The following is a 71476-nucleotide window of genomic DNA, read 5'->3' as shown; positions in this document are numbered from 1 at the left end:
ATATATTCTTGATCAGCATCAATATGTCCGTCTGTCCGTCCGTCTCTCCGTCCGTCTGTCCGTCCGTCTGTCCGTCCGTCTGTCCGTCTGTCCGTCCGTCTGTCCGTCCGTCTGTCCGTCCGTCTGTCCGTCCGTCTGTCCGTCCGTCTGTCCGTCCGTTTCTACGCAAACTAGTCTCTCAGTTTTAAATCTATCTGCATGAAACTTTCCCAAAAGTTGTCTTTTTATTGCAGGTAGTATATAAGTCGGAACGAGCCGGATCGGACGACTGTAGAATATAGCTCCCATAGGAACAATCGGAGAAATATATAAGAAAAAATTATAACTTTGCTGTTTTTTATTTTTTTTTTTTTAGTTCTTCGGCATATAATAATGGTTTATTATTTCAGAATTACGGTTTAAATTTCATCAAAATCGGACGACTATATCATATAGCTCTAATAGGAACAATCGGAAAAAAATGAAAAAAATTATAACTTTGCTGTTTTTTAATTTTTTTCTTAGTTCTTCTACATGTAGTATTGGTTAATTATTTCAATATTACGGTTTAAATTTCATCAAAATCGGACGACTATATCATATAGCACCCATAGGAACAATCGGAAAAAAATGAACAAGAATTAAAACTTAGCTGTTTTTAAATTTTTTTCGTAGTTCTTCGACATATAGTATTGGGTAATTATTTCAGAATTACGGTTTAAATTTCATCAAAATCGGACGACTATATCACATAGAAATAATAAATATATATAAAATAACTATATAATGCAAATGAGCTGCAAATCATCATAGCTTCAATGTTTTTCAACATATACGCAATTAAATCATAATGTTAATATTTTCAAAAGTATTTAATTCTTGCAATAGCTGCAATATGAACTTCGGCTTGCCGAAGTTTGCTTTCTTTCTTGTTTTTTATTTTTATTTATAATTATTAGTGTTCTATAAAGGTGTTATATACAGTTAGCAGGTCGAACAAAGCACTTCAAAATTTATTTATCCTATATTTTGTACACATGATGTGTAATATTTTAACTGTATTTAAAGACTGAGTATTGGAAAAAATATTTATTTGGAAAGGAGCTACATCTACTCTCCGGGACCTCCTCTCAAAAAAGGGGTATTGAGGTGACCACTATATCTTTGGATTGTGACCTCAGACACTAAAATATCAAACTAATAATTAATCGAATGAGCAAGGAAAATAAAGTTTTTTGACAAAATGGTGGTTACCCAAGAAAAAATAAACTTTTGAGCAAAATTGCCGTCTTAAAAATAATTACTTATCGGAAAAAAAATCTTCGTTATATTACGACAAAATATATTTAAGAAGCTCAGCCGTTTTTAAGTTACGTTGGTCACCGACTTTGAAAACACAATTTTATGAAAGATGCGCTTAAGCCTTCTCTTAAGCACTATGAAGTCACTTTTAAAATTGGCGTGTACCTTCAAAAACATTCCCAGAACGTTAACCTCCCAAGCCCCCTTTCTCATTCAACTACGCCACTGGTTCACAGAAACAAAGATGGCCGCCATGTTAATTCAGATTCTTTCCCGCCAAGGCTTTAGAATTGCACCGAAAAAAAATTGGCTAAATATCGGCTAAAAACGTGCGGTTAGGAACGTTAATTCGAACGTTAATAACCGGGAATATTTTGGTGCGGCAAAACCTGACGGACCATCTTTGAAAGAGATGGTAAACGGTGGATGGCGCTCTGTGGGGCTAGGCCATTAACCTACAAAACCACTTACAGTTTTTTTTTTTTAAGCCCAGTACTCAGATCGACAAAAACCGTTTTCGCCTATGAGAGAGAGCGAGGCACAAATAACCGGCGGACACTTTTCGACAGTTCCTTTTTGCACGTCGCAACTCAGATCGACGGAAAAAATACTATAAATGTGCAGAGCGTTGCCAGACGTCTGGGGTGAACTCTCCGTAAACGTTTGTCAGGCCCTGGCGAAATGAATACAGAATTGTATCTTTGGTGTTCTTGGATTTGAACTCTCAAGCGAAATTGAGGAAAAAACGACAAAAACACGAAAAAGCCGCGTGTCTGCCACCATTCTAATACCAAATTTAACTCTGGCGTCGTTTATATTCAACATCTTCGATTTTGCTTTTTAAAATTAATTTCTTTGTCAACAAGCTCAACTGATTGACAGAATGACCGAAGCACACGAACTCGGTGAATCTAAAAACTTCGGTCTCACTAGAAATCATAAAGTTTTTCCGCTGGCAAAACTGTTCCTCGATCTGAGTACTATGCTTAAGTTTCGGTTTTTGTTTTTAGTGCGTTGTGCTTTTATATGTTTTTATTCTTATACGTATATTTTCAGGTACCAATATTTATACTATACAAAATATATCATATTAAAACTGTTTTCCTATTGTGATGTTAAATATTTTTATTGTCCCATTTTAATTACTTAAAAAAACCTTTAACCCGAGTGAAAGCTTTGCAGATACAGCTTCGATACAGCTTGCTTGCCTCTTTTATTGTCACTTGAAACTTTAAACGCCTTTTTCTCGAAACTGTGTTTTAATGTTGCTCTGATAAACCGATCTCATTATAATTTGCACAGGTCTTCGAGATATAATTTACAATGTTTTGAACAGGCGATTTTTTTTAATAAAAAAATTTTAAATAATAAAAACGTCGAGGAATTTTCACCACAACAAACATTTTTCGTAAAAATGTCTGTCAAAAATAATATTTTCACTTCTATTTTTCCTTAAGCCTAGTACTCAGATCGACAAACAGTTTCGCCCGCGAAAAAACTTTATTCTGTCTAGTGAGACCAAAGTTTTCAGATTCACCCGAGTTAGTGTGCTTCGGTCATTCTGTCAATCAGCTGAGCTTGTTGACAAACAAATTAATTTTAAAAAGCAAAATCAAAGATGTTGAATATAAACGACGCCAAAGTTAAATTTGGTATTAGAATGGTGGCAGACACGAGGCTTTTTCGTGTTTTTGTCGTTTTTTCTTATATTTCGCTTGCAAGTTCAAATCCAAGAACACCAAAGATACAATTTTGTCTTCATTTCGCCAGGGCCTGACAAACGTTCATCGAAAGTTCATCCTAGACATCTGGCAACGCTCTGCACATTTCTAGTATTTTTTCCGTCGATCTGAGTACCGGCGTGCAAAAAGGTACTGTCGAAAAGTGTTCGCCAGTTATTTGCCTCTCGCTCTCTCTCAAGGCGTGTAACGGTTTTCGTCGATTTGAGTACTAGTCTATAGTTCACTACTAATTTTGTTTTAACAAACTTCGTTTGGCAAGACATGAAAAGAAGCAAACTTCGGCAAGTCCAAGCTTATATAGCATTGCAACTATTCTAAAAATTTCTCTCCCCTCTATCTCTAAAAACTCTATCCAAAAACTGTATGATCTATTTGGGTTTTTTTTTTTTTTTTTGTGTTTATGGTATGTTTTTATTTTTATTTATAATCGAGCTGACTTTAAAGTTTATAATGTTAGCTAATAAAAGCCATTTGGGTGGACTTGGTCCGTAAGAAAAGTATAGTTGTTTTCCTTTCCTTTAAATTTATTTATAAGTACAGAGACTTTTAAGTGACTTTTCGGGGCCGTCACTGAGAAAGCAAAAACGAGTCTTAAAAACAAATATTACAAAAATATATCTCGCAAAAAATCCGTTTTTGAGCTATCAAAAATGAAACTTTCACTGCCACAAACTGAGCGACTAGATATTTGTTTTCTTGTCGTTTTCGGATCGGAAAACACTTTAAGTCACGTTTAAGTCTCGCTTAACTTTCGTATGTACGTAAACTATTTCTGTTTTGAGAGGCTGCTTATACTGAATAGTTTAATTGCTGTTCGAAATATGCTTTGAGAGGTGCAGCAGATCTGTTAAGTTACCAAAGCCAACTGTAATCCTTTCTTTAAAGAACTTTGTAGAAATTTAAGTGCCCTTCCCTTTGCTATTTATAAAGCTCCACGTAATATACATGTCCTTACCGCGCACAGAAATTGTAGATGCACGAAATGTTTTATTTAACCGATAAATAAAAAGGTTTACAATTTATCGTTTTCTATTTATATAATTCGCGATGCTTGTGGACATGCTTGCAAATCCAGTTGATTTTTGGATCACGGCGAATAGCACTATGATGAGGGTCAATTAAAATGACTTCAAAATACTTATAAGAAGCATCCTGCGCAATCCAATACGAGTTCAGAACTCATATCTGCTGCAGATGGCCTTGAGCGATAAGCGTAGGCGGTTCCGGTGCTGGCCATCGCACAGGTCATTTAAAGCACTTTTTGTTATAACATTATATTCATATCTCAAAGAAAGAAAATGACATTGCAAAGACGCAAATGAATTAAATTTTGTATGCTGTCGGTCTGTTACGCAGACAGTTTACACCTTCTGAATGCGTGTGCGGTAACGTTTGCGCTTGAAGAGTGTTTAACCTACAGTTTTGTCATTAACATTTTCGACACGAGTGCCTTGTGTACTCGACCCCCAAAGGGTTCCAGCGGAGGAACCTGAATTTTCCTTTGAACCCCCAATGCTGGATTCTAGTTAAGATTTAGCTTACCCTATGGCGCAGAGATTAGGTGTTCGCGCCTATAAACCAAAATTTGTTTGCTGATTTTAAAATTATTTAAAATTTTTTTTTTGAAAATGTCTCTGCTTTTTGAAATAAATAGAGTGTCTCCTTAATTTGTGTTTGGGTTTTATTTGTGGTTTCTTGCTCATTTTTTTGGTTTTTCAAAGTACATTTTTGCTTTTTATACCCGTTAGACGTAGAACAAATGGGTATTCGTTGAAAAGTATGTATGTATGTATGTCTGTATTCGTTGAAAAGTATGTATCAGGTAAAAGGATGTGGTCCGACCCTATGAAGTATATATATTCTTGATCAGGACCAATAGCCGAGTCGATCTAGCCTTGTCCGTCTGTCGGTTGTCCTCCTGTCCGTCCGTATGAAGGTCGAGATCTCGGAAATTATAAAAGCTAGAGATTTAGAATATTAATTCTTACGCAGCGCAAGTTTATTTCAAAGCTTGCCCACGCCCACAAATCGCAAACGTCTGTCATGTCACTCTGTGACATGTTAGACCTTAGTTTTTGAATCCTGTATGTGTATTTCGGTAGACAACAAGTTATTGATTTCTGGAAGTTGGTGATCCCTGATGTAAGGACAGAAAGAAAGAACTGTTAGCGGGAAGGGGTTGCTGCACGCACTTAGCTTCTAGTTTTGGCGATGCGACAGATGGCGCCACCCAAACCCCGATTGTTGTGTGGGGAATATTTAGTTTAAAAGGTTGTTAGCTAAAAGCCTGAATTCCATGCCTCATTAGTGGACTTTTAAAATGTGCCTGATTTCTTTGGCGCATTAACTTTTAACTAATGCTACTCCGACATGTGAGTGACACGACCAGCTGATCTGGATTTGTTTAATTTTGAACCGTCGCAAACTAAAACGAAATAAATTAAAAACCACGAATATAAGCGTGTTTAGGGATATCTTTTATGACCACCAGGAGATCCATAATGCTACCGAGGCATTTGCCAACTTGGACGACAAGGAAGGGGAGCTGAGGGTATTGCTTGACGGGCTTGCAATACGACCACCACAGTTTCTAAAAAACTGTAAGAATATCCGTATATGTGGGAGTTTTTCACGCCAGAGATGCAGCAGTAATGTATTTTGGACCTGCAAGCAGGATTTGCTGCCCTTGTTATAGTTTTCAGTCATTTTTATGCAAATAGATTTTATATTCAAAAGAAGTCAAAAATGGGGCCAGACATGCATAAAAATCCAGCTGTTATAGTGGTGGCACCAACAAAATATCGTTAAGAATCAGTATTTTCCGGTATTTTTTATAAAACTATTCGGGGAATGAGTTTTAATCGCATTTGGCCCTATGGGATTCCATGTGTAAAGAAATGCGCATTAGGCCAAATGCGTTTTAATGCGCCACTGGAATCTGGCTTTTAGTAACGGGTATCTAATAGTCGGGAAAACCAGCTATAGTGTTATTCTTTGCTTTGTTTTTGTGTTTTTTTATTTATAATTATTAGTGTTCTATTAAGGGGTTAAATACAGTTAGAAGGCCGAACAAATCAAATTTTTAAGAACTTTTTCTGATAAAAACTTCAAAATTTATTTATCCTATATTTTGTACACATGTTGTGTTAACTGTATTTCAAGACTGAGTATTGGAAAAAATATTTATTTGGAAGGGAAATACTACTCTCCGGGAATACTACTCTCCGGGAGCTCCTCTCAAAAAAGGGGTATTGAGGTGACCACTATATCTTTGGATTGAGCCCTCAGACATTAAAATATCAAACAAATAATTAATCGAAAGAACAAGCAAAATAAAGTTTTTTGACAAAATGGCGGTTACCCAAGAAAAAAATTAACTTTTGAGCAAAATTTCCGTCTTAAAAATAATTACTTAACGGAAAAATAATCTTCGATATATTACGACAAAATATATTTTAGAAGTTCATACTAAAATTTAAGACTAATCGGATAAGCCGTTTTTAAGTTACGTTGGTCACCGACTTTGAAAACACTATTTTGAGATAAATGTGCTTAAGCCTTCTTTTAAGCACTATGAAATCACTTTTAAAACTGGCGTGCACCTTCGAAAACATTCCCAGAACGTTAACCTCCCAAGCCACGTTTCTCATTCAACTACGCCAATGGTTCACAGAAACAAAGATGGCCGCCATGCCAATTCAAATTCTTTCCCGCCAAGGCTTTAGAGTTGCACCGAAAAAATATTGCCTAAATATCGCCTAAAAACGTCGGTTAGGAACGTTAATTCCACCGTTAAGGAATAACCGGGACCATCTTTGAAAGAGATGGTAAACGGTGGATGGGTCTTCTGTGGGGCTACGCCATTAACCAACAAAAACACTTATAGTTTTTTTCTTAAGCCCAGTACTCAGATCGACGAAAATCGTTTCGCCTATGAGAGAGAGCAAGGCGCAAATAACCGGCGGAAACTTTTCAACAGTTCCTTTTTGCACGTTGGAACTCAGATCGCCGGAAAAAATACTAGAATTGTGCAGAGCGTTGCCAGACGTCTGGGGTGAACTCTCGGTGAACGTTTGTCAGGCCCAAATGCGTTTTAATGCGCCACTGGAATCTGGCTTTTAGTAACGGGTATCTAATAGTCGGGAAAATAAACTATAGTGTTATTTTTTGCTTTGTTTATACCCTCGCAGAGGGTATTATAAGGAGACATTTCCGACCCTATAAAGTGTATATATTCTTGATCAGCATCACTATGTCCGTCTGTCCGTCCGTCTGTCCGTCCGTTTCTACGCAAACTAGTCTCTCAGTTTTAAATCTATCTGCATGAAACTTTCCCAAAAGTTGTCTTTTTATTGCAGGTAGTATATAAGTCGGAACGAGCCGGATCGGACGACTATAGCATAGAGCTACCATAGGAACAATCGGAGAAATATATAAAAAAAATTATAACTTTGCTGTTTTTTATTTTAGAATTTTCAGAATTACGGTTTAAATATCATCAAAATCGGACGACTATATCATATAGCTCTAATAGGAACAATCGGAAAAAAAATGAAAAAAAATTATAACTTAGCCGTTTTTTAATTTTTTTTTTAGTTATTCGACGTATAGTATTGGTTAATTATTTCAAAATTACGGTTTAAATTTCATCAAAATTGGACGACTATATCATATAGCACCCATAGTTACAATCGGAAAAAAATATATAAAATAACTATCTAATATTTGAGCTGCAAATCATTATAGCTTCAATGTTTTTCAACATATACGCAATTAAATCATAATGTTAATATTTTCAAAAGTATTTAATTCTTACAATAGCTGCAAGGGTATATGAACTTCGGCTTGCCGAAGTTTGCTTTCTTTCTTGTTTTTTTTTTATTTATAATTATTAGTGTTCTATAAAGGTGTTATATACAGTAAGCAGGCCGAACAAAGCAAATTTTTAAGAACTTTTTCTGAAAAAACTTCAAAATTTATTTATCCTATATTTTGTACACATGATGTGTAATATTTTAACTGTATTTAAAGACTGAGTATTGGAAAAAATATTTATTTGGAAAGGAGCTACATCTACTCTCCGGGACCTCCTCTCAAAAAAGGGGTATTGAGGTGACCACTATATCTTTGGATTGGGACCTCAGACATTAAAATATCAAACTAATAATTAATCGAATGAGCAAGGAAAATAAAGTTTTTTGACAAAATGGTGGTTACCCAAGAAAAAATTAACTTTTGAGCAAAATTGCCGTCTTAAAAATAATTACTTATCGGAAAAAAAATCTTCGTTATATTACGACAAAATATATTTAAGAAGCTCAGCCGTTTTTAAGTTACGTTGGTCACCGACTTTGAAAACACAATTTTAAGAAAGATGCGCTTAAGCCTTTTCTTAAACACTATGAAGTCACTTTTAAAATTGGCGTGTACCTTCAAAAACATTCCCAGAACGTTAACCTCCCAAGCCCCCTTTCTCATTCAACTACGCCACTGGTTTTCAGATTTCGACCAAAGTTTTCAGATTCACCCGAGTTAGTGTGCTTCGGTCATTCTGTCAATCAGCTGAGCTTGTTGACAAACAAATTAATTTTAAAAAGCAAAATCAAAGATGTTGAATATAAACGACGCCAGAGTTAAATTTGGTATTAGAATGGTGGCAGACACGCGGCTTTTTCGTGTTTTTGTCGTTTTTTCTTATATTTCGCTTGCAAGTTCAAATCCAAGAACACCAAAGATACAATTTTGTCTTCATTTCGCCAGGGCCTGACAAACGTTCATCGAAAGTTCATCCTAGACATCTGGCAACGCTCTGCACATTTCTAGTATTTTTTCCGTCGATCTGAGTACCGGCGTGCAAAAAGGTACTGTCGAAAAGTGTTCGCCAGTTATTTGCCTCTCGCTCTCTCTCAAGGCGTGTAACGGTTTTCGTCGATTTGAGTACTAGTCTATAGTTCACTACTAATTTTGTTTTAACAAACTACGTTTGACAAGACATGAAAAGAAGCAAACTTCGGCAAGTCCAAGCTTATATAGCATTGCAACTATTCTAAAAATTTCTCTCCCCTCTATCTCTAAAAACTCTATCCAAAAACTGTATGATCTATTTGGGTTTTTTTTTTTTTTTGTGTTTATGGTATGTTTTTATTTTTATTTATAATCGAGCTGACTTTAAAGTTTATAATGTTAGCTAATAAAAGCCATTTGGGTGGACTTGGTCCGTAAGAAAAGTACAGTTGTTTTCCTTTCCTTTAAATTTATGTATAATTACAGAGACTTTTAAGTGACTTTTCGGGGCCGTCACTGAAAAAGCAAAAACGAGTCTTAAAAACAAATATTACAAAAATATATCTCGCAAAAAATCCGTTTTTGAGCTATCAAAAATGAAACTTTCACTGCCACAAACTAAGCGACTAGATATTTGTTTTCTTGTCGTTTTCGGATCGGAAAACACTTTAAGTCACGTTTAAGTCTCGCTTAACTTTCGTATGTACGTAAACTATTTCTGTTTTGAGAGGCTGCTTATACTGAATAGTTTAATTGCTGTTCGAAATATGCTTTGAGAGATGCAGCAGATCTGTTAAGTTACCAAAGCCAACTGTAATCTATTGCATTTTCAGTTGAAGCCGTCTGGAAAATACTAAAACGAACCGATACGTTAGCAGTTCCCGCTATCGATAAGATTCGGTGTTGACACCGACTATTGATAGCGGGAGAGGATCTATCTATTTAAATTTAGCCCGGTTCATTAACTGGGTTAAATAGCCTTCAATACGTTCGCTGACCCATCTTGAGAGAGCGGGAGGGAAAATGGCGAACGACTTGCTGCAATAAGTCGTAGGAGAACAGTCGTGGAAAAATAAGTTCATAAGTGCATTATTAGTGTTTAGATAAATTAAAGTGAGTGGTTATTTATTTGCAATACACTTATAAATAACAGTGTTTTTTGTTAAATATTAAAGCCACCGGGGACCCTATCTAAAGGGCCCCGGAAATTTAAAAGATTCGGCAAGTGAACACTTACCAGGCGGACCTAACCTGGTCGTCGTCCACCAGCCGCAGCAGCATTAGCTGCCGCAGCATTAGCCGCATCAGCATTAGCCGCAGCAGCATTGGCCGCAGCAGCATCAGCCGCAGCAGCATCAGCCGCAGCAGCAGCAATCGCAATCGCAGCGATCAGCAGCAGCAGCCTCCAGCGTCAGAAGCTACAGCGGCTGCCTCCGAGACGACCAGATACGGAGATTCCCTCGGTGAGTCCGTTCCGGGAACGAACGCCCGCGCTGGCCACGGGGTCATCTCCAAGTCCACCGATGCACTGCCTCCGGCCCCTCTTACGCGGACGCTGCGCTATCCTCCGGACCAATTGGCTCCGCGCGGACTCGCGCTGGTTTTCGCTTCTAGCGATTTTTCCATTCTGGCTGCAGTTTCAACCACATCCGACGTTGAACTCTGCAATAAATAAGTTTTAGTTATTGTTTTTGTAATATCACATAGTCCAGATTGTCAAGTACTCACTGTGAAATCTAATCTAAAATTAGAGGCTTAATTCCGAACCCTGGGTCGCGAAATTTAATGACTTGTGGGATTTATTTAGCGTACTTACCTTTTACCTTACCTTGGAGCTCCTCAGGATTAGGCGACCCGGTGGCAAACGCCTCCAATTTAGTGCCGTGCGGCGATTTTGCCAAACACTTGTAATTTTAAGCGATTAAAAATTTCCCTTCTTTTGTTGCCGCTTTGACCGCTTCTCATCTGGGCGACGGTCTGAGATCGGCCTTCAGTGTTTCCGGTCTGCCGGAGATGGGGTGTGCCTCCAACATCACTCTTGGGGCACCCAAGGAAGGGTGGGTGCGTCGTGGCAAGGACATCGAAGCCACCAATTTCGTCCAATTGTCTTAGTTTTTTGATGTAATTATAACTTTGTTTTGTTTTGATTTGTGATAGAGATGGTAAATCGTCAAATTAGTGACGTGAGACGACCGATGAGTCGCATTCGATTGTTCGTAATGCAGGGCATAGAGGTACTCCGCCCTGGGACTCCGTGGCTAGCCGGCGCTGCCCTCCGGGAAAGATGCAGTTCCGTAACAATATGGCGCCCAATCTAACAATTAAAATATGTGATAGTCGAGTTGACGGCGTCTCACATATGTATTTATATCTCCAGCCAGCCCACGAACGGTGGCTTGCATGACACACATGCAATTGCGCCGTAGATGCGGACTGGGGGGGATAAAATTTAAATTTTGTAGGGATAAAGGGAGGCGTATCCGCTAGAGGTAGGACAATTGCTCCCGAGGCACAATTCACAGCTGTGATTTGGCGGTGACATCCTCTTCGAAGGAAATCGAAGGATTCGCATTCCAGCTCGTCCGTGCAATAAGCACGAAAGGTTAAACCAAAAACTGTGATAAAACTGTGAGATAGGTATTAGGGACATATTTTTTTTTTTTGTTAACGTAATTTTAATGAATGTTTTGTTTTGGGGTTACAGTGTAGTTGTTTGTTTGGTGCAGATCCTTGGGTTTTTTTGGTATTTGCGTTTTCATATCATATCGGTTTAAAACTTAAACGTGTGGTCGTGACCCGTGACGTCGTCACGCGCTGCTCGGCCACCGCGACTTGAATGAAAAACGCAAAGGCCAAAAGGAAATCCTATGCGATCCTGCAAACAGCCGAAGTCCTTAACTGGCGACTTTCAGCACAGCTGAAAGTTAGTCCAGTTGACGAGCGGCTTGTTTAGTGAGAATTCGGACGAAATTGTAGACGCAAAACGACTGGCGCGGAGTCTACCGGCTGGTGATCGGCTCCATCTCCCCTTATTGAGGCTGGAAAAAAAAATAGAGAAAGAAATTTAGTCTTGAGGGATTTGTTTTTGAGCTAATTATTGATGTGAATTTGTTAAGCCTTAGGTATTTGTTGGTCGTTAATATATTTTCTTATTAATTTCTTATTTATTCATGGTTTATTGTTTCTATTTATTTCTTATTATTATATATTGGCCTGGTAATATAAGTATTCGTATTATTTAGGTGCATATTATTTAGTGGTATTTATTTATTATTTATTATTATTTACTAGCATTCAGCATAATTTATTTATTTATACACAATTTGGGTTTTTGGTTGTCACATTGAATTCGGGGTTTCAGAAGTCGGGTTAGGGGTTACCAAAATTCAGGATGTCAAAGCGACAAGGCAGCAAGCATGATCACCTGCTTCGGTCGAAGGGTTTTCCAGGCGAGGACGACGAAAAGATGTGGTCCACGGATGTGGAGGGCGCTACCGAGGCTGGCTTGCCGCGCATATCGGAAGGGTTGCCTAGGACAACGCTTGCCCGTTTGCGCCAGGGACTGCAAGAATAGCAAAAAGGACCACAGGACACCGAGCTGCAGCAGGACCTAAGGCAGCAGCAGATCCTGGAGGGAATTGGTTCCGCGGCGGATGAGTTGGTGCAGCTGGACGATTAGGACGCAAAACTCCACGATCCTTTTGTGGATTCCGCGGCAAGGTCGGCCGTTAATGTGGCTTTGACACAGGCGGCGGAGACCCATCGGAAGGCCCAAGAAGGCTGGATCAATCAGTCACTGAGGGACGAGATCCGAAGTGGCTTCCTGGAAATGATGAAGCTGATGAACGAGGTGTTAAGGCCTGCTACTCAGCGGCCTCAGCTTCCCCTGGAGAGCGTGCCGGATGAGCGAAGGCGTCCGGATTCAAGGATCACCGCAGGAATCACTGGTCAAGCCCCGCAAGGTGCTATGCCGAAGAGCACATGGGTCGCCGGCATGGACGGTTCCAGGCTAACTCTGCCGAGGGTGCCACCCAAACCGCCGAGGAGGCCGCTAGATTTCCAGGAGTTGGAAAGTAGCAGTCCCGGGTATCCTCCGGATCATGGAAGGTCGCGCCGAGACGATGGCCCGGCCCGAAGTTGGTGCGTTGAGGACCGCAGGGCCTCAGAGTTCCGAGAGGAGCCGCGCCTGTATGCCAATGGGGGGCCGGCAGCCGCCAACCAGCAATGGCGAATTGAGCGGTGGGGCGTATCCTTCGACGGGGAGGATGAGCGAAACTCGGTGGAAGATTTTATCTTCAGGTTGGAGTTCCTGCAGCGGCAGTGCCAATGCCCGTGGCAAGAGGTGCTCCGAAACTTCCACCTGCTGCTTACTGGGCGGGCTTGGGAGTGGTACTGGGTGCACGTGCGTCACTGCAGGGTGGACAGGAGGTCCCAGCTTCGAGCCTCGCTGATGGATAGGTTCCGATGCCATCAAATGGAGCACGATCGGATGCACCAACTTCTGCAGATGCAGCGATGCAGCAGTTGGCGGCTCGACTGAAAAGGCCACTGTCAGAGCGACAGCTGGTTAAGATTATTAAAAAGGGCTTGAGGGAGACCATCGCAAGGTTTGTCTACGCGATGGATGTGCTCACGGTGGATGAACTGCGGGAAGAGTGCTGCGAGGTGGAACGCAGTTTTGGACGACGTGGATGGACCACGTACACGCAGCCGATGCGGTATCCTCCGGCGGAGAAGGTCAAGGTTAGCGAGGCTATTGGCCCAGATCCTGGTGAGGATTCTCCGTGGCACGAGGTGGACGAAGTGCGGGCGTAGAACGAAGACTGTTCTGCTACCGATGTGGGAAGCCCGACACCGTGTCTCACAAATGTCCGGATTATGCGGAAAACGGTCGGCTGGGCGATCCGAGGGCAGAGAGAGAGAGAAGAAGAACTGGTAGGGTTAGATAAATGTTTACCTTCTAAGAATAGTAATAAGTTTGCATTACGATACTTACCTTATGCGGAGAGGATGCGGCGGTACCTACAGACCAGGAACAGAATCTTCTCAGAGCACCAGTTAGGCGGGATGCGTATGGTGTCTCGCAAGGTGCAGAAGGCCAGGGACCGATTTCGCAAACGTCGGAACTGCTGACGCGAAGCAGTGGCCGCCGTGCAGCGGAGTTTATCGCGAGATCCCAGACCGTTCGCCGCAGTCCGAGTCCTGACCAAGCAACTGACGGGTTTGTTGGACACTGAAGCGAGTGTTAGTCTGCTTGGTAAAGGTGGCAGAGAGCTGGTCGAGGCCTTGGATGTGCCCGTCCAGAAGTACTTATCCGCGGTCCGTACGGCCTCTGGAGAGGATCGGTCAATTATAGGACGGGTCAAGTTACCGGTGGAATACCGAGGACGGACAGAGCACATTCTCTTCTACTAGTGTCCTTACCTGGAGCAGTCAGCTTATTTTGGAGTGGATTTTTGGCAAGCATTCGGACTGACTCCAACTCGATCGGGAAGGCGTGAAGAAGGGCGAAGAATTACACGCCAGGGAGATGGAGCACTACGCTGATGTCGAGGATGACGATGAGGAGAAAACCGATCCCGAGTCCTGGACGCTTTCCAAGGCCGAGAAACAAGAGCTGGAGGAGATCAAGCAGCAGTTCTTGACCTTCGAGAGGGATGGCTTGGGTACCACCAATCTGGAAAAGCACACTATTGAGCTGATGGACGGAGCCAAAGTGTTCAAGGATCGACCCTATCCGATGTCTCCCGCGAAACAGAAGGTGGTCAAGGACGAAGTCGACAAGATGCTAGCGCTCGGAGTCATCGAGGAGACAAAAGCCCCTGGAGCAACCGCACCACCGTAGTATCAAGATCTGGAAAACACCGGTTCTGCTTAGATGCACGTAAGCTTAATGTTGTGACCATCAAAGATGCTTACACGTTGCCCAGCATATACGGCATCCTGTCCAGAATCGACCAAACGTACTACATTTCCAGCGTGGATTTGAAGTTCGCTTTTTGGCAGATTGAGTTGGACACGAGCAGCAAGGAATACACAGCCTTTACGGTTCCTGGTCGGCCTCTTTACCAGTTCCGGGTGATGCCTTTCGGACTCTGTAACGCATCACAGAGGCTGGTGAGACTCATGGACCGAGTAATTCCAGCTGAAATCCGCTCGAATGTGTTCGTCTACTTGGATGACCTGCTAATACTAGCGCCTGACATGAGACCGCACTTGAAGTATCTTCGCCGAGTCGCTGAATGCCTGAAAGAAGCAGGGTTAACCATTGGGCTGAGCAAGTCGAAGTTTTGCTTCAAGTCTTTGACCTACCTCGGCTTCATAGTGGGTGGAGGACGTCTGCGGATGGATCCAGGGCGTGTAGCAGCTATTAGGCGGATGCCTGAGCCAAGGACGTGAAGGAAGTGAGAGCCCTTCTTGGGACCGCTGGTTGGTACCGTCGGTTCATAAAGAACTTCGCGACGTTGGCAGCCCCGCTCACGGAATCCTTGAAGAAGACGGGAAATAAGAAGTTTACTTTGGGTCCAGAAGCACAGCTACTGCCGAGTCCTTGAAAATGGCTCTAACTACTGCGTCAGTGCTGATCGGAGTCGGTGCAGTGTTGTTCCAGCGGGATGTAGACGGCCAGGAGCAACCCATAGCGTTCTTCTCGGCCAAGATGAATTGTCACCAAGTGCACTACACCTCGCAGCCCTGCTGGCCATTCGAAAGTTCCGGCCGTATGTGGAAGGAATGCCGTTCACGTGCATCACGGATCATGCCAGCTTGAAGTGGCTCATGTCCATGAAAGACCTTTCGGGTCGACTGGCTCGGTGGTCATTGCAACTCCAGGGGTGTGACTTCAACATCGAACACAGGAAAGGAAGCGAGAACGTCGTGGCAGATACCCTTTCGCGTTGTTTTGAAGAGCTAACGGTGGACCCGTCAGAGGTGATCGTCTTCGAGACCACTGAGTTTGCTGGAGAAGAGTACACGGAGTTGTTACAAGAAGTGGAAAAATACTTGGCCCTCCTACCTGACTTGAGGATAGTGGACGGTCTCATCTTCAAGAGAGTCTCTTTGCCAAATCAGAATGACGAGGTGGAAGGCTTCGAATGGAAGTTGTGGATTCCCCAGAGTCGGACCTACAGCATAATTGAGCGTGCACATTCGGATCCAATGGCAGCTCATGGCGGAATGGGAAAAACTCTGGAAAACCTACGGCGGCAGTTTTACTGGCCTGGCATGGCACTGCAAGTCCGGGAGTCCATACGCAGGTGTGAAGTGTGCAAGAAGACGAAATCCCCGAATTTCCGGATGCAAGTTGGTATCGGTGAGAGAGTCCAGACTGAGCAGCCATTTCAGAAGCTGTACATCGATTTCCTGGGGAAGTATCCGAGGTCGAAGAAGGGCCAGGCCTACATTTTCATTGTGGTGGATCACTTTTCCAAATACACATTTCTGAAAGCCATGCAAGAGGCATTTGCCTCCAATGTAGTGGAGTTCCTCATTCACGAGGTTTTCTACAAGTTTGGGGTTCCAGAAATTGTGCATTCGGACAACGGCCGCCAGTTTACGTCCAAAATCTTCGAGGAGGCGATGGAAAGCTTTGGCATCACACACATCAAAACGCCAGTCCACTCTCCGCAAAGCAACGCAGCGGAAAGGGTAAACCAAAGCGTGTTGGCGGCGATCCGAAGCTACTTAGAAGAAGACCATCGAGAATGGGACGCGTATTTTCTGGAGATTGAGGTGGCCCCCCGCAACGCGGTCCATTCAGCAACTGGAGAAGCTCCGTTCTTCACCGTATTCGGACGACACATGTTCCTGAACGGAGCCAGCTACAAGTTGGCAAGGAAGTTGAAATCGCTGTACGAATGTCTGGGATGAGAACATCTGATAAACTCCAAGTGATCCATGACAAGGTGCAGAAGAACCTCGAATACGATCGGAGTCGCCTGCGGTACGACAAAAGGGCTCGTACTTTCCTTGCGAAGCCAGGTCAGGAAGTGTATCGCCGCAACTTTGCCCCCAGCGATTTCAAAAAGGCCTTCAATGCAAAGTTTGCTCGGAAGTTCCTGAAAGCTCGGGTGGTCAAGACAGTCGGTAATAATGCGTACGAGCTTGAAGATCTTCAAGGACGACCGATCGGAGTGTACCATGCCAAGGACATTAGGTTGTGATCTGGAAAGAGGAATAACAAAGTACACGAGCTCAGATTCGGAATGTGTCTACTTCCCGTAAAGCGTGGGCCCCGCGTTGGACACCGTTGGAACTGCATCTTGGTATCGAGGCCGGTTGAATCCGAATAGTCCAAATCCAAATGCTCCCAAGTATTCCTGCGCTTGTCTAAAACTCTGTGTTAGCGTCTCTCGGTATCTAGGGTGGTGTTGCATTTTCAGTTGAAGCCGTCTGGAAAATACTAAAACGAACCGATACGTTAGCAGGTCCCGCTATCGATAAGATTCGGTGGTGACACCGACTATTGATAGCGGGAGAGGATCTAGCTATTTAAATTTAGCCCGGTTCGCTCGTTAACTGGGTTAAATAGCCTTGAATACGTTCGCTGACTTGAGAGAGCGGGAGGGAAAATGGCGAACGACTTTGGTGTAGGTCAGGGTTTTGCTTTAGTTGCTGCAATAAGTCGAAGGAGAACAGTCGTGGAAAAATAAGTTCATAAGTGCATTATTAGTTTTTAGATAAATTAAAGTGGGTGGTTATTTATTTGCAATAAACTTATAAATAACAGTGTTTATTAACGCCACCGAGGACCCTATCTAAAGAGCCCCGGAAATTTAAAAGTTTCGGGAAGTGAACACTTACCAGGCAGACCTAACATGGTCGTCGTCCACCAGCCGCAGCAGCATCAGCCACAGCAGCATCAGCCACAGCAGCATCAGCCGCAGCAGCATCAGCCGCAGCAGCATCAGCCGCAGCAGCATCAGCCGCAGCAGCATCAGCCGCAGCAGCGATCAGCAGCCGCAGCAGCAGCCTCCAGCAGCTACAGCGACTGCCTCCGAGACGGCCAGATACGGAGATCCCCTCGGTGAGTCCGTTCCGGGAACGAATGCCCGCGCTGGCCACGTGCTCATCTCCAAGTCCACCGACGCACTGCCTCCGGCCCCTCTCACGCGGACGCTGCGCTATCCTCGGGACCAATTGGCTCCGTGCGGACTCGCGCTGGTTTTCGCCGCTAGCGATCTATCCGTTCTGGCTGCAGTTTCAACCACATCCGACGTTGAACTCTGCAATAAATAAGTTTTAGTTATTATTTTGTGATATCATGCAGTCAAGTACTTATTGTGAAATCTAATCTAAAATTAGAGGCTCAAGCCCGAACCCTAGCCACGCGTCCAACTACATCTAAATTGGGTCGCGAAATTTAATAACTTGTGGGATTTGTTTAGCGTACTTACCTTTTCAGCACGTCCCTTCTTTTCCCTTGGAGCTCCTCAGGATTAGGCGACCCGGTTGGCAAACGCCTCCAATTTAGGTCCATGAGGCGACACTTGTAACTTTAAGCGTCTAAAAATTTCCCTTTAGGTTGTTGCCGCTTTGACCGCTTCTCATCTGGGCGATGGTCTGAGATCGGCCTTAAGTGTTTCTAACGAAAAGAATAGATTATTAGTAGGAATCAATAATGAATGTATTTATTTATTAATCTTGCCAAAAATTAAATGTGAACAAGCTACCGAGATGGTTGTGTGAATTACCTTGGGCGGGGAGATGAGCCGATCCTAATCCACCAGGAATAGACTCCAGTCTGCCGGAGATGGGGCGTGCCTCCTACGTCCTTTTTGGGGCACCCAAGGTTGGGTGGGTGCGTCGTGGCAAGGACATCGAAGCCACCAATTTCGTCGAATTGTCTTAGTTTTCTTTTTTTTTTTTTTTTTGTGGTTTAAGTTGCCGCAACACCCGTAAGTGCCGTGGAGTTATTTGGCCGCCCTCGCGAACGTGGAAATCGCCAAGCTCTTGATTTGGTTACTGGTTGGTTGTTCAGATGCTAATCTTAATTTTTTCCAGATATTCAATTATAATTTGGTATGAGTTTGTTGGTTCATGTTTAAAGAAATGGTAAATGTCGTGGTATTTTTTCAGTGTTGGGTAATTTTGTCTTGCAGAGTTGTATTTGGAACAGCTGAATATGATGTGCGATGCGTTATCGAAATCGTTGCAACTGTCACATCTGTTATTGTTTACTACGTGCATTTTGTTTAAAGTATAATTGTCAAAAGCGTTACCGCTCATTAATCTGTTTATGATTTTTATACCCGAAGGACTGAGGTTGCAGTTCAAGTTGTTAAACCAAGGTTTGTTTAGCGTTGTTGGAAAGAGTTCGCAGTAACCCCGCTGTTTACCACTAGCGAATTCGGCGTACTCCTTGTCCCAGTCCTCCTGTATTAATCTGTGTATTTCAGCTGTGGCATCTTTTATGCTCCATCCCACTACAGTGAAGATACCGTGTGAAGGAGCGTTTTTGGCAGCCAAGTCCACGAAATCGTTTTGGGGTATGCCAGAGTGGCTGGGTATGTAATGGATTTCAACCGCCACTAGTTGAGGATGATTGGCAATTTTCTTTCTTATATTGCAGCTTATGTAGTTGTCGTGACTGGACTTAAGAATTGCAATTGCGCTGTTTCTGCTATCCGTCAAGAAGGCTACGCGAGTTATGCCCACCGAAACGACATGGTCGAGGGCCTTATCAATCGCTAGCAGTTCGGCCGATAGCGACGACAAAATCTTGTTCGTATAGTAACTGGCTGTAAAATTCGAGCTATTTACTAGAAACGCTGCGCTTGAATACCTATCTGTTACTGACCCGTCTGTGAAAATGATGTCAAAGTTCCTATTCCTAAGAGATCCCATTTTTTCCTTAAATATTTGTAAAATACTAGTTTTATTCATATCACTTTTGTATTTGGCTGTTCCCTTAAAGAAATCTAGGTCTACCCTTATTTTACTATTATATACAGGTAATGGATCACATATTTTGACTTGATCTAGGATATGTTTAAAGTCTTTATATAGTTTGGCATAACTAGTATTAATTTCACTATTGGATACAAGTGTATCTTTGGCTGGCAACTCATGAGCAAAAACTTTTATCAATTCTTTTGCCGTTTGAAAACAAATTCTGTACTCGGGCGGAAGCTCCGCTGCCATGTGATATACTATCGGTACCGGTGTACACTTTATTAAGCCGAGTACGCGTCTAAGACTGAAATTAGTTTGTACTTTTATTTTATCCATCGCTGTTTTGGACATTTTGCTAAATGAGGAACATGCATATTCTAGCCTACTTCTGGCAAACGCTTTGTATAGCAGAAGACCTTTCCTGGGATTTACCCCGAAAGTGCATCCACTAAGCAATTTTAAAAATGCACATGTTTTGTTTGCAGATGATATTGCGTGTTCAATGTGTGCGCATGGAGAATTATTGGCGGCTACTATTCGTCCTAGATATTTGATTTGCACTACATCTTTAATTGGGATTCCCTTATAAAAAACTTGAAGCGACTGTTTGCGCAGATTAAAGTGAATAACACTGGACTTGGATGGATTAAAGGATAAATTTAGCTCACCACACTCAGTTTCAAACTCCGTTATTTTTTCTAAAAGTATATCCCTTGCTCCTGAAAAGGTAGCATCGAAGCAAACTAGAAAGAAGTCATCTGCGTATTGAAACAATTCGCAGTTTTCGTCATTCAAATTGTGAAGATTTGCAGTGTATAGATTAAACAAAGTGGGGCTAAGGGAACTACCTTGGCAGACTCCTCTATCAACTTCAAGGCGAATTTTCCCCTTGACAAGCACTCGTTTCCTAAGGAAGTCAGTTAACCAGGCAACGTGATGTTGATTGAAGTTGAGATTTTGGAGTTTGGTCTCTAAGATTCCTATATCGACACAGTCAAAGGCTTTTTGCAGATCTAAACAAGCTGCCACCACCTGAAGTCCTTCTGCTTTTAAAGCTTGCACTTTGTTTATTAGATCATTTATGCACATGGATGTGGATCTGTGTTTCCTAAATGCATAAGATCTATTTGGAAGCAGCCTATTTTGTGAGATGTGGTGATCTAACTTGAGTTTAATAAGGCCCTCTGTTATCTTAAAAAGTACGCTTAGCAAGCAAATTGGCCTATAGTTGTTTATAACTGATGAGTCTGCGTTTCTTTTTGGAATTGGTACTACGTTTATCTCTCTCCAGCTTACTGGTATCTGGCCTGACAGCCATACATTGTTAATAAGATGAAATAATTCGGATTTCTTTCCAGGAGAGAGCATTTGTATCATTCGATACGATAACTTATCTAGTCCCCTTGCTGAGTCAGGCTTTCTCGAAGCTATAAATTCCAAAAAGTCATCTAACTCAAACGGATTTCGGACATGGAATAGCTGATGCCTGTTAGGGTTGGGAGAGACTCCTATTGTAGATGGTGTATTTTTAATTGCATGTAAAAACTGTTCGTCTTCTTCTTCAGACCAAGTGTTGCCAGTTCGTTTTATCTGTTTATATTTTTTAAGATTTTTAATACTATTCCAGATGTTTGGGCTTTCCGAGATTTCATTAACAAATGATTGAAAATTGGATTTTCTTTTGTTACTTATATAGTTTTGAAGTGCCTTTTCTGCCTCTAGGGTTTTTCGGGCGTCTTCAAACTTTTTGGAGCGGTAGAATTTCTGCCTAGCAGCATTTCTTAGACGAAAAAGTTTTTCAGCTTCCTTACACCACCATTTTTTGGGTTCGTAGTTATTTCTTCCTGTTATTTTAACAGTGTTTGACTTGATTGACGCTTCTAATGACTTGGTTATAGCTTCTATGCTGGTAAAGTTGGTGTTTTCGAGATCAATTGCCACTTTGTCGTGGAGAATTTTAAAAGTATTTACTTCAGTACTGACATTGTTAATAACCATTTCGATCGGGAAATGATTGCTGTTGGTAATTTTAACTTTGGAGGAACTCCATGAAATATTTAAGTCCCTTCTATTGCAAAAGGTGAGATCTAGTACCGAGAACTGAACAGGACTGAGCGAAAAGGTTGGCGAACCATCATTTAGGCAAACAAAACCAGCATCAAGGGATACTCTTTCCAAAGTGTGACCCTTGGCATCACTGGTCAGGCTGCCCCATGTTGTTGACTTCGCATTGAAGTCACCACCAATAATGGTGGGGTTGGCCAATGTAGAAGCGTAGTTAAAAATGTTTTTAAGACCCTGTTTCAGATCGGATACTGTGGTGGTTGGGGGGATATATAGGCTAAAAACATTAACATTCCTCTTAAGGTTAAGAGTTTGAACGCCAATGTTTTCTATTAGATCAAAAGATTTTAGAATTCTAAACTTGATGTTGTTGCGGATATAAATCCCAACGCCGCCATAGCCGTCATCTCTTGGTTTGCAGTGAAATTTGAAATCTGGGATACTACAATCGGTATTATCCTTAACCCAGATTTCTGAGAGTAAAGCTATGTCAACGTTGTTATTTATTAGATACATATTAAGTAAGTGCTTGTTGTTAAGTTTGTTCAGGCTTTGAATATTGATTTGAAGAATTTTCATTATGGTATTACAGTTTGATGGTGAGATTCAAAGGAACTGGCAATCTGAAGTGCATCCAAATCCGCGTTGCTTTTGTTCACGAAGTCTCTGATCTCAGTTAGAAATTTTATAACTATTGTGTTTGTACCTACTTCATTTCCTGTGTTACCAATAAACTCCGTGATTTTCTTGCATAACGCATTTAGTTTGTCCTGAGCTACATTGGAACAAGTCTGAGAAATGGAACTCAGATTGTTCATCCCGTTCCCTTTGGTTGTACTGTCATATGAGTTTATAGAATGAATACCCTTGGCTGATTCAGCTGATGAATTAAGAGTACTGTTTGCCTGATTAGTTTGCCATGATGGCGTTGGGAAAGATAACTGATCTTCCATTGCAGGCGCTCCTCTGCGAAATAGGGATGGGTATTTCTTACGCGTCTCTTGTATAGTTAGGTTTTCTAAAGTCCTAGTTTTCTGAATGGCATACGCTTTCTTTCTGGCTGAACAAGATGGCGATGTAGCCACGTGGCTTTCCTTGCAATTAGCGCACTCAACTTTTGTGCATGCTTCTTCTTTGTGCACAGAACCGCACTTGAAACATTTCTTCTGTCCCTTGCAATGCTTTGCAGTATGTCCAAATCGGAAACACCTGAAACACTGCACGAAATACACATACGGCTGAACCTCCACCTTTGAGTACAAGAATTTAATCTCCTTTGGTAGTTGCTGCCCATCAAAAGTTATTTTGACCCTTCCTGTGGGAACAAGTTCATTCTTGTTGTTTTTATCCTTTTTCATAATTCTGCAAACATCTAAAATAGGAATCTGTGAGCTAAGGAGATCTAAGAGCTCTTCATTTTTTAGATTGGATGGAATATTAAATATTATGCCTGTCCTGCTTGTGAAATGCTTAAAAATCTTCGGAATATAACCCTCTCCTTCTAACTCGTTACAGCTTGCTAGATTGTTCGCTGAAACGGCCGAACCACACGTGATCTTGCACCTCCCATAACCGATTCTGGCGACTTCCTCAATCCCGCCAATTTTTAACTTTTCCAAAGAAGCCGACAATTGGAATTGATTAATGGCTTTCCTTTCTGCAGTAATGCTTAGCTTGTCTATACAGACCACGAACGGTCCTTTATGATTTTCGTCGTAGCAGTTCTGAGAAAAACTTTTTGTTGAACTTACAGTTTGCTTTGGGCTTACACCCGGTTTTTTTCCAATCTTCTGTTCCTTTATAGTTTCCATTTTTGGGGCGGTTTTCACGATTTTCTTTAAATCCTGAGGTCCTTTGCTCCTTGTAGCAATAGTTGATGCGACATAAGTTGGTTTGACTTTCGGGATGGTACCACATGGTGGTGGCTTTTCGTTTTTCTTTATCAATCCCATTTCAAAGGAATTTTAGGCGCGTTGGCTCTTCCAACGAAAGCGCGAGCTTCCTGGAAATCCAAGCGTTCTTGGAAAAAAAAACTGTCAAAAATTTGGCGGCCAAACAAATTCACACGGCTTTGAGTCAAGAGCGCACAACCTTCACCACTGACGGCTGAAACGCGAGTGTCTTAGTTTTCTTGATGTAAATATAACTTTGTTTTGCTTTGATTTGTGGTAGAGATGGTAAATCGTCAAGTTAGTGACGTGAGACGTCCGATGAGTCGGAATCGATTGTTCGAACTGCAGGGCATAGGGGGTACTCCGCCCTGGGACTCCGTGGCTAGCCGGCGCTGCCCTCCGGTAGAGATGCAGTTCCGTAACAATATGGCGCCCAAATTAACAAATCAAACATGTGATAGCCGAGTCGACGGCGTCTCGCATATTTATATCTCCAGCCAGCCCCCGAACGGTGGCTTGCATGACACACATGCAATTGCACCGGGACGCGGACTGGTGGAGAAAAGTTGTTTAAATTTTGTAGGAAGAAAGGGAGGCTGTCCACTAGAGGTAGGACAATTGCTCCCGAGGCACAGTTCACAGGGATTAGCTGTGATTTGGCGGTGACATCCTCTTCGAAGGAAATCGAAGGATTCGCATTCCAGGTCGTCCGTGCAATAAGCACGAAAGGTTAAACCAAAAACTGTGATAAAACTGTGATATAGGTATTAGGGACATATTTTTTTGTTAACGTAATTTTAATGAATGTTTTGTTTTGGGGTTACAGTGTAGTTGTTTGTTTTGTGCAGATCCTTGGGTTTTCTGGGTATTTGCGTTTTCATGTCATATCGGTTTAAAACTTAAATGTGTGGTCGTGACCCGTGACGTCGTCACGCGCTGCTCGGCCACCGCGACTTGAATGAAAAACGCAAAGGCCAAAAGGAAATCCTATGCGATCCTGCAAACAGCCGAAGTCCTTAACTGGCGACTTTCAGCACAGCTGAAAGTTAGTTCAGTTGACGAGCGGCTTGTTTAGTGAAAATTCGGACGAAATTGTAGACGCAAGACGACTGGCGCGGAGTCTACCGGCTGGTGATCGGCTCCATCTCCCCTTATTGAGGCTGGAAAAAAAAAAAAATAGGGAAAGAACTTTAGTCTTGAGGGACTTGTTTTTTGATAGGAGCTAATTATTGGTGTGTATTTGTTTAGCCTTAGGTATTTGTTGGTCGTTAATATATTTTCTTATTTATTTCTTATTTATTCATTGTTTATTAGTTCTATTTATTCATTATTATTATTTATTGGCCTGGTAATATAAGTATTCGTATTTATTTATTATTTATCACTTACTAGCATGCAGCACAATTTATTTATTTATACATAATTTGGGTTTTTGGTTGGTACATTGAATTCGGGGTTCAGAAGTCGTGTTAGGGGTTATCAAAATTCAGGATGTCAAAGCGACAAGGCAGCAAGCATGATCACCTGCTTCGATCGAAGGATTTTCCAGGCGAGGACGACGAAAAGATGTGGTCCACGGATGTGGAGGGCGCTACCGAGGCTGGCTTGCCGCGCATATCGGAAGGGTTGCCCAGGACTCCGCTTGCCCGTTTGCGCCAGGGACTGCAACAATAGCAAAAAGGACCACAGGACACAGAGCTGCAGCAGGACCTAAGGCAGCAGCAGATCCTGGTGGGAATTGGTTCCGCGGCGGATGAGTTATTGCAGCTGGACGATTAGGACGCAAGAATCCACGACCCTTTTGTGGATTCCGCGGCAAGGTCGGCCGTTAATGTGGCTTTGGCACAGGCGGCGGAGACCCATCGGAAGGCCCAAGAAGGCGGGATCAATCAGGCACTGAGGGACGAGATCCGAAGTGGCTTCCTGGAGATGATGAAGCTGATGAACGAGGTGTTAAGGCCTGCTGCTCAGCGGCCTCAGCTTCCCCTGGAGAGCATGCCGGATGAGCGAAGGCTTCCGGATTCAAGGATCAACGCGGGAATCCCTGGTCAAGCCCCGCAAGGTGCGGTGCCGAAGAGCACACAGGTCGCCGGCAGGGACGGTTCCAGGCTACCTCCGCCGAGGGTGCCACCGACCGACGAGGAGGCCGCTGGATTTCCAGGAGTTGGAAAGAAGCAGTCCCGGGTATCCTCTGGATCATGGCAGGTCGCGCCGAGACGATGGCCCGGCCCGCAGCTGGTGCGTTGAGGACCGCAGGGTCTCAGAGTTCCGGGAGGAGCCGCGACTGTATGCCAATGTGGGGTCGGCAGCCGCCAACCAGCAATGGCGAATTGAGCGGTGGGGCGTATCCTTCGACGGGGAGGATGAGCGAAACTCGGTGGAAGATTTTATCTTCCGGTTGGAGTTCCTGCAGCGGCAGTGCCAATGCCCGTGGCAAGAGGTGCTCCGAAACTTCCACCTGCTGCTCACTGGACGGGCTCGGGAGTGGTACTGCTGGTCACTGCAGGGTGGACAGGTGGTCCCAGCTTCGAGCCTCGCTGATGGATAGGTTCCGATGCCATCAGTCGGAGCACGATCGGATGCACCAACTTCTGCAGAGGGAGCAGCAGCCCGGAGAGGGAGTTGGCGATTACGTCCACGCGATGCAGCAGTTGGCGGCTCGACTGAAAAGGCCACTGTCAGAGCGACAGCTGGTGACGATTATTAAAAAGGGCTTGAGGGAGAGCATCGCAAGGTTTGTCTACGCGATGGATGTGCTTACGGTGGATGAACTGCGGGAAGAGTGCTGCGAGGTGGAACGCAGTTTTGGACGACGTGGACGGACCACGTACACGCAGCCGATTCGGTATCCTCCGGCGGAGAAGGCCAAGGTTAGCGAGGCTATTGGCCCAGAGCCTGGCGAGGATTCTCCGTGGCACGAGGTGGACGAAGTGCGGGCGAAGAATCCGTTCCGAGCCGGCTGCTGGAATTTCGGAGCCGTGGATCACGGGTTCCGTGACTGCGCAGCAACAGAACGCAGACTGTTCTGCTACCGATGTGGGAAGCCCGACACCGTGTCTCCCAAATGTCCGGATTGTGCGGAAAACGGTCGGCTGGGCGATCCGAGGGCGGAGAGGATGCGTCCAGACAGGAGTTCCGCAGAGAAGAAGAGCTGGTAGGGTTAGATAAATATTTACCTTCTAAAAATAGTAATAAGTTTGCATTACGATACTTACCTTATGCGGAGAGGATGCGGCGGTATCTAGAGACCAGGAACAGAAGCTTCTCGGAGCACCAGTTAGGCGGGATGCGTATGGTGTCTCGCAAGGTGCAGAAGGCCAGGGACCGATTTCGCAAACGTCGGAACTGCCGACGCGAAGCAGTGGCCGCCGTGAAGCGGAGTTTATCGCGAGATCCCAGACCGTTCGCCGCAGTCCGAGTCCTGACCAAGCAACTGACGGGGTTGTTGGACACTGGAGCGAGTGTGAGTCTGCTTGGAAAAGGTGGCAGAGAATTAGTCGAAGCCTTGGATGTGCCCGTCCAGAAGTACCTATCCGCAGTCCGTACGGCCTCTGGAGAGGATCGGTCAATTATCGGACGGGTCAAGTTACCGGTGGAATACCGAGGACGGACAGAGCACATTCTCTTCTACTTGTGTCTTTACCTGGAGCAGCCAGCTTATTTTGGAGTGGATTTTTGGCAAGCATTCGGACTGGCCCCAGCGATTATAGGCCCCATCGATCCGGAAGGCGTGAAGAAGGGCGAAGAATTACACGCCAGGGAGATGAAACACTACGCGGAGGTCGAGGATGACGATGAGGAGAAAACCGATCCCGAATCCTGGACGCTTTCCAAGGCCGAGGAACAAGAGCTGGAGGAGATCAAGCAGCAGTTCTTGACTTTCGAGAGGGATGGCTTAGGTACCACCAGTCTGGAGAAGCACACTATTGAGCTGATGGACGGAGCCAAAGTGTTCAAGGATCGACCCTATCCGATGTCTCCCGCGAAGCAGAAGGTGGTCGAGGACGAGTTCGACAAGATGCTAGCGCTCGGAGTCATCGAGGAGAGCAAAAGCCCCTGGAGCAACCGCACCACCGTAGTATCAAGATCTGGAAAACACCGGTTCTGCTTAGACGCACGTAAGCTTAATGATGTGACCATCAAAGATGCTTACCCGTTGCCCAGCATAGACGACATCCTGTCCAGAATTGGACAAACGTACTACATTTCCAGCGTGGATTTGAAGTTCGCTTTTTGGCAGAACCTTTACGGTTCCTGGTCGGCCTCTTACCAGTTCCGTGTGATGCCTTTCGGACTCTGTAACGCATCACAGAGGCTGGTGAGACTCATGGACCGAGTAATTCCAGCTGAAATCCGCTCGAATGTGTTCGTCTACTTGGATGATCTGCTAATACTAGCGCCAGACATAAGAACGCACTTGAAGTATCTTCGCCGAGTCGCTGAATGCCTGAAAGAAGCAGGGTTAACCATTGGGCTGAGCAAGTCGAAGTTTTGCTTCAAGTCTTTGACCTACCTCGGCTTCATAAGGGGTGGAGGACGTCTGCGGATGGATCCAGGGCGGCTATTAGGCGGATGCCTGAGCCAAGGACCATGAAGGAAGTGAGAGCCTTTCTTGGGACCGCTGGTTGGTACCGTCGGTTCATAAAGAACTTCGCAACTTTGGCTGCCCCGCTCACGGAATCCTTGAAGAAGAAGGTAAATAAGAAGTTTTCCTTGAGTCCAGAAGCACAGCTGGCAGTAGAGTCCCTGAAGATGGCCCTAACTACTGCGCCAGTGCTGGTACATGCGGACTTCAAGCGGCACTTTTTCATCCAGTGCGATGCATCCCAGATCGGAGTCGGTGCAGTATTGTTCCAGCGGGATGAAGACGGCCAGGAGCAACCAATAGGGTTCTTCTCGGCCAAGATGAATTGTCACCAAGTCCACTACACCGTCACTGAAAAAGAATGCCTCGCAGCCCTGCTGGCCATTCGAAAGTTCCGGCCGTATGTGGAAGGAATGCCGTTCACGTGCATCACCGATCATGCCAGCTTGAAGTGGCTCATGTCCATGAAAGACCTTTCGGGTCGGCTGGCTCGGTGGTCATTGCAACTCCAGGGATATGACTTCAACATCGAACACAGGAAAGGAAGCGAGAACGTTGTGGCAGATACCCTTTCGCGTTGTGTTGAAGAGCTAACGGTGGACCCGTCAGAGTTGCTCGGCTTCGAGACCACTGAGTTTGCTGGAGAAGAGTACACGGAGTTGTTACAAGAAGTGGAAAAAAACTTGGCCAACCTACCTGACTTGAGGATAGTGGATGGTTTCATCTTCAAGAGAGTCTCTTCGGCAAATCTGGATGACGAGGTGGAAGGCTTCGAATGGAAGTTGTGGATTCCCCAGAGTCTGACCTACAGCATAATTGTGCGTGCACATTCGGATCCAACGGCAGCTCATGGCGGAATGGGAAAAACTCTGGAGCCAGCTACAAGTTGGCAAGGAAGTTGAAGTCGCTGTGTGATCACGAAATGTCTGGGATGAGAACATCTGATAAACTCCAAGTGATCCATGACAAGGTGCAGAAGAACCTCGAAGATGCATACGATCGGAGTCGCCTGCGGTACGACAAAAGGGCTCGTACTTTCCTTGCGAAGCCAGGTCAGGAAGTGTATCGCCGCAACTTTGCCCCCAGCGATTTCAAAAAGGCCTTCAATGCAAAGTTTGCTCGGAAGATCCTAAAAGCTCGGGTGGTCAAGACAGTCGGCAATAATGCGTACGAGCTTGAAGATCTTCAAGGACGATCGATCGGAGTGTACCATGCCAAGGACATTAGGTTGTGATCTGGAAAGAGGAATAACAAAGTACACGAGCTCAGAATCGGCATGTGTCTACTTCCCGTAAAGCGTGGGCCCCGCGTTGGACACCTTTGGAACTGCATCTTGGTATCGAGGCCGGCTGAATCCGAATAGTCCAAATCCAAATGCTCCCAAGTATTCTTGCGCTTGTCTAAAACTTTGTGTTGGCGTCTCTCGGAATCCAGGGTGGTGTTGCATTTTCAGTTGAAGCCGTCTGGAAAATACTAAAACGAACCGATACGTCAGCAGGTCCCGCTATCGATAAGATTCGGTGGTGACACCTACTATTGATAGCGGGAGAGGATTTAGCTATTTAAATTTAGCCCGGTTCGCTCGTTAGCTGGGTTAAATAGCCTTAAATACGTTCGCTGACCCATCTTGAGAGAGCGGGGGGAAAATGGCGAACGACTTTGGTGTAGGTCAGGGTTTTGCTTTAGTTGCTGCAATAAGTCGAAGGAGAACAGTCGTGGAAAAATAAGTTCATAAGTGCATTATTAGTTTTTAGATAAATTATTTATTTGCAATAAACTTATAAATAACAGTGTTTTTTGTTAAATATTAACGCCACCGAGGACCCTATCTAAAGAGCCCCGGAAATTTAAAAGTTTCGGGAAGTGAACACTTACCAGGCAGACCTAACCTGGTCGTCGTCCACCAGCCGCAGCAGCATTAGCCGCCGCAGCATTAGCCGCCGCAGCATTAGCCGCAGCAGCATTGGCCGCAGCAGCATCAGCCGCAGCAGTATCAGCCGCAGCAGCATCAGCCGCAGCAGCATCAGCCGCAGCAGCAGCAGCGATCAGCACCAGCCTCCAGCGTCAGCAGCTACAGCGACTGCCTCCGAGACGGCCAGATACGGAGATTCCCTCGGTGAGTCCGTTCCAGGAACGAACGCCCGCGCTGGCCACGGGGTCATCTCCAAGTTCACCGACGCACTGCCTCCGGCCCCTCTTACGCGGACGCTGTGCTATCCTCCGGACCAATTGGCTCCGTGCGGACTAGCGCTGGTTTTCGTTTCTAGCGATTTTTCCATTCTGGCTGCAGTTTCAACCACATCCGACGTTGAACTCTGCAATAAATAAGTTTTAGTTATTGTTTTTGTAATATCACATAGTCCAGATTGTCAAGTACTCACTGTGAAATCTAATCTAAAATTAGAGGCTCAAGCCCGAACCCTAGCCGCGCGTCCAACTACATCTAAATTGGGTCGCGAAATTTAATAACTTGTGGGATTTGTTTAGCGTACTTACCTTTTCAGCACGTCCCTTCTTTTCCCTTGGAGCTCCTCAGGATTAGGCAACCCGGTTGGCAAACGCCTCCAATTTAGTACCATGCGGCGACACTTGTAACTTTAAGCGTCTAAAAATTTCCCTTTCGGTTGTTGCCGCTTTGACCGCTTCTCATCTGGGCGATGGTCTGAGATCGACCTTAAGTGTTTCTAACGAAAAGAATAGATTATTAGTAGGAATCAATAATGAATGTATTTACTTATTAATCTTGCCAAAAATTAAATGTGAACAAGCTACCGAAATGGTTGTGTGAATTACCTTGGGCGGGGAGATGAGCCGATCCTAATCCACCAGGAATAGACTCCAGTCTGCCGGAGATGGGGCGTGCCTCCTACATCCTTTTTGGGGCACCCAAGGTTGGGTGGGTGCGTCGTGGCAAGGACATCGAAGCAACCAATTTCGTCGAATTGTCTTAGTTTTCTTGATGTAAATATAACTTTGTTTTGTTTTGATTTGCGGTAGAGATGGTAAATCGTCAAGTTAGTGACGTGAGACGTCCGATGAATCGGAATCGATTGTTCGGACTGCAGGGCATAGGGGGTACTCCGCCCTGGGACTCCGTGGCTAGCCGGCGCTGCCCTCCGGGAAAGATGCAGTTCCGTAACACGTGCATTTTGTTTAAAGTATAATTGTCAAAGCGTTACCGCTGATTAATCTGTTTATTATTTTTATACCCGAAGGCCTGAGGTTGCAGTTCAAGTTGTTAAACCAAGGTTTGTTTAGCGTTGTTGGAATTCGTTTACCACTAGCGAATTCGGCGTACTCCTTGTCCCAGTCCTCCTGTATTAATTTGTGTATTTCAGCTGTGGCATCTTTTATGCTCCATCCCACTACAGTGAAGATACCGTGTGAAGGAGCGTTTTTGGCAGCCAAGTCCACGAAATCGCTTTGGGGTATGCCAGTGTGGCTGGGTATGTAATGGATTTCAACCGCCACTAGTTGAGGATGATTGGCAATTTTCTTTCTTATGTTGCAGCTTATGTATGATGTAAATATAACTTTGTTTTGTTTTGATTTGTGATAGAGATGGTAAATCGTCAAGTTAGTGACGTGAGACGTCCGATGAGTCGGAATCGATTGCTCGGACTGCAGGGCATAGGGGATACTCCGCCCTGGGACTCCGTGGCTATAATTCGCGATGCTTGGGTTGATTTTTGGATCACGGCGAATAGCACTATGATGAGGGTCAATTAAAATGACTTCAAAATACTTATAAGAAGCATCCTGCGCAATCCAATACGAGTTCAGAACTCATCTCTGCTGCAGATGGCCTTGATCGATAAGCGTAGGCGGTTCCGGTGCTGGCCATCGCACAGGTTATTTAAAGCACTGTTCGTTATAACATTATATTCATATCTCAAAGAAAGAAAATGACATAGCAAAGACGCAAATCAATTAAATTATGTATGCTGTCGGTCTGTTACGCAGACAGTTGACACCTTCTGAATGCGTGTGCGGTAACGTTTGCGCTTGAAGTGTGTTCAACCTGCAGTTTTGTCAACAACATTTTCGACACGAGTGCAGTGTGTACTCGACCCCCAAAGGGTTCCAGCGGAGGAACATGAATTTTCCTTGGAACCCCCAATGCTGGATTCTAGTTAAGATTTAGCTTGCCCTATGGCGCAGTGATTAGGGGTTCACGCCTATAAACCAAAATTTGTTTGCTGATTTTAAAATTATTTAAAATTTTTTTTTTTGATAATGTCTCTGCTTTTTGAATTTGTTAAAGTGTCTCCTTAATTTGTGTGTGGGTTTAATTTGTGGTTCCTTGCGCATTTTTTTGGTTTTTCAAAGTAAATTTTTGCTTTTTATACCCGTTACACGTAGAACAAATGGGTATTTTCCGGTATTTTTTATAAAACTATTCGGGGAATGAGTTTTAATCGCATTTGGCCTTATGGGATTCCATGTGTAAAGAAATGCGCATTAGGCCAAATGCGTTTTAATGCGCCACTGGAATCTGGCTTTTAGTAACGGGTATCTAATAGTCGGGAAAACCAGCTATAGTGTTATTTTTTGCTTTGTTTTTGTGTTTTTTTTATTTATAATTATTAGTGTTCTATAAAGGGGTTATATACAGTTAGAAGGCCAAACAAAGCTAATTTTTAGGAACTTTTTCTGAAAAAACTTCAAAATTTATTTATCCTATATTTTCTACACATGTTGTGTTAACTGTATTTAAAGACTGAGTATTGAAAAAAATAATAATTTGGAAAGGAGCTACATCTACTCTCCGGGAGCTCCTCTCAAAAAAGGGGTATGGAGGTGACCACTATATCTTTGGATTGGGTCCTCAGACATTAAAATATCAAACAAATAATTAGTCGAAAGAACAAGCAAAATAAAGTTTTTACCCAAGAAAAAATTAACTTTTGAGCAAAATTGCCGTCTTAAAAATAATTACTTATCGGAAAAAAAATCTTCGTTATATTACGACAAAATATATTTAAGAAGCTCAGCCGTTTTTAAGTTACGTTGGTCACCGACTTTGAAAACACAATTTTAAGAAAGATGCGCTTGAGCCTTTTCTTAAACACTATGAAGTCACTTTTAAAATTGGCGTGTACCTTCAAAAACATTCCCAGAACGTTAACCTCCCAAGCCCCCTTTCTCATTCAACTACGCCACTGGTTTTCAGATTTCGACCAAAGTTTTCAGATTCACCCGAGTTAGTGTGCTTCGGTCATTCTGTCAATCAGCTGAGCTTGTTGACAAACAAATTAATTTTAAAAAGCAAAATCAAAGATGTTGAATATAAACGACGCCAGAGTTAAATTTGGTATTAGAATGGTGGCAGACACGCGGCTTTTTCGTGTTTTTGTCGTTTTTTCTTATATTTCGCTTGCAAGTTCAAATCCAAGAACACCAAAGATACAATTTTGTCTTCATTTCGCCAGGGCCTGACAAACGTTCATCGAAAGTTCATCCCAGACATCTGGCAACGCTCTGCACATTTCTAGTATTTTTTCCGTCGATCTGAGTACCGGCGTGCAAAAAGGTACTGTCGAAAAGTGTTCGCCGGTAATTTGCCTCTCGCTCTCTCTCATAGGCGTGTAACGGTTTTCGTCGATTTGAGTACTAGGCTATAGTTCACTACTAATTTTGTTTTAACAAATTACGTTTGGCAAGACATGAAAAGAAGCAAACTTCGGCAAGTCCAAGCTTATATACCCTTGCAACTATTCAAAAAATTTCTCTCCCCTCTATCTCTAAAAACTCTATCCAAAAACTGTATTATCTATGTATTTGGGTTTTTCTTTTTTGTGTTTATGGTATGTTTTTATTTTTATTTATAATCGAGCTTACTTTAAAGTTAATAATGTTAGCTAATAAAAGCCATTTGGTTGGACTTGGTCCGTAAGAAAAGTATAGTTGTTTTCCTTTCCTTTAAATTTATTTATAAGTACAGAGACTTTTAAGTGACTTTTCGGGGCCGTCACTGAGAAAGCAAAAACGAGTCTTAAAAACAAATATTACAAAAATATATCTCGCAAAAAATCCGTTTTTGAGCTATCAAAAATGAAACTTTCACTGCCACAAACTGAGCGACTAGATATTTGTTTTCTTGTCGTTTTCGGATCGGAAAACACTTTAAGTCACGTTTAAGTCTCGCTTAACTTTCGTATGTACGTAAACTATTTCTGTTTTGAGAGGCTGCTTATACTGAATAGTTTAATTGCTGTTCGAAATATGCTTTGAGAGGTGCAGCAGATCTGTTAAGTTACCAAAGCCAACTGTAATCCTTTCTTTAAAGAACTTTGTAGAAATTTAAGTGCCCTTCCCTTTGCTATTTATAAAGCTCCACGTAATATACATGTCCTTACCGCGCACAGAAATTGTAGATGCACGAAATGTTTTATTTAACCGATAAATAAAAAGGTTTACAATTTATCGTTTTCTATTTATATAATTCGCGATGCTTGTGGACATGCTTGCAAATCCAGTTGATTTTTGGATCACGGCGAATAGCACTATGATGAGGGTCAATTAAAATGACTTCAAAATACTTATAAGAAGCATCCTGCGCAATCCAATACGAGTTCAGAACTCATATCTGCTGCAGATGGTCTTGAGCGATAAGCGTAGGCGGTTCCGGTGCTGGCCATCGCACAGGTCATTTAAAACACTTTTTGTTATAACATTATATTCATATCTCAAAGAAAGAAAATGACATTGCAAAGACGCAAATGAATTAAATTTTGTATGCTGTCGGTCTGTTACGCAGACAGTTTACACCTTCTGAATGCGTGTGCGGTAACGTTTGCGCTTGAAGAGTGTTTAACCTACAGTTTTGTCATTAACATTTTCGACACGAGTGCCTTGTGTACTCGACCCCCAAAGGGTTCCAGCGGAGGAACCTGAATTTTCCTTTGTACCCCCAATGCTGGATTCTAGTTAAGATTTAGCTTACCCTATGGCGCAGAGATTAGGTGTTCGCGCCTATAAACCAAAATTTGTTTGCTGATTTTAAAATTATTTAAAATTTTTTTTTTGAAAATGTCTCTGCTTTTTGAAATAAATAGAGTGTCTCCTTAATTTGTGTTTGGGTTTTATTTGTGGTTTCTTGCTCATTTTTTTGGTTTTTCAAAGTACATTTTTGCTTTTTATACCCGTTAGACGTAGAACAAATGGGTATTCGTTGAAAAGTATGTATGTATGTATGTCTGTATTCGTTGAAAAGTATGTATCAGGTAAAAGGATGTGGTCCGACCCTATGAAGTATATATATTCTTGATCAGGACCAATAGCCGAGTCGATCTAGCCTTGTCCGTCTGTCGGTTGTCCTCCTGTCCGTCCGTATGAAGGTCGAGATCTCGGAAATTATAAAAGCTAGAGATTTAGAATATTAATTCTTACGCAGCGCAAGTTTATTTCAAAGCTTGCCCACGCCCACAAATCGCAAACGTCTGTCATGTCACTCTGTGACATGTTAGACCTTAGTTTTTGAATCCTGTATGTGTATTTCGGTAGACAACAAGTTATTGATTTCTGGAAGTTGGTGATCCCTGATGTAAGGACAGAAAGAAAGAACTGTTAGCGGGAAGGGGTTGCTGCACGCACTTAGCTTCTAGTTTTGGCGATGCGACAGATGGCGCCACCCAAACCCCGATTGTTGTGTGGGGAATATTTAGTTTAAAAGGTTGTTAGCTAAAAGCCTGAATTCCATGCCTCATTAGTGGACTTTTAAAATGTGCCTGATTTCTTTGGCGCATTAACTTTTAACTAATGCTACTCCGACATGTGAGTGACACGACCAGCTGATCTGGATTTGTTTAATTTTGAACCGTCGCAAACTAAAACGAAATAAATTAAAAACCACGAATATAAGCGTGTTTAGGGATATCTTTTATGACCACCAGGAGATCCATAATGCTACCGAGGCATTTGCCAACTTGGACGACAAGGAAGGGGAGCTGAGGGTATTGCTTGACGGGCTTGCAATGCGACCACCACAGTTTCTAAAAAACTGTAAGAATATCCGTATATGTGGGAGTTTTTCACGCCAGAGATGCAGCAGTAATGTATTTTGGACCTGCAAGCAGGATTTGCTGCCCTTGTTATAGTTTTCAGTCATTTTTATGCAAATAGATTTTATATTCAAAAGAAGTCAAAAATGGGGCCAGACATGCATAAAAATCCAGCTGTTATAGTGGTGGCACCAACAAAATATCGTTAAGAATCAGTATTTTCCGGTATTTTTTATAAAACTATTCGGGGAATGAGTTTTAATCGCATTTGGCCCTATGGGATTCCATGTGTAAAGAAATGCGCATTAGGCCAAATGCGTTTTAATGCGCCACTGGAATCTGGCTTTTAGTAACGGGTATCTAATAGTCGGGAAAACCAGCTATAGTGTTATTCTTTGCTTTGTTTTTGTGTTTTTTTATTTATAATTATTAGTGTTCTATTAAGGGGTTAAATACAGTTAGAAGGCCGAACAAATCAAATTTTTAAGAACTTTTTCTGATAAAAACTTCAAAATTTATTTATCCTATATTTTGTACACATGTTGTGTTAACTGTATTTCAAGACTGAGTATTGGAAAAAATATTTATTTGGAAGGGAAATACTACTCTCCGGGAATACTACTCTCCGGGAGCTCCTCTCAAAAAAGGGGTATTGAGGTGACCACTATATCTTTGGATTGAGCCCTCAGACATTAAAATATCAAACAAATAATTAATCGAAAGAACAAGCAAAATAAAGTTTTTTGACAAAATGGCGGTTACCCAAGAAAAAAATTAACTTTTGAGCAAAATTTCCGTCTTAAAAATAATTACTTAACGGAAAAATAATCTTCGATATATTACGACAAAATATATTTTAGAAGTTCATACTAAAATTTAAGACTAATCGGATAAGCCGTTTTTAAGTTACGTTGGTCACCGACTTTGAAAACACTATTTTGAGATAAATGTGCTTAAGCCTTCTTTTAAGCACTATGAAATCACTTTTAAAACTGGCGTGCACCTTCGAAAACATTCCCAGAACGTTAACCTCCCAAGCCACGTTTCTCATTCAACTACGCCAATGGTTCACAGAAACAAAGATGGCCGCCATGCCAATTCAAATTCTTTCCCGCCAAGGCTTTAGAGTTGCACCGAAAAAATATTGCCTAAATATCGCCTAAAAACGTCGGTTAGGAACGTTAATTCCACCGTTAAGGAATAACCGGGACCATCTTTGAAAGAGATGGTAAACGGTGGATGGGTCTTCTGTGGGGCTACGCCATTAACCAACAAAAACACTTATAGTTTTTTTTCTTAAGCCCAGTACTCAGATCGACGAAAATCGTTTCGCCTATGAGAGAGAGCAAGGCGCAAATAACCGGCGGAAACTTTTCAACAGTTCCTTTTTGCACGTTGGAACTCAGATCGCCGGAAAAAATACTAGAATTGTGCAGAGCGTTGCCAGACGTCTGGGGTGAACTCTCGGTGAACGTTTGTCAGGCCCAAATGCGTTTTAATGCGCCACTGGAATCTGGCTTTTAGTAACGGGTATCTAATAGTCGGGAAAATAAACTATAGTGTTATTATACCCTTGCAGAGGGTATTATAATTTCAGTCAGAAGTTTGCAACGCAGTGAAGGAGACATCTCCGACCCTATAAAGTATATATATTCTTGATCAGCATCACTAGGCGAGTCGATCTAGCCATGTCCGTCTGTCCGTCTGTCCGTCCGTTTATATGCAAACTAGTCTCTCAGTTTTAAAGCTATCTGCATGAAACTTTCCCAAAAGTTGTCTTTCTATTGCAGGTAGTATATAAGTCGGAACGAGCCGGATCGGACGACTATAGCATATAGCTCCCATAGGAACAATCGGAAAAATAAATGAAAAAAAATTATAACTTTGCTGTTTTTTAATTTTTTGTTTAGTTCTTCGACATTTAGTAATGGTTAAATATTTCCGATTTACGGTTTAAATTTCATCAAAATCGGACGACTATAGCATATAGCTCCCATAGGAACAATCGGAAAAATAAATGAAAAAAATTATAACTTTGCTGTTTTTTAATTTTTTGTTTAGTTCTTCGACATTTAGTAATGGTTACATATTTCCGATTTACGGTTTAAATTTCATCAAAGTCGGACGACTATATCATATAGCTCCCATAGGAACAATCGGAAAAATAAATGAAAAAAAATTATAACTTTTCTGTTTTTTAATTTTTTGTTTAGTTCTTCGACATATAGCAATGGTTAAATATTTCAGAATTATGGTTTAAATTTTATCAAAATCGGACGTCTATATCATATAGCTCCCTTAGAAATAATAAAAATATATAAAATAACTATCAAATAATTGGGCTGCAAATCATCATAGCTTCAATGTTTTTAAACATATACGAAAGTAAATCATAATTTTAATGTTTTCAAAAATGTTTAATTCTTGCAATAGCTGCAAGGGTATATGAACTTCGGCTTGCCGAAGTTTGCTTTCTTTCTTGTTTTTTGCTTTGTTTATACCCTCGCAGAGGGTATTATAAGGAGACATTTCCGACCCTATAAAGTGTATATATTCTTGATCAGCATCACTATGTCCGTCTGTCCGTCCGTCTGTCCGTCCGTTTCTACGCAAACTAGTCTCTCAGTTTTAAATCTATCTGCATGAAACTTTCCCAAAAGTTGTCTTTTTATTGCAGGTAGTATATAAGTCGGAACGAGCCGGATCGGACGACTATAGCATAGAGCTACCATAGGAACAATCGGAGAAATATATAAAAAAAATTATAACTTTGCTGTTTTTTATTTTTTTTTTTTTAGTTCTTCGACATATAATAATGGTTTATTATTTCAGAATTACGGTTTAAATATCATCAAAATCGGACGACTATATCATATAGCTCTAATAGGAACAATCGGAAAAAAAATGAAAAAAATTATAACTTAGCCGTTTTTTAATTTTTTTTTTAGTTATTCGACGTATAGTATTGGTTAATTATTTCAAAATTACGGTTTAAATTTCATCAAAATTGGACGACTATATCATATAGCACCCATAGTTACAATCGGAAAAAAATATATAAAATAACTATCTAATATTTGAGCTGCAAATCATTATAGCTTCAATGTTTTTCAACATATACGCAATTAAATCATAATGTTAATATTTTCAAAAGTATTTAATTCTTACAATAGCTGCAAGGGTATATGAACTTCGGCTTGCCGAAGTTTGCTTTCTTTCTTGTTTTTTTTATTTATAATTATTAGTGTTCTATAAAGGTGTTATATACAGTAAGCAGGCCGAACAAAGCAAATTTTTAAGAACTTTTTCTGAAAAAACTTCAAAATTTATTTATCCTATATTTTGTACACATGATGTGTAATATTTTAACTGTATTTAAAGACTGAGTATTGGAAAAAATATTTATTTGGAAAGGAGCTACATCTACTCTCCGGGACCTCCTCTCAAAAAAGGGGTATTGAGGTGACCACTATATCTTTGGATTGTGACCTCAGACACTAAAATATCAAACTAATAATTAATCGAATGAGCAAGGAAAATAAAGTTTTTTGACAAAATGGTGGTTACCCAAGAAAAAATAAACTTTTGAGCAAAATTGCCGTCTTAAAAATAATTACTTATCGGAAAAAAAATCTTCGTTATATTACGACAAAATATATTTAAGAAGCTCAGCCGTTTTTAAGTTACGTTGGTCACCGACTTTGAAAACACAATTTTATGAAAGATGCGCTTAAGCCTTCTCTTAAGCACTATGAAGTCACTTTTAAAATTGGCGTGTACCTTCAAAAACATTCCCAGAACGTTAACCTCCCAAGCCCCCTTTCTCATTCAACTACGCCACTGGTTCACAGAAACAAAGATGGCCGCCATGTTAATTCAGATTCTTTCCCGCCAAGGCTTTAGAATTGCACCGAAAAAAAATTGGCTAAATATCGGCTAAAAACGTGCGGTTAGGAACGTTAATTCGAACGTTAATAACCGGGAATATTTTGGTGCGGCAAAACCTGACGGACCATCTTTGAAAGAGATGGTAAACGGTGGATGGCGCTCTGTGGGGCTAGGCCATTAACCTACAAAACCACTTACAGTTTTTTTTTTTTTAAGCCCAGTACTCAGATCGACAAAAACCGTTTTCGCCTATGAGAGAGAGCGAGGCACAAATAACCGGCGGACACTTTTCGACAGTTCCTTTTTGCACGTCGCAACTCAGATCGACGGAAAAAATACTATAAATGTGCAGAGCGTTGCCAGACGTCTGGGGTGAACTCTCCGTAAACGTTTGTCAGGCCCTGGCGAAATGAATACAGAATTGTATCTTTGGTGTTCTTGGATTTGAACTCTCAAGCGAAATTGAGGAAAAAACGACAAAAACACGAAAAAGCCGCGTGTCTGCCACCATTCTAATACCAAATTTAACTCTGGCGTCGTTTATATTCAACATCTTCGATTTTGCTTTTTAAAATTAATTTCTTTGTCAACAAGCTCAACTGATTGACAGAATGACCGAAGCACACGAACTCGGTGAATCTAAAAACTTCGGTCTCACTAGAAATCATAAAGTTTTTCCGCTGGCAAAACTGTTCCTCGATCTGAGTACTATGCTTAAGTTTCGGTTTTTGTTTTTAGTGCGTTGTGCTTTTATATGTTTTTATTCTTATACGTATATTTTCAGGTACCAATATTTATACTATACAAAATATATCATATTAAAACTGTTTTCCTATTGTGATGTTAAATATTTTTATTGTCCCATTTTAATTACTTAAAAAAACCTTTAACCCGAGTGAAAGCTTTGCAGATACAGCTTCGATACAGCTTGCTTGCCTCTTTTATTGTCACTTGAAACTTTAAACGCCTTTTTCTCGAAACTGTGTTTTAATGTTGCTCTGATAAACCGATCTCATTATAATTTACACAGGTCTTCGAGATATAATTTACAATGTTTTGAACAGGCGATTTTTTTTAATAAAAAAATTTTAAATAATAAAAACGTCGAGGAATTTTCACCACAACAAACACTTTTCGTAAAAATGTCTGTCAAAAATAATATTTTCACTTCTATTTTTCCTTAAGCCTAGTACTCAGATCGACAAACAGTTTCGCCCGCGAAAAAACTTTATTCTGTCTAGTGAGACCAAAGTTTTCAGATTCACCCGAGTTAGTGTGCTTCGGTCATTCTGTCAATCAGCTGAGCTTGTTGACAAACAAATTAATTTTAAAAAGCAAAATCAAAGATGTTGAATATAAACGACGCCAAAGTTAAATTTGGTATTAGAATGGTGGCAGACACGAGGCTTTTTCGTGTTTTTGTCGTTTTTTCTTATATTTCGCTTGCAAGTTCAAATCCAAGAACACCAAAGATACAATTTTGTCTTCATTTCGCCAGGGCCTGACAAACGTTCATCGAAAGTTCATCCTAGACATCTGGCAACGCTCTGCACATTTCTAGTATTTTTTCCGTCGATCTGAGTACCGGCGTGCAAAAGGTACTGTCGAAAAGTGTTCGCCAGTTATTTGCCTCTCGCTCTCTCTCAAGGCGTGTAACGGTTTTCGTCGATTTGAGTACTAGTCTATAGTTCACTACTAATTTTGTTTTAACAAACTTCGTTTGGCAAGACATGAAAAGAAGCAAACTTCGGCAAGTCCAAGCTTATATAGCATTGCAACTATTCTAAAAATTTCTCTCCCCTCTATCTCTAAAAACTCTATCCAAAAACTGTATGATCTATTTGGGTTTTTTTTTTTTTTTGTGTTTATGGTATGTTTTTATTTTTATTTATAATCGAGCTGACTTTAAAGTTTATAATGTTAGCTAATAAAAGCCATTTGGGTGGACTTGGTCCGTAAGAAAAGTATAGTTGTTTTCCTTTCCTTTAAATTTATTTATAAGTACAGAGACTTTTAAGTGACTTTTCGGGGCCGTCACTGAGAAAGCAAAAACGAGTCTTAAAAACAAATATTACAAAAATATATCTCGCAAAAAATCCGTTTTTGAGCTATCAAAAATGAAACTTTCACTGCCACAAACTGAGCGACTAGATATTTGTTTTCTTGTCGTTTTCGGATCGGAAAACACTTTAAGTCACGTTTAAGTCTCGCTTAACTTTCGTATGTACGTAAACTATTTCTGTTTTGAGAGGCTGCTTATACTGAATAGTTTAATTGCTGTTCGAAATATGCTTTGAGAGATGCAGCAGATCTGTTAAGTTACCAAAGCCAACTGTAATCTTTAATGAACTTTGTAGAAATTTAAGTGCCCTTCCCTTTGCTATTTATAAAGCTCCACGTAATATACATGTCCTCACCGCGCACAGAAATTGTAGATGCACGAATGTTTTATTTAACCGATAAATAAAAAGGTTTACAATTTATCGTTTTCTATGCATGTGTTCACGGTTCTTGCGCTTCCAGGCAGCACGCCTAGATCCACCAATTGTCTGGGAATATCTATATCCCTTGCCAATACCACGCGAACTCTTTCCGGCTGAAGTAAGACCTCTTAACTCGCGATGCTTGTGGACATGCTTGCAAATCCAGTTGATTTTTGGATCACGGCGAATAGCACTATGATGAGTATCAATTAAAATGACTTCAAAATACTTATAAGAAGCATCCTGCGCAATCCAATACGAGTTCAGAACTCGCAAACCACCAAGTCTACGGCCAACACGTTCCTAGAAATAAAAAAAAAAACAATTCTCAATTATACTTTGAATTCAATAAGGACCTCATGTTTCTCACGATTAGTTTCAGACATCTAAGGAAGGTACAAAGTCAACATAATTCTTATGTCAATATATGTTGTCATCAAGATTAAAATAAATATTATTATTTCGTTTTTCTTACCTCGGCAATGGATTGTAATCCACGGTAGGGTTTCAGTTGGTTTACACCATGACTCTTCGGCTTGCCGTAGGTGCAGCCTTTAGGCACTGGACGCTTGCGGCCACCGCGGCGGACACGAATCCTGTAGATTACAAAACCTTGCTTTGCCCGATATCCTAAACGCCTTGCCTTATCCGGTCGAGTAGGTCGGGGCGATCGATGTAGTTTGGTTAGTTGACGGTATTGCCAAACTCGAATACGCAACAAGTACCGCATAACATCACTCTGCTTTTTCCTATACAGTTCCTGCATGTACCGATAGGCCCCCATCTCCGCAAATTGATAGACCTAGTAACAAATTCATTCGTTATTTAATAACTGTCACATCATCGGTCCATCAACTCTTCCGACTGTACGCAGAAAGTACATTTCAGTATCTACAACACAGATTTACATATTAATACATATGCATGTACATATTAATATGAATGTGCACGGTAGTATAAAGAAATCTTATATTAAACACTTAATCGTGCATATCAGAAATCCATAATCAGCACTAAAAGTTTCAGAGTGGTGCATGGAGTATCATCATGGTATTAAACCGTGATAATAGTGTTTTTTACCGTGATAGTCGCTCAGCAACTAGTATATATTTACCACGCAGCTTAAGCGATCACTTTCAAAACCTTAGATTAGAACTCGAAATCAAGGCACAACCAACTTACAAGACGGTAAAATCCAAAAGGAGGAAGTAAGTAGTTGAAGCAGTTGACTAAACTGCACAGGGTTGCTCTGAAATTATATCAAGCACACCTATTTTCAAACTTAAATATTTGCAGATATGGCACAGTGGAATGGAACGTTCCTTAGGATATTTTTAAATAGTGGATTTGAGCCGTGGGAAACGGAGTTTCACACTTGCCAAAATCCCAAATGTTTTCCAACGGATGTGCTGTGTGTAATATAATATAGTGCCACAATTGCGGAAAGCAAATAATCTCTTTACTGCATGACGTCATGTGAAATCAAATTCTTTAGCGCCATCATTTCGGGGTTGAACGGAAAAAACATCAGCTAAGTATCGGCTAGAAACGTGCGGTTAGGAACGTTATTTCCACCCTCCAGCAATAACCGGAGGAGTGGTCCGGTTAAAGATTTGAAAAATAAGTTAAATTTAACTTTATATTCTTAAAATAGAGTTAGATCTAAGAAAATTGTTTTTTAAAACAAATTATACAGAGGAAAAGAAAAAAAGATTCCGGGCAAGTGTTGAACGACCGACAACGAGAGCTCAGAGATCGGAAGCCGGAACCGTCCACCAAAAAAGTGAGTCCGTTCCAATAAGAAAAAGAAAAATATATGTTAAAATAGGAAAAACAAAACGGGCCGGAAAATAAAATTGTTCTAAATAAGGACACCGCATCACACGGGCACCGAAAACTTTTGGGACAAATAAATAAATAAATATATATATATATATATATATATATATATATATATATATATATATATATATAAATATATATATATAAAATTAAAGCTCCAGTTAAATTCGTTAAATTTAAATTAAAACAAGGTCGAAAGAATAGCGAAAATATTATAAATTTAATTGTTTAGTTATCCACTTCCCAATTTATTCGAACTTTTGTTCCTAGTAATATATAAAATATTTATTTGTCCGCCCAATATAATTTTCATTCTTAATATGTTGATCTATTAATACCTATTTATATATATTTATTGACCCATACTTACATTTTGAATACTTAAAAACATATATTTATTTCTTAATATAATAATTAAGGGGATATAATATAATTAATTAAAAACTTAGGAATGTGAAAAAACTTCTAACTATAATTATATACACTTCACATAAAATAAAAAGCAAAATAAAAAAAACCGAATGAGAATAATATGCAAATTTGTGGAGGTCTCGCATCATTTTTGATACCAAGTGGAGATGTAAAATTAAATCTTTAAAATAATTCTTAATGGAATGCACAGATGTATGAATATCTTAATAATTTTCCTATACGCCCAGAGATATAAATATCTCAGAATTGACCCCTGGTTAGCTCCAAGTATGTGGGACGTCAACATCCGAAACTGAAATAAATAAAATTGTGAATTACACATTTATATATGTAAGTTAATTTCCAGGATAATTAAAACCGAAAAATAAGTTTTGAACGTTTTATTTCTTTGAAGTTCAATTTGAGATGACTTTATTCATTTCAAAATACCCTGATCTAAGCTGTGGGTTGGGGCAGCGACGTCGACGTCGCGGAAGAGACCGCGGCGGTGGCCTAGCTCTGAAGAAGTGGCTGAAACTACAAGGTTTGCAGAATTAGAATTCTGATATTGCGCTGTGGCTACTAACCGGATGCGTGTGTTTATTTTATTGAACTTGCGGGTTCTTGACCGTTGTATTGAAATGTTGCAATGTTGCCATCGACAATGTTGCAATATTTCTCGGAAAAATAAGAAATATTTCTGCGATCAACTCTCCCTCCTTAAAAACCTACTTGTCCTCAATAGGTGTTAGAAATAAGGAATATTATTAAATTCTGGAATTATTCTTTTAGGAATTGATATAATATTAGTTTTGTTGTTTAAAACTTGTGGTGCTGGTTCTTGGATATGTAGGATTACTTTTTCTTTTCTGTGGACACAGTTTTTTAATACGATCAAAGCAAGAACAATGGCGCAAATTAATGTAACTGTGGTTATTCGGTTTATTGTAGAATCATTCTGTAAGGTTTGTAAGTGCTTTCTATTTTTTATATGTAGAGCTTCTAATGCTTCTAATGACAGAATTTGTATGCGTTGTGCTTGCAATGGGGTAATTTGAATTCGTGGGATTCCGGGCTTCATAATTATTTTTTCTTTGTTTGTAAAACTTTTTTTTTATTTATATTTATAGTTTCGTTTAAAAATGTAATCATGAAAGTTCCTCTGAGTTGATGTGAAATATTGTTTGAATTTAGGCTGCCGTTCAAGTCATTTAAGAGTAGTATGCCATCGTCTATTTCCTCTATTGGTTCAATGTGGTCCGAGTTACTATAATCACACAGCGATTCCTTTCCCTGAGCTAATTTTGAAATACATTTTGAATTACTTAAATTAACAATTTTTATTTTTTTTTACACATTTTGACATAGTTTGAAGTTTTACAATCATGGGGTAGACCTAGCATTACATTGTTGGATACAAAAAGTTCATTAGTTTCTAAATGTATTATTAGTTGGTTTCTGATAACAGGCTTTAAAAGAAGATTTTCATAATTAGTTGGTTCGAGTTCAGGTATTTTTAATAAGTAAATTATAGTTGTTTTATTATGTAAGACAGACACATAAACAAATTCCAGCGTCTCCTCAATTGAAAACGAGGTAATGTTATTTTTCTGAGATATTTTACTTATTTCGTTAAGCTCAGGTTCGTTTAATAAAAGAGTATTAATTACGTAAATTTTGGCCCAGTGTATTGCAAATTTAATGTTTCCTATTGTAACGTACACACCTAGGTGTACGATACAATTTTTAGTAGTATATAAAGTTATAGGTGTAAGCGTCTTATCATGAATAATAAATATTAAGTTAATGGTATGTAAGGTTATAGGTGTAAGCGACCCATAATGAATAATAAATATTAAGTTGAAACTGAATATTAAGCAGTAGTTAAGTTAAGTTCCAAGCCCGAGTGGCAACGCCAGCCGATATTTAGTGAGTAAAGAAAATACTAGAAATTAAGAAATATACTAGAAATCCCGAAAGCGCGAAAAAGGGAGCGTGGGGAAGGTGGTCACACACCGATCGAGCGAGGGGTCTCTTGTGTCGGAATGGTAAGACGGGGCGGACGTGTCTCCCGCAGTAATTTTCCGTGTAATTCGTGACACGTGACAAATGAATAAGGGTCTCTCGTGCCGGAACAGAAAAACGGAGCGGACGTGTCTCCCGTAACGATCTTGCCGGATAATCCGAGTGACGCCTCGACCACGCGAAGGCACGCGGTCAGTGAATAAGTGGGCTGATTAGTGTTTTGAGGTTAGTGTACACAAAATTCCTCTCCGTTGAGTAAAGACGGTGTAGCGGACTCGTAGGAAGATAGTAGATAAATAAAAATATCCTAGAAAAATAATAAAGAGAAGTAAATGTGTTACGGAACTGCATCTTTCCCGGAGGGCAGCGCCGGCTAGCCACGGAGTCCCAGGGCGGAGTACCCCCTATGCCCTGCAGTCCGAACAATCGATTCCGACTCATCGGACGTCTCACGCCGATTTACCATCTCTACCACAAATCAAAACAAAACAAAATTATATTTACATCAAGCAACTAAGACAATTCGACAAAATTGGTGGCTTCGATGTCCTTGCCACGACGCACCCACCCAACCTTGGGTGCCCCAAGAAAGATGTGGGAGGCACACCCCATCTCCGGCAGACCGGAGTCTATTCCTGGTGGATTAGGATCGGCTCATCTCCCCGCCCAAGGTAATTCACACAACCATCTCGGTAGCTTGTTCACATTTAATTCTTGGCAAGATTAATAAGTAAATACATTCATTATTGATTCCTACTGAAAGGGGAAATTTTTAGACGCTTAAAGTTCCAAGTGTCAGGCAAAGTCGTCGCACGGCACTAAATTGGAGGCGTTTGCCAACCGGGTCGCCTAATCCTGAGGAGCTCCAAGGGAAAAGAAGGGAAGTGCTGATAAGGTAAGTACGCTAAACAAATCCCACAAGTTATTAAATTTCGCGACCCAATTTAGATGTGGTTGGACGCGCGGCTAGGGTTCGGGCTTGAGCCTCTAATTTTAGATTAGATTTCACAGTGAGTACTTGACAATCTTGACTGCATGATATCACAAAACAATAACTAAACTTATTTATTGCAGAGTTCAAGGTCGGATGTGGTTGAAACTGCAGCAAAAAAAACGCTGACGGCGAAAACCAGCGCGAGTCCGCGCGGAGCCAATTGGTCCGGAGGATAGCGCAACGTAGCCGGAGGCAGTGCGTCGGTGGACTTGGAGATGACCACGTGGCCAGCGCGGGCATTCGTTCCCGGAACGGACTCACCGAGGGAATCTCCGTATCTGGCCGTCTTGGCGGCAGTCGCTGTAGCTGCTGGCGCTTGAGGCTGCTGCTGCTGCTACTGATCGCTGCTGCTGCGGCTGATGCTGCAGCGGCTAATACTGCTGCGGCTGATGCTGCTGCGGCTGATGCTGCTGCGGCTAATGCTGCTGCGGCTGATGTTGCTGCTGCTGCGGCCGATGTTGCTGCTGCTGATGCTGCTGCGGCCAATGCTGCTGAGGCCAATGCTGTTGCGGCTAATGCTGCGGCGGCTGGTGGACGACGACCAGGTTAGGTCCGCCTGGTAAGTTTTCACTTCCCAAATCTTTTAAATTTCCGGGGCCCTTTAGTTAGGGTCCCCGGCGGCTTCAATATAAAAAAAAACACTTTAATTTACAAGTTCCGGACTAATAAATAACCACTCACTTTGCGTTATTCAAACACTAATCACGAACTTAAATTTTGGGTTTTTTTCCGACCGTTCTCCTACTACTTCTTGAAGCAACTAAAGCAAAACCCTGACCTACACCAAAGTCGCTCGCCATTTTCCCTCCCGCTCTCTCAAGATGGGTCAGCGAACGTATTCAAGGCCATCTAACCCAGTTAACGAGCGAACCGGGCTAAATTTAAATAGCTAGATCCTCTCCCGCTATCAATAGTCGGTGTCACCACCAAATCTTATCGATAGCGGGACCTGCTGACGTATCGGTTCGTTTCAGTATTTTCCAGACGGCTTCAACTGAAAATGCAACACCACCCTGGATTCCGAGAGACGCTAACACAGAGTTTTAGACAAGCGCAGGAATACTTGGGAGCATTTGGATTTGGACTATTCGGATTCAGCCGGCCTCGATACCAAGATGCAGTTCCAACGGTGTCCAACGCGGGGCCCACCCTTTACGGGAAGTAGACACATGCCGATTCTGAGCTCGTGTACTTTGTTATTCCTCTTTCCAGATCACAACCTAATGTCCTTGGCATGGTACACTCCGATCGGTCGTCCTTGAAGATCTTCAAGCTCGTACGCATTATTGCCGACTGTCCTGACCACCCGAGCTTTTAGGAACTTCCGAGCAAACTTTGCATTGAAGGCCTTTTTGAAATCGCTGGGGGCAAAGTTGCGGCGATACACTTCCTGACCTGGCTTCGCAAGGAAAGTACGAGCCCTTTTGTCGTACCGCAGGCGACTCCGATCGTATGCATCTTTGATGGTCACATCATTAAGCTTACGTGCGTCTAAGCAGAGCCGGTGTTTTCCAGATCTTGATACTACGGTGGTGCGGTTATTCCAGGGGCTTTTGCTCTCCTCGATGACTCCGAGCGCTAGCATCTTGTCGAACTCGTCCTCGACCACCTTCTGCTTCGCGAGAGACATCGGATAGGGTCGATCCTTGAACACTTTGGCTCCGTCCATCAGCTCAATAGTGTGCTTCTCCAGACTGGTGGTACCTAAGCCATCCCTCTCGAAAGTCAAGAACTGCTGCTTGATCTCCTCCAGCTCTTGTTCCTCGGCCTTGGAAAGCGTCCAGGACTCTGGATCGGGTTTCTCCTCATCGTCATCCTCGACCTCCGCCTAGTGTTCCATCTCCCTGGCGTGTAATTCTTCGACCTTCTTCACGCCTTCCGAATCGATGTGGCCTATAATCGCTGGGGCCAGTCCGAATGCTTGCCAAAAATCCACTCCAAAATAAGCTGGCTGCTCCAGGTAAGGACACAAGTAGAAGAGAATGTGCTCTGTCCGTCCTCGGTATTCCACCGGTAACTTGACCCGTCCTATAATTGACCGATCCTCTCCAGAGGCCGTACGGACTGCGGATAAGTACTTCTGGACGGGCACCTCCAAGGCCTCGACCAGCTCTCTGCCACCTTTTCCAAGCAGACTCACACTCGCTCCAGTGTCCAACAAGCCCGTCAGTTGCTTGGTCAGAACTCGGACTGCGGCGAACGGTCTGGGATCTCGCGATAAAGTGCGCCTCACGGCGGCCACTGCTTCGCGTCGGCAGCTCCGACGTTTGCGAAATCGGTCCCTGGCCTTTTGCACCTTGCGAGACACCATACGCATCCCGCCTAACTGGTGCTCTGAGAAGATCCTGTTCCTGGTCTCTAGATACCGCCGCATCCTCTCCGCATAAGGTAAGTATCGTAATGCAAACTTATTACTATTTTTAGAAGGTAAACATTTGTCTAACCCTACCAGCTTTTCTTCTCTGCGGAACTCCTGTCTGGACGCATCCTCTCCGCCCTCGGATCGCCCAACCGACCGTTTTCCGCACAATCCGGACATTTTGGAGACACGGTGTCGGGCTTCCCACATCGGTAGCAGAACAGTCTGCGTTCTGTTGCTGCGCAGTCACGGCTTCGCCCGCACTTCGTCCACCTCTTGCCACGGAGGATCCTCACCAGGATCTGGGCCAATCGCCTCGCTAACCTTGGCCTTCTCCGCCAGAGGATACCGCATCGGCTGCGTGTACGTGGTCCGTCCACGTCGTCCAAAACTGCGCTCCACCTCGCAGCACTCTTCCCGCAATTCATCCACCGTGAGCACATCCATCGCGTAGACAAACCTTGCGATGCTCTCCCTCAAGCCCTTTTTAATAATCTTCACCAGCTGCCGCTCTGACAGTGGCCTTTTCAGTCGAGCCGCCAACTGCTGCATCGCATGGATATAATCGCCAACTCCTTCTCCGGGTTGCTGCTCCCTCTGCAGAAGTTGGTGCATCCGATCGTGCTCCGTCTGATGGCATCGGAACCTATCCATCAGCGGGGCTCGAAGCTGGGACCACCTGTCCACCCTGCAGTGACGCACGTGCACCCAGTACCACTCCCGAGCCCGCCCAGTGAGCAGCAGGTGGAAGTTTCGGAGCACCTCTTGCCACGGGCATTGGCACTGCCGCTGCAGGAACTCCAACCGGAAGAGAAAATCTTCCACCGAGTTTCGCTCATCCTCCCCGTCGAAGGATACGCCCCACCGCTCAATTCGCCATTGCTGGTTGGCGGCTGCCGGCCCCACATTGGCATACAGACGCGGCTCCTCCCGGAACTCTGAGGCCCTGCGGTCCTCAATGCACCAGCTGCGAGCCGGGCCATCGTCTCGGCGCGACCTGAACTGATCCGGAGGATACCCGGGACTGCTACTTTCCAACTCCTGGAAATCCAGCGGCCTCCTCGTCGGTTTGGGTGGCACCCTCGGCGGAGGTAGCCTGGAACCGTCCCTGCCGGCGACCTGTGTGCTCTTCGGCACCGCACCTTGCGGGGCTTGACCAGGGATTCCCGCGTTGATCCTTGAATCCGGAAGCCTTCGCTCATCCGGCATGCTCTCCAGGGGAAGCTGAGGCCGCTGAGCAGCAGGCCTTAACACCTCGTTCATCAGCTTCATCATCTCCAGGAAGCCAATTCGGATCTCGTCCCTCAGTGCCTGATTGATCCCGCCTTCTTGGGCCTTCCGATGGGTCTCCGCCGCCTGTGCCAAAGCCACATTAACGGCCGACCTTGCCGCGGAATCCACAAAGGGATCGTGGAGTCTTGCGTCCTTATCGTCCAGCTGCAATAACTCATCCGCCGCGGAACCAATTCCCTCCAGGATCTGCTGCTGCCTTAGGTCCTGCTGCAGCTCTGTGTCCTGTGGTCCTTTTTGCTCTTGTTGCAGTCCCTGGCGCAAACGGGCAAGCGGAGTCCTGGGCAACCCTTCCGATATGCGCGACAAGCCAGCCTCGGTAGCGCCCTCCACATCCGTGGACCACATCTTTTCGTCGTCCTCGCCTGGAAAACCTTTCGACCGAAGCAGGTGATCATGCTTGCTGCCTTGTCGCTTTGACATCCTGAATTTTGATAACCCCTAACACGACTTCTGAAACCCCGAATTCAACGTGGCCACCAAAAGCCCAAATTATGTATAAATAAATAAATTATACTGAATGCTAGTAAATAATAATAAACAATAAATAAACACCACTAAATAATATGCACCTAAATAATACGAATACTTATATTACCAGGCCAATAAATAATAATAATAAATAAATAGAAAAACAATAAACCATGAATAGATAAGAAATAAATAAGAAAACATATTAAAGACCCACAAATACCCAAGGCTAAGCAAATTCACACCAAATATTAGCTCTTATCAAAAAACAAGTCCCTCGACTAAATTTCTTTCTCCATTTTTTTTATTTTTTTTTTATTTTTTTTTTTCCAGCCTCAATAAGGGGAGATGGAGCCGATCCCAGCCGGTAGACTCCGCGCCAGTCGTCTTGCGTCTACAATTTCGTCCGAATTCTCACTAAACAAACCGCTCGTCAACTGGACTAACTTTCAGCTGTGCTGAAAATCGCCAGTTAAGGACTTCGGCTGTTTGCAGGATCGCATAGGATTTCCTTTTGGACTTTGCGTTTTTCATTCAAGTCGCGGTGGCCGAGCAGCGCGTGACGACGTCACGGGTCACGACCACACATTTAAGTTTTAAACCGATATGATCTGAAAACGCAAATACCCAGAAAACCCAAGGATCTGCACAAAACAAACAACTACACTGTAACCCCAAAACAAGACATTCATTAAAATTACGTTAACAAAAATAATATGTCCCTAATACCTATATCACAGTTTTATCACCGTTTTTGGTTTAACCTTTCGTGCTTATTGCACGGACGACCTGGGATGCGAATCCTTCGATTTTCTTAGAAGAGGATGTCACCGCCAAATCACAGCTAATCCCTGTGAACTGTGCCTCGGGAGCAATTGTTTTACCTCTAGTGGACAGCCTCCCTTTCTTCCTACAAAATTTAAACAACTTTTCTCCACCAGTCCGCGTCCCGGTGCAATTGCATGTGTGTGACATGCAAGCCACCGTTCAGGGGCTGGCTGGAGATAATAAATATGCGAGACGCCGTCGACTCGGCTATCACATATTTTATTTGTTAAATTGGGCGCCATATTGTTACGGAACTGCATCTTTCCCGAAGGGCAGCGCCGGCTAGCCACGGAGTCCCAGGGCGGAGTACCCCCTATGCCCTGCAGTCCGAACAATCGATTCCATCTCTACCACAAATCAAAACAAAACAAAATTATATTTACATCAAGCAACTAAGACAATTCGACGAAATTGGTGGCTTCGATGTCCTTGCCACGACGCACCCACCCAACCTTGGGTGCCCCAAGAAAGATGTGGGAGGCACACCCCATCTCCGGCAGACCGGAGTCTATTCCTGGTGGATTAGGATCGGCTCACCTCCCCGCCCAAGGTAATTCACACAACCATCTCGGTAGCTTGTTCACATTTAATTCTTGGCAAGATTAATAAGTAAATACATTCATTATTGATTCCTACTGATAATCTATTCTTTTCGTTAGAAATTCTTAAGGCCGATCTCAGACCGTCGCCCAGATGAGAAGCGGTCAAAGCGGAAACAACCGAAAAGGAAATTTGTAGACGCTTAAAGTTCCAAGTGTCAGGCAAAGTCGCCGCACGGCACTAAATTGGAGGCGTTTGCCAACCGGGTCGCCTAATCCTGAGGAGCTCCAAGGGAAAAGAAGGGACGTGCTGATAAGGTAAGTACGCTAAACAAATCCCACAAGTTATTAAATTTCGCGACCCAATTTAGATGTGGTTGGACGCGCGGCTAGGGTTCGGGCTTGAGCCTCTAATTTTAGATTAGATTTCACAGTGAGTACTTGACAATCTTGACTGCATGATATCACAAAACAATAACTAAACTTATTTATTGCAGAGTTCAACGTCGGATGTGGTTGAAACTGCAGCAAAAAAAACGCTGACGGCGAAAACCAGCGCGAGTCCGCACGGAGCCAATGGGTCCGGAGGATAGCGCAGCGTAGCCGGAGGCAGTGCGTCGGTGGACTTGGAGATGACCACGTGGCCAGCGCGGGCATTCGTTCCCGGAACGGACTCACCGAGGGAATCTCCGTGTCTGGCCGTCTTGGCGTCAGTCGCTGTAGCTGCTGGCGCTTGAGGCTGCTGCTGCTGCTACTGATCGCTGCTGCTGCGGCTGATGCTGCAGCGGCTAAAACTGCTGCGGCTGATGTTGCTGCTGCTGATGCTGCTGCGGCCGATGTTGCTGCTGCTGATGCTGCTGCGGCCAATGCTGCTGAGGCCAATGCTGTTGCGGCTAATGCTGCGGCGGCTGGTGGACGACGACCAGGTTAGGTCCGCCTGGTAAGTTTTCACTTCCCAAATCTTTTAAATTTCCGGGGCCCTTTAGTTAGGGTCCCCGGCGGCTTCAATATAAAAAAAAAACACTGTAATTTACAAGTTCCGGACTAATAAATAACCACTCACTTTTTATTCAAACACTAATCACGAACTTAAATTTTGGGTTTTTTTCCGACCGTTCTCCTACTACTTCTTGCAGCAACTAAAGCAAAACCCTGACCTACACCAAAGTCGCTCGCCATTTTCCCTCCCGCTCTCTCAAGATGGGTCAGCGAACGTATTCAAGGCCATCTAACCCAGTTAACGAGCGAACCGGGCTAAATTTAAATAGCTAGATCCTCTCCCGCTATCAATAGTCGGTGTCACCACCAAATCTTATCGATAGCGGGACCTGCTGACGTATCGGTTCGTTTCAGTATTTTCCAGACGGCTTCAACTGAAAATGCAACAAATGATTGAATTCCATGATCGTGATTCTTTTTATTCGTAGTATCCTAGCTTCCTTCCTCGTAGTGCATGTGGCCTGTACGCGGACATCCGTCCCGTCTGGTCTAGTTTCCTAACCTCCTTCCCCGTAGTATTTGAGACCTGTACGCGGACACCCTGTCCGTCTGGTCTAGTACCCTAGCTTTCCTCCTCGTAGCGCATGCGACCGGCACGCGGACACCCGGCCCGTTTGGTCTAATACCCTAGCTTTTCCCCACGTAGTGTAGGCGGCCGGTACGCAGATACCCGGCCCGTCCGGTCTAGTACAATAGCTTTACTCTTCGTGGTGCATGTGACCTGCGCGCGGACATCATTCCCGACTGGTCAATCATACCGCCATCCTTTCTCCTCCAATCCCCCCCCCCGTGTCTGACAAATCCTATCCGGCTTGGCCTCGCCCGAAGGTCCAGCCCGGTGGATTTTTGGCATCCGATACGTCGAAAACGACTTGCGCGCGACGCAACCTCCCCGGTCCTACTCTCGCGAAATAGCATCCTAGCTTGGCCTCGTCTGAAGGTCTAGCCCGGTGGATTTTCGGCCTGCGACACGCGGAAAACGACTTACGTGTCCCAGTCGCGGAAGTGATCAGCGGAACTACCCGGCATCCTCATACTCGCGAAACCGTTCGTCTGGCTTGGCCTCGCCCCAAGGTCCAGCCCGGTGAAATTTTGGCCTACGGCACATGGAAAGTGACTTACGTGGCCCAAACGCGGAAGTGATCAGCGGGACTATCCGGCGTCCCCATACTCGCGAAAACTGTTGGCCTGGCTTGGCCTCGCCCCAAGGTCCAGCCCGTAGAATTTTTAACCCAGGAACAAGGTACGGCGCGACCAACTCCGACACCAACTCACTCTCTCCCGGAGTCTATGAGAATCTTCGGTGTGACTCCCCAAACGACTCATTCACTCGGTGAATGATACTCTCCTAGTCCGGTGTCTCGGTGATTTACAAATTTCTTGTAAAGGACTCCTGGATCTGACTGAGATCTGTACCCCGGCCAGAGAGCATCCTTACAAGTGGCGCCCCAACAGGGACACCGAGACTAGCTAGAGAATCACCCAAGTGGCTTAAAGACCCACTGAAGAAAAAGAAGGGTAGAGTCACCCGAACCGTTCACATCCGATCTCCGGAAGGATCTAGAAGACTAGAGAAGGAAGTTCACACCAAACTAAATCGAAGAGGATAACCAATGATGAGTAACCCTAAGGAATCTGACGGTGAGTACGAAGAAGCCGATTTTGTTAAGAATCCAGGTATAGGAGTCCGCTGGATATACGCTCGCCGAAAAGACGAACTCAGCGCTCTCGCCCTGGAGTTTGGTTTTAAAACCGACGGAACCGTCGAGGAGACCAGGAAGGCATTCGCCAACCTCGTCAACACAGGGTCGTTCCCACAAAGTGTGTGGGACCGACTGGCTCAGTTGCAGGAGCAATATAGTAGCCGGGCCCCAAGTCCGAACCCTCCAGGCAGGAACGGTGAGACGGGACAGTTCGCAGAATCCCTCACCATTCCCATGACGTCCGGAGCCACATCGATCGGGACTCCAGCCCGCCATCGAGGGATCCACCCAGGATCGACGCACGGTACCACCGGTAGACGCCCGCTTACCCGCCGACCTACAAGCACAAGACACACGGAGCAGCACGGCTCCAACTCAACATCTGCTCCCTGAGAAGATGCACAAATGGAATTTACGGTTCGATGGGAGTTCGGATCCGTTGACTCTCATCGCCGCGCTCGAGGAAAAGATGATGACTTACAGGATAAATCCAGAGGAGGTACCCCGCGTTATGTCCGAAATCTTGGAGGGCCCGGCGGCACGGTGGTTTCGCACGAGCCACCTACAGTCGGCCTCATGGGGAACTTTCAGGAGGGAATTCCTCAACTTCTTCCTACCACCTCGATATTTCGAGCGGTTGGAAGATGAGATACGGACCCACGTGCAGCGGAGAGGAGAGCCTTTCAAGACCTACTTGATCGAGCTCAGAACCAAGATGCAGCAAGCCGGTTATCGAGAAGAGGAAGAATTGTACCGGGCATATGAAAACATGGCTCCAGAATACCGACTGTATATTAAACGCAGTGAATTCGCGACTTTGGGTCATGTGACCCATATGGCCACAGAATATGGGAGTGTCAAACAACTCGAGACGACTCGACGCGAGCCAAAAGCAACCATGGACAGGAACCAAGAAAAAACTCAACTTCGCCGATCGCCGAACCCATTCCGGAATCCGGTGAATTCAACGCAGACAGGACACGTGACCCACCAGATGATCGGTCAAGGAACCTCTCGAGTGGACATACGGCGGGCTTGGAATCGCTGTGGAGAGAACGGACATCTCCAAAGGAACTGCCCCAACCCACGTCGGGATTTCTGTTGGGACTGTGGGCGACCAGGAGTTTTAACTATAGAATGTTGCCGTCGAAATGTGTCGGGAAACGGAGAACGCCTCCGCCGGAACCCGGGTGCGGCGGAGATGAACGGAGCAGCAACCCGACCATAGTAAAACCCCCGTTGAGATTACACGGCGGACTCATCACAGCAGTGATAGAAGTCGGAGGACAACGTGTGGACGCCACCATTGATACAGGGGCATCGAGGAGTTTCGTCAGTGAAAGTTTTACTCGACTAGCCGCGTGTGCAGACGAGTTACAGGATGTTGTCACTAGAATAGCGTTGGCCGATCGGTCATGTCCGGATGTGACGAAGATCTGGCGAACCTCGGTAACGTTGGCCGGCACTACGGTGCTCTTACCCATGTTAGTAATGCCCACCATGTTAGATCGTGTAATACTTGGAATGGACTTCCTCAAAGTAGCGGGAACTCAGGTGCGATGTGGTCGAGCTACCCTCGACTTGCAAAATGAAGCCCAAGCGGCAGGAGACCTTCTCTTACAGCCAGTACTTATAAAGACGCGGGGCAACCAGGAGAAAACGGTGCACCCTGTTGCGGTTGGTGCCCATTTGGGAACTGCCAGGCCAGAAGAAGCAGAGATACCCAGTCCTATTCCTACGCGAACTATAACCCCGAACATCAATGCCGGCGCGCCCATTAGGACGGAGACGGTAGAAAACGACGAACAGCGACGGAGCACATTATTGAGTCCGGCGCAACAAAGCTTCATCGATCGGGAACTGGCCTTATTCGAGAAACTGCACGGGGTGTCTCACGGCGCCGAGCACACCATCGTCATGCGCGACGACAAGCCCGTAAAACAAAGATATTATCCCCGGAACCCCGCGATGCAACATGTCATCGATGCCCAAGTAGACGAACTGCTCCGTGACGGGGCCATTGAACCCTCCAGAAGCCCGCACAGCGCTCCCATCTTATTGGACGGGAAAGGACGGAAGTGAACCTGGGGACCAGAACAGCAAGCCGCCTTGGAAGAAATTAAAAGATGCCTGACTACTGCTCCCGTATAAGGCTGTCCGGATTTCGACCAGAAGTTCATTTTGCAAACAGACGCGAGTGACGTCGGCTTGGGCGTAGTTTTATCACAGGGCTCCGAAAGTCAAGAGAAGGTCAGAATTACACTACCACGGAAAAAGAGTGTCTGGCCATAATCTGGGCAATCAGGAAGATGCGGTGCTACCTGGAAGGGTACCGATTCGAGGTCGTTACTGACCATCTAGCCCTCAAGTGGCTAAATTCTATTGAGAGCCCTTCTGGTCGAATAGCGCGTTGGGCGCTAGAATTGCAGCAATTCCAATTCGACGTACGCTATCGACGAGGTAAATTGAACGTCGTGGCTGACGCACTTTCTCGACAGCCTTGTGAGGTACTGCAAGATGCTGTCGAACTCGAGGACCACTGTGACTGGATCGAAAAGATGAAAGACAAAATACAGGAGGAACCCGAGAAATTCGCTGACTACACGATCGAAAACGACCAGCTCTACAGGAACATGGGCTACCGAGCTGACGATGAGGACTACTTCCCGTGGAAGCTCTGTGTGCCAACTTCCCGTAGAGGCCGCGTCTTACGTGAGTGTCACGATTCCCCGACCGCAAGACATTTGGGACTCCGGAAAACAATTACGCGTCTGACCCATAGGTATTTCTGGCCCGGTATGTATCGCGACGCGAAACGCCATGTTCGCCATTGTGAATCTTGTCAAAAGTTTAAGACGGAACAAACCAAAGCGGCAGGTAAGATGCTAACCCGGGTCGTCAGTGAACCTTTCGACATTCTCTGTGCAGACTTTGTAGGCCCACTGCCCCGGTCTAAACAAGGAAATACTATGCTTCTGGTCTTTCACGACGTATTTTCGAAATGGGTAGAACTGATACCACTCCGGAAAGCCAACGCAGCTCAAGTGCAGAAAGCGTATCGGGAACGCATACTTGCACGAGTGGGCATTCCTCGGAAGTTCGTATGCGACAATGGAACCCAATTCACAAGCCGGGTCCTAAAAGACTATTTCACCAAGCTCGGCGTAGAAGTCCAGTACACGGCTCCATATTGTCCACAGGAGAATCCCACAGAAAGGACCAACCGCCCTGTGAAGACGCTGATATCCCAGCTGTCGGAAGGCGACCAGAGTTCGTGGGATAATATGCTGCCAGAGATATCCCTCGCGATCAATAGCAGTATTTCGGATTCGACGGGGTATAGCCCCGCGTTCCTAACTCAAGGACGGGAACCACGCTTGCCTGCGATGCTGTATGATGAACTCACCCCCGGATCGGCGGTCGTGCATACAGGTCCTGAAGACAAGGCGTCTCACCTCAAAGGAATCTTCGACATCGTACGAGCGAATCTTCAGCGAGCGTCTCAAGACCAGGCGAAACATTATAACTTACGAAGGCGAGAATGGAGACCCACGTTCGTGGTCAAGTTTGGCTGCGACAGCATCCCTTATCGAAAGCAGCCGAGGGATTCGCCGCCAAACTTGCTCCCAAGTATGACGGCCCTTACACCGTTACGAAGTTCACATCTCCGAACTTGGTACGCCTGCAACGTCCCGGAGATCGACGGCGACGAATCGCCAACATATCCCAGCTCAAACCATACTACGCAGAAGCCACTCCAGACAGGATCGATGACAGCGTCGCCGGACTGAGTAGCCCGACACAGTAAGCAGCATGCAGCCGCAAATAAATTTAATATTCATTGTATAACCACCGTATAACCATTGTATAACCACTGTATAAGCCTCGTATAACCATTGTAATAGATTAAGACCGAGTCCTGTGTTAGCTACGCCGTCACGTAGGGAACTCGAAGGTTAGTTTACCGGCGACGGGCGCCTTTTTATCGCGCCACGGGAAGAAAGGGGGGGTGTGTAACGTACACACCTAGGTGTACGATACAATTTTTAGTAGTATATAAAGTTATAGGTGTAAGCGTCTTATCATGAATAATAAATATTAAGTTAATAGTATGTAAGGTTATAGGTGTAAGCGACGCATAATGAATAATAAATATTAAGTTGAAACTGAATATTAAACAGTAGTTAAGTTAAGTTCCAAACCCGAGTGGCAACGCCAGCCGATATTTAGTGAGTAAAGAAAATACTAGAAATTAAGAAATATACTAGAAATCCCGAAAGCGGGAAAAAGGGAGCGTGGGGAAGGTGGTCACACACCGATCGAGCGAGGGGTCTCTTGTGTCGGAATGGTAAGACGGGGCGGACGTGTCTCCCGCAGTAATTTTCCGTGTAATTCGAGTAACGCCTCGACCGCGCGACGACACGTGACAAATAAATAAGGGTCTCTCGTGCCGGAACAGTGCTCGGAGCGGAGCGGACGTGTCTCCCGTAACGATCTTGCCGGATAATCCGAGTGACGCCTCGACCACGCGAAGGCACGCGGTCAGTGAATAAGTGGGCTGATTAGTGTTTTGAGGTTAGTGTACACAAAATTCCTCTCCGTTGAGTAAAGACGGTGTAGCGGACTCGTAGGAAGATAGTAGATAAATAAAAATATCCTAGAAAAATAATAAAGAGAAGTAAATGATTGAATTCCATGATCGTGATTCTTTTTATTCGTAGTATCCTAGCTTCCTTCCTCGTAGTGCATGTGGCCTGTACGCGGACATCCGTCCCGTCTGGTCTAGTATCCTAACCTCCTTCCCCGTAGTATTTGAGACCTGTACGCGGACACCCGGCCCGTCTGGTCTAGTATCTTGGTTCCCCACATCGTAGCATTTGAGACCCGACGTGGACACCCGTCCCGTTCGGTCTGGTATCTTAGATTCCCCTCCTCGTAGTGCATGTTGCCCGTACGTGGACACCCGTCTGGTCTAGTACCCCAGCTTTCCTCCTCGTAGCGCATGCGACCGGCACGCGGACACCCGGCCCGTCTGGTCTAGTACCCTAGCTTTCCTCCTCGTAGCGCATGCGACCGGCACGTGGACACCCAGCCCGTCTGGTCTAGTACCCTAGCTTTCCTCCTCGTAGCGCATGCGACCGGCACGTGGACACCCGGCCCGTCTGGTCTAGTACCCTAGTTTTCCTCCTCGTAGCGCATGCGACCGGCACGCGGACACCCGGCCCGTCTGGTCTAATACCCTAGCTTTTCCCCACGTAGTGTAGGCGGCCGGTACGCAGATACCCGGCCCGTCCGGTCTAGTACAATAGCTTTTCTCTTCGTAGTGCATGTGACCTGCGCGCGGACATCATTCCCGACTGGTCAATCATACCGCCATCCTTTCTCCTCCAATCCCCCCCCCGTGTCTGACATCCCCTATCCGGCTTGGCCTCGCCCGAAGGTCCAGCCCGGTGGATTTTTGGCATCCGATACGTCGAGAACGACTTGCGCGCGACGCAATCCCCCGGCCCTACTCTCGCGAAATAGTATCCTGGCTTGGCCTCGTCCGTAGGTCCAGCCCAGCGAATTTTTGGCCTACGACACGCGGAAAGCGACTTACGTGTCCCAATCGCGGAAGTGATCAGCGGGACTACCCGGCGTCCCCATACTCGCGAAACCGTTCGTCTGGCTTGGCCTCGCCCCAAGGTCCAGCCCGTGGAATTTTTAACCCAGGAGCAAGATACGGCGCGACCAACTCCGACATTACTCTCTCTCTCCCGGCGTCTATGAGAACCTTCGGCGTGACTCCCCAAACGACTCATTCACTCGTTGAATGAAACTCTCTAGTCCGGTGTTTCGGTGATTTACAAATTTCTTGTAAAGGACTCCTGGATCTGACTGAGATCTGTACCCCGGCCAGAGAGCATCCTTACACTATTTCTTCTTTTATAAGTCTAACTTGTGTTTGCAAACTTGACGCAATATCATTATTAAAAAATCTGTCTTTTTGAATTGAATTTGCTAGCATATTAGAAGTGGTCGTTAAATTATTTATTCTGTTTTGAAGCTGATTATTGATAATAATTTGGTCGTTGTTATTTTTAATTCAAAATCTTCATGATCTGGGTTACCTGCGATATATTTCCAAGCTGAGCCAATTATATTTATTGACCTAGCTTGACGGCTTTTTTTTGTTAAGGTTAGTGTGCTTAGAGCAGAAAGTGATTGAATTATTTCGTGGGTCAGAATATGATAATGTAAACTATTTTTTAATCTGTTCATTGTGTGTTCTCTTATTTGTGACGTGAATTTATGACGTGAATTAATTTTATTGTTGATATTTGTAATTTTCCTATACCCTTATGTATTGTTATGGTATGTGCATCGGTATAGTTTGTTATTTCGGTGGTCGCGATTGCCATTGGTATCAGCGTTATTAAAAACAACATCCTGTAATCACAAAAATGTCTCATTAAACAACGGTATTGTTGGGTTATGGGCCGATCCCTCACGAACGGACTGATAACCCCAAGCAGACAACAACTGTAACAGTTATGGGTAATCTTATTTATAATTATTTTTTATTTTAAGTTTTTAGTTTCGGACTGACGTGGACATAGATTTCCTAAGGAGTTTCGGACTTAGATACCTTTAATATTACTTTTATGAGCTACTCTTCCTGCTTCTGTTAAAATAGTTGTATTCCTATTTTCTTTAACAATTTCCTTTTTAAAACGTGGGGATAATTTAGAGCCTAGTCTGGTATTTTGTTTTACTAATATTTCTTGTCCTGGTAGATATGATCTTATAGGTTTCTTTCTTTATGGTGGTTTTCTAAATCTATCAATTGTTCTTGTTTACGTTTTTCTATGTAAATAATATAATATATATATATAATATATAATAATAATATTTTTCTGCAAGTTGGTTTTTGTTTTCTTATGCATTTCTTTGTGCTCTGTTATGTGTTTCTAATATTAATTCTTCCTGCTTAATTTCTTCTGTCAAATCTTCTACTTTATTTTGTGTGAACCTGATTTTAATGGATCCGAAATGTTCTGGATAAATTCGCTGTATTTCTCCCATTATCTCTTCTGATGTGAAAATTCCATTAAGGATTGACGGATTTAAATGTTTTTTTTAATATTTCAATAAGATCAATATTCTGAAAGTTTGGTCGAGTTATAACGTGTCTATGAAAGGTGGGGAACGGAATAGTAAATTTGTAGTCGGGGGGGTTTTCTTTATAAATAAATGTATGATTTTTAAAGGCATTTATTGGTACTTCGACGCTGGGGATGAGGTTATGACCAGAGCTCTGTGCGCTGTGTTGTGTTGCTGTTAATGAGTTAATTTGGTGCTTTTAGGGATCCTAGACAAAGAATCGGCCATTATGTTTTCCTTTCCGGGTTTATAAAGTAGTTCTTTATTATATTCGTCAAGATATGATTTCCATCTCTTGATCGCTATACCTCCCTTCCAATTACAATCGTGTGTAAGTGGTTTGTGGTTAGTATAGATTTTAACCTTGGTTCCACCGTAGAGATATCCTCTAAGTGTTTTTACTGCCCATGAAATGGCTAACATTTCTTTCTTTGCCGTTTCGTAGTTTTCTTCGGTTTGAGATAGTGTTCTAGATATGAAGGCTATATGTCTGTCTTTTTGTGAAAGTACTGCTCCGATTGCGTGATCGGAGGCATCTGTTGTCAACACAAATTCCTCGTTAAAATTTGGATACTGTAATTTTACGTCTTCTGAAATTAGGGTGCTTTTTAATTTATTGAAGGCCTGAATGGCTTCACTATTGAAGTGAATAGATTTCTTCGATGAAGCTTTCTTCGAAATTCTCCCATCCTCGCTCCTAAGTAATGTGGTGAGCGGTTTTGCTAGTGCAGCGTAGCCCATAATAAATCGTCTGTAATACCCTGATAGTCCAAGGAAAGATCTTAATTCCTTAACGTTTTTGGGAATGGGGTAGTTAGCGATGGCCTGTACCTTTGTTGGATTGGTTTCTATTCCCTTATCTGAAATTACAAATCCTAAAAATTCGACTTTACTTGAAATTGTCCAATTGGCATTTTATGTTAGCATTATTTAGGGTTTCAAATATTGTATCTAAATTTCAAATATTGTCTTCTGGACTGAAGACAATTATGTCATCGATATAAATATTACAGATTTTCCCTATGTGTTCCCTAAGAATGTCGTCTAGGGCACGCTGAAAAATAGATGGTGCGTTTTTCAACCCAAATGAAAGTCTTGTGAACTCAAATGTTCCGTTATTCACGGAGAAGGCTGTTTTTTCTACATCGCTTTCTTTTAAAAGAATTTGATGGAACCCACTTTTGAGATCTAACACAGAAAACATTTTATTATTTCCCAGTTGTGCAAGAACTGAATTTATGTCTGGTATTGGGTATCTGTCTGCTTTTGTCACACTGTTTAATTTTCTGTAATCTATTCCCATTCTATATTTCTTAACATTGGAGGCATCTAATTTTTTTGGTACAATCCACACTGGTGAATTGTAAGGCGATCTAGAGGGTCGTAATATGTTGGCTTCTAATATTTCTTTTATTTGTCGGTCAATTTCGTCTTTGAGTGCCATTGAATATTGATCAAATTTCGAGTAGACTGGTGTGTCGTTACGTTTGTTGTGTAGGTCAATTTTTCATTTGGTTCGGTATCCAAATAGATGTAGATATTTCTGAATAAGTTGTTTAAGATCTGATTTTTGTGTCACAGTAAGATGATCTGTCCGAGGAATAATTAAATTTACTGCTTTCAATATTTTTTCTTTAATATTGATTTTTTTTCCATTTTTTAAGTGCATAGATTTAGTATTTGTGTTAATTATTGCTCCTAAATTTTTTAAGCTATTGTTTCCCAAAATCGCATCAAATGTTTTCAAAGTTGGTAATAAAAAAAATTTAATTATTGTATTAGGGTCGTTAAATAAATTGGCTGTTTTGTGATGTGTAATTTTAATATTTCCGCCAACCGAGATGGCGTCAAACGGAAATTTATTTTCTATAGGATTTTTTATGAATTTTGGCAAGCTGTAATTATTGTTTGAACCGGTATCAATTAATATTTTCAAAATTTCTCCACTCCTCAGTTTGCATTCAAAATATGGCAATGTTATTCTAAAAAATGAAGGTAGGTATAATCGTATGGGTATTCCTGGTCGGCTTGGTCTATGGATTCAAAATATTCTGTTAGAGATTCAGGATATTCAGATTGTGGTTCGTCCAGTGATTTTACGGTTTCGTTATATTCGTCAAGGGATTGCGTTTCATCTTCCACTTTTGAAGAAATGTCAGGGGCTGCTTGAATATTAAAATGTCTAGTTTTGTTTGCTGCTTCGTTTAGAGGCATTGGTGGTTTTTGACCAGTTTCAAAACGTATGGGTTTGTTCATATAATTAATATGTTTCGATTGCATGGTCCTGTCGATGTCCATGGGTTCTGGTCGTGGTTGTGGCTTTACAGCTAAAGGTCGAGCTGGAGGAAAGTTTCCTGAAGGTCGTGCTACAGTATATTGTGGGATTGGTGGAGTTTGATTGGTATTATAGAACTAGGGTCGTGGTTGATTAAAAATATTATTGTTTGTCTGGGTGGAACTAAAGGATTTTGATACTGGTTATTAATGGGGAATGACCACTGTGACCTGTTTGGCTGTGATCTGGTTGGTTGTAAATGTGGTATGTTTTGGGAAGGCACGTTTCTAAATCCGGATTGTTGCCCTCTATTAACTGCATGGCTTGCACGGAACGCTTGATTCTCTAACTTTAGACAAATATGTAAAGCTGAAGGAAGATCGGTTGGTTCCTTCATACCGTGGAGACGAGATAAATCTCCGCGAAGTCCGCGCACAAAAGTGTCTAAGGCTTTGTCCCTATACATTTTCGTTATGAGTTGTTCTGCTTCCATTCCTAATTCCATACATCCAACCTTATTAAGGATAAGCGAAAGGTGTTTGTAGACTGACTGATGAAATACCTCTACCGACTGGTGAGCACCCTTGCATAGAGTTGTCATTTGGTATTCAAGAGTGCCCAAATCCCGCTTATCTGCGTAGTGAAAAGTTAAACATTTGGAAATGGCATTCCAGTTAAGTGGAGTATTATAAGATTCTAACGCAGTGTCTGCGTTTCCCGTGATTTTATTACGTATGGTATGTATAATCCCAAAATACTTAGATGTGCCTACAGTGTGTTCATATGTTTTAAGAACTCTATCCACACCCTTTTTCCAAGAGCTGAATTCTGTTGGGTTGCCAGAAAATTCCCTTTAACTTTTCACTCTATCCGAACCTTCGAGGTTAGCCCGATTTTCATAGGAAATTTCCTGGTTTGGAACCTGTGCAAAATCGAATCCTGTGTTTTGAGTTTGTTGTAAAAGGATCGGTAATTGCTGAGCAATTATGTTTCTGACTGCTTCTTGTAACTCTTGCGCTGCCATATTTTCTCTGTGTTCCTGATGTAATACCTGTCTATGAATTTGCCTTTGTTGTTGAACTAAGTTAGCTTGGTGTTGTTCTACCTGATTTAATTGATTATTTTGAAGCTGTTCTGGCTGTAATTCTTGAGGTTGTATGTCAATGACGGGTGGTCGTATAAGGTTATGCCGATTGGCCATAGGAAAATTTTTTCATGGGTCTGTTTTACAATAAAAATGATTGTTAAGAGAAATTCTTATGAATATTAAGTTTAAAAATTAATTATTTTTTTTTTATTTTTTTTTTTTTATATAAGAAATGAATGTTTCATTCACCTAATTTAATTTGAATTTTAATTATAATATAGTAAAGATGTTTAATAAAATTTAAATCACTTAAATACTTTTATAACTTTAATTGAAAAATTTTTTTTTAATGAATATTAATTTAAAAAAAATTATATGATTAATATTTTAATAACTCAAAATAATTAAATTTAATTTTAAATTTTTAGATTCAATTTAAATGTAATGGAATTTTAGAATTTTAACTTAAAAAAAATTTTATTTTAAATTTCAAATTTTATATTACTTTTGATTTTGTTAAAATTTTCTTTTTGGTGTAAAAATTGTACTCTTTTGTTTTGGTTTCACTTTTGGATTTGTTGCCTTTACTTATTCACTATTTCACTTAACTTAACATGATGTGGCTACACCTCCTGGTTATCCGGAGACAAGGAGTCTCTCTGATTTCAGGTTTTATGTTTGGGCCAACGGAGTCGCAAAAAAAATATTTTAATTATTTGCACTAAAAGGAACTTAACCGATTTTACTCGCGTTGGTCCCTGTTCGGGCGCCAGTTAATTTCCAGGATAATTAAAACCCAAAAAATAAGTTTTGAACGTTTTATTTATTTGAAGTTCAATTTGAGACTGACTTTATTCATTTCAAAATACCCTGATCTAAGCTGTGGGTTGGGGCAGCGACGTTGACGTCGCGGAAGAGACCGCGGCGGTGGCCTAACTCTGATGAAGTGGCTGAAACTGCAAGGTTTGCAGAATCAGAATTCTGATATTGCGCTGTGGCTACTAACCGGATGCGTGTGTTTATGTTATTGAACTTGCGGGTTCTTGACCGTTGTATTGAAATGTTGCAATGTTGCAATGTTGCAATGTTGCCATCGACAATGTTGCAATATTTCTCGGAAAAATGAAGAAATATTTCTGCGATTAACTTATATGTATGCATATGTGGGTTTGGTCAGCTTGAAAAGAAATATTAATTAAATCAAAAGGAAGAGTCTCCCGTAACCTTTGGAATCGCAGCTGCTTGCAAGGAGAAACAAATCAAAGGACATGAATTAGATAGACTAAAGGAGGAGAATTTAACATGAATGTCTATAATAAAGAGGGGAAACCAAACTGATCCTGGGGTAGGCTGATGAAAGCCAGCGGATGGCTTTTGACAAACGCAATCAATTATTTTTTACATTTTGTTTCTTTTTGATTTCGTCAATGTGGACTGAAGGCTGGAAAGAACACTACTATGAGCTGGACTGACCAGACGGCCTTGTCCTATCAAGACACCAGGTCCGTAACAACTTGGGATAATAAAGCACTGCACATAAAGAAAAAAACATTAATTATTAATGAATAATTGATTTTTAACGTCCTTAAGCAATGTCACACAATTAAAATATAACTTCTTCATAACATACTAAAAATAAAAAGTTACAGGTTATAAGTCAATGTTTCTTCGGATCCAGAAGTTCATGTTGAGGAATGTCAACTATTCGACATTCTTGGGCTTTAGTGAAGCTCATCTCCGTGATATGATATCTTCAGATTTGCTTAAATCCGTGCCTGAATGAAATTAATATCAGTATTCACACATAATCATGCTTTGCTTTAGAGACTTACAATGTCTTGCGCTGTGCTCGAATTTATCCATTTGGATAACTTGGGATAATAAAGCACTGCATATAACGAAAAAAACATTAATTATTAATGAATAATTGATTTTTAACGTCCTTAAGCAATGACACACAAGTAAAATGTAACTTGTTCATAGCTAACTAAAAATAAAAAGTTCCAGGTTACAAGTTATAAGTCAATGTTTCTTCGGATCCAGAAGCTCATGTTGAGGAATGTCAACATTTCGACATTCTTGGGCTTCAGTGACATTATTTCGGGGATATGATATCTTCAGTTTTGCTTAAATCCGTGCCTGAACGAAAGTAATATCAGTATTCACACATAATCATGCTTTGCTTTTGAGACTTAAAATGTCTTGCGCTGTGCTCGAATTTATCCATTTGGACCTATAAAAACAGTTTTGCCAGATAAAAAATCAGCTTGCCTCCTTAATAATCTCGCATAGCCCAGATTTTCCTCAATCCTGTTGTCCCCCTAAATTCTTCACATGTTATAAATAAAAAAAAATGTATTTCTTCCTTGGGACAAATTTTGTATACAAAGACGAAAACAAATAAAATATTTACGTTAAATTATAGTTGGTATTTGATATTTTAAAGTATTGTTTACATATTAGTAACTTTTGATTTTTTAATTTTTTTTTTTAATTAAAGTACACAGTGCCACTTTCCCCTAAAACCCCCCTAGACGGTCAAAAAACTCCTAAATCTAGGAAGAAAGCCGCTTATGTGACAACACTGAATAAACTGCCACACGAGACATGCTTTTAATCGCCAAATGTAGTGATGAACAACATTTTCTGCGCTTACCTCTATCCCTTACTATCGAAACTTAAACCCCGATAGTGTTTCTAGGACTAAGTGCAACCATTTACCACACAGTCCATACCTGAAAAGAAATATGTGAAACTCCGATTCCCACAGAGCACATCAACCATCCGAAAACAGCTGATCTGAACAGCAGAACAAAAACCAGGATTGTAGAATTTGTTTATGTTTTGATTGTGGATGTATTCTGTGGGAAGTGGAGTTTCACATTGGTCAAAAATCCCAACTTTTTCCCACGGATGGACTTTTTGGGAAGAAGGTATAACCCAAGTTTCTCTTAAATATGAACAGCAATATGTCAAGTTCAGATGAGCTTTGATCCGTTCTCTCAAGCCGAAAAAAGTATTTTTCAAACAGTTTGATGGTAAAAAGACTGCCTTTAAAACATTCTAATCACAAATCTATCAAAATTCTCAGCACTTATTTTTGGGACGTTTTCTCTAGGATTTCGGAACTATAGAACCCGCGTTAATTTCGAACTTTTTTAAACATCTACTTGGTTTACTAACATGGCAGAACTCGCGATTACACTGAGCAAACCCTGACTTATGCGTTTGGCTGTAAAAACTATGTGCGTCATTAGCGTCGGTGAGATAACGTCTAAGATGAAACGTGTAACGCATTTCTAGTTTACCGATGCTTATATCATGCTTATGAAAAAATGGTATCCGAATTTTTCGAAGTGCGACTCTTACCACTTTTAAACTGTTTTAAAAATAACGTTCCCAGCTTTTTTATAAAAATCGAGAAAATAACGAATAAAATTAAGACATCGGAGCCCATCTCAACATAATAACACGCTTCCCCATCTCTAACAGCATTAGCCAAATCGTTGTGAAAAAACTGCGTTTGACCATTTTGTTTTTCAGATTTTGTTAGCATTCGTTTACAAATCAAATCAAACAAATCTAATTTTCCTTCAAACGCTAATACTTGAGTGTGCTAGGTGTAGACAACAGCTCTGATCTATTGCGTTTACTCCGATAACGAAAAGAAACTCGCGTAATAGCATCTTCTCACAGAGATTCATTTACCACCCGTTGACGGATAGTCCAGTTCCGAAAAAATCTCAGTTAGTCCTCCCCCAAATTTAAGGAACTTTGAAGGACTTATTTATGCGATTAGTCATGCGATGGGTTTCAGTTCCACCTCTAAATGTTGGGTAAATTATTTATGTTACTCTCGCAGTATACACTTCAAAATGTTTTGTGTATGTGATGAGCCACAGCTTTTAAAATAAGCGGTTATCGGTTTATTGGATGTGAGTTTAAATTTGTCACAAATCCCTTGTTTAGAGCCGACCGCCATCAACTAGTCAAATGCTCAAAGGTAGGCGCTGCACAGGCAGCGCTTCTATACAGTTTTATAGCCGCATTCCATTGGCGCATTAAAACGCATTTAGCCTAATGCGTTTATTTACACATGGAATCCCATAAAGCTAAATGCTCCAAACATTTAAAAAAAAATACCGGAAAATACTGATACTTAACGACATTTCCTTAGTACGACCTCTATAACAGCAGGGTTTATCTGATTTCATTTGAATATAATTTCAATTTAGCGTAAAAATTACTGAAAACAATAGCAATTTGCAGCAAATCCCGCTGCATCTGTGGCAGGAAAATACTCCCATAGTACGGGTATCCTAGCTCTTTTTAGTAACTGTGGTGCTCTCACTTGCAAAGCAGTCAAACAACACCATCAGCTTCCCTTTCTCGTCGCACAAGTTGGCAAATGCCTCGATAGCATTAAGGATGACCTGCTGAGCACTACAGATATCCGTATTCATGATTTTTATCAGAAGTAAGCAAACCCAGATCATCTATTCGTGCTAAATGCTAAGCCGCCAATGGAATCAGGCATTTAAAAAGTCCACTAATGCGGTAAGGGAATCAGGCTGTATATTGCTGTTATTTTTCGCATTCCTTATCCCGCTAAAATTGTCGAGCTAATACGTGTAGATTTTAAAGTCAAGCTTACGTGTAATGAAAGTTCAGAATCGTTGCAACTCCGATCACATGTTACGGACCTGGTTCTTCGATGGGGCAAGGCTAGCCAGTCCATCTCGTGGTGGGGTTCTTCCCAGCCCTCAGTCCGCACAATAGCCCAGCTGATCGGCCATCTCAGTCCGACGACATCAATAAGATCAAATGTAAACAAAAACAAGATGCAAACAAAAATAGGATAAATAAAGTTAAACATTGGACGTTACTGGAAACTT

General features: G+C 42.7%; 2 protein-coding genes, 2 long non-coding RNA genes and 1 other non-coding gene across 8 annotated transcripts; 1 reads left to right on the top strand and 4 right to left on the bottom strand.

Annotated features, from left to right (window-relative positions):
• Positions 1-26166: 26166 nt before the first annotated feature.
• Positions 26167-27677, bottom strand: LOC121467810. 2 transcript variants are annotated; one of them, XR_005977843.1, is made up of 4 exons: positions 27300-27528; positions 26872-27125; positions 26418-26807; positions 26167-26331 (listed from the first exon to the last, which is right to left on the bottom strand). XR_005977843.1 is itself a non-coding variant. In XM_041710110.1 (3 exons), the coding sequence occupies exons 1-3, from the start codon at positions 27340-27342 to the stop codon at positions 26685-26687; spliced, it is 420 nt and encodes a 139-aa protein (XP_041566044.1). In that variant the 5' UTR covers positions 27343-27677; the 3' UTR covers positions 26167-26684. The 2 variants fall into 2 exon arrangements, 1 of the variants encoding a protein (XP_041566044.1); XM_041710110.1 differs by having other exon boundaries at positions 26167-26807; positions 27300-27677.
• Positions 27678-30310: 2633 nt separating this feature from the next.
• Positions 30311-31589, bottom strand: LOC108136363. The gene is made up of 3 exons (XR_001773956.2): positions 31035-31589; positions 30623-30925; positions 30311-30556 (listed from the first exon to the last, which is right to left on the bottom strand). It is a non-coding gene; the product is annotated as an uncharacterized LOC108136363 (long non-coding RNA).
• LOC121467811 lies at positions 31427-31790 on the top strand. The gene is made up of 2 exons (XR_005977844.1): positions 31427-31489; positions 31580-31790. It is a non-coding gene; the product is annotated as an uncharacterized LOC121467811 (long non-coding RNA).
• A 2869-nt stretch (positions 31791-34659) lies between these two features.
• LOC108137048 (60S ribosomal protein L15) lies at positions 34660-43828 on the bottom strand. 3 transcript variants are annotated; one of them, XM_041710109.1, is made up of 3 exons: positions 43091-43506; positions 42859-42918; positions 34660-34797 (listed from the first exon to the last, which is right to left on the bottom strand). In XM_041710109.1, the coding sequence occupies exons 1-3, from the start codon at positions 43397-43399 to the stop codon at positions 34675-34677; spliced, it is 492 nt and encodes a 163-aa protein (XP_041566043.1). In that variant the 5' UTR covers positions 43400-43506; the 3' UTR covers positions 34660-34674. The 3 variants fall into 3 exon arrangements, with proteins under 3 accessions (XP_041566043.1, XP_017114030.1, XP_041566042.1); XM_017258541.2 differs by lacking the exon at positions 34660-34797 and adding an exon at positions 43730-43828 and having other exon boundaries at positions 42537-42918; positions 43091-43417; XM_041710108.1 differs by lacking the exon at positions 34660-34797 and having other exon boundaries at positions 42537-42918.
• On the bottom strand, positions 43604-43675 carry LOC121467817. Its single transcript, XR_005977845.1, has one exon. It is a non-coding gene; the product is annotated as a small nucleolar RNA Me18S-Gm1358 (small nucleolar RNA).
• Positions 43829-71476: the final 27648 nt, after the last annotated feature.

The sequence above is a fragment of the Drosophila elegans genome, unplaced genomic scaffold (genome assembly GCF_018152505.1).
Source record: "Drosophila elegans isolate 14027-0461.03 unplaced genomic scaffold, ASM1815250v1 contig_767, whole genome shotgun sequence".
In the NCBI taxonomy this organism is placed as follows: Eukaryota; Metazoa; Arthropoda; class Insecta; order Diptera; family Drosophilidae; genus Drosophila; species Drosophila elegans.
This window is presented reverse-complemented; position numbering and strand designations above follow the sequence as displayed.

Coding starts and splice junctions, on each gene's coding strand:
- LOC121467810 (XM_041710110.1), bottom strand. CDS start 27,342: ATGCTTGCCAAAAATCCACTCCAAAATAAGCTGGCTGCTCCAG. Junction 27,126..27,299: donor AAATAAGCTGGCTGCTCCAG/GTAAAGACACAA, acceptor TTTTCCAAGCAG/ACTCACACTCGCTCCAGTGT. Junction 26,808..26,871: donor CCGCATCCTCTCCGCATAAG/GTAAGTATCGTA, acceptor TAACCCTACCAG/CTCTTCTTCTCTGCGGAACT.
- LOC108137048 (XM_017258541.2), bottom strand. CDS start 43,399: ATGGGGGCCTATCGGTACATGCAGGAACTGTATAGGAAAAAGCAGAGT. Junction 42,919..43,090: donor GATTACAATCCATTGCCGAG/GTAAGAAAAACG, acceptor TTTTATTTCTAG/GAACGTGTTGGCCGTAGACT.